This window comes from Xenopus laevis, chromosome 7S (assembly GCF_017654675.1).
Source record: "Xenopus laevis strain J_2021 chromosome 7S, Xenopus_laevis_v10.1, whole genome shotgun sequence".
NCBI classification, from domain to species: domain Eukaryota; kingdom Metazoa; phylum Chordata; class Amphibia; order Anura; family Pipidae; genus Xenopus; species Xenopus laevis.
In genome coordinates, this window is record NC_054384.1 from 66,323,582 (window position 1) to 66,379,203 (window position 55,622).

Here is a 55,622-nt window from a genome sequence, read left to right on the forward strand (position 1 = left end):
ATTGCTGTTCTAACTGCCGGAGTTGCTGTTCTAAGTGGAGTTGTTGGGATGTTCCCTGGAGTTTACAGGCTTTAGCTAAAGAGATTAGTTCACCCCGAATGACCGCTTTATGAGACAGCCATAAATTTTGGGGATCCATATCAGGAAGTGCATTTTCTTGGAAGTATTGTTTTATTTTACCTTCTATCTTTAGTCTAGAGTCTGGGTTGTTCAGTAATGATTCATTAAGTCTCCAGGAACTAATGCATTGTTTACGACTGGATGGCCAGAGTTCTACATATACAGGGGCATGGTCAGACCAGGTTCTGAGGCCTATCCACGATTTGGAAATTTGTGCTGTGGTCTGGGGATCTGCCAGTATAAGGTCTATACGTGTATGTGTAGTGTGCCTAGGGGAAAAGTAAGTAAATTCCCTGACTCCCGGGTTCTTAGCTCTCCAAACATCTATGAGGGCATGATGGTGTAAGGTTTCACGAAACCTCCTCGCCTGGGCATCATAAGGCAGGGGAGACGAGAGCGTGGTGGGTCTAAGGACATCAATAGAAGGGTCAGGAGATATATTGAAATCCCCAGCTATGATACACCTGCCCTGCTTGTGGTGAGCTAATTTCGTTAAAGTGGCGGATAAAAATTGGTTTTGGTGGTCATTCGGGGCATTAATGTTAATCAAGGTGAAATCAGTGTTACCCAGTGTACATTGTAATAGCAGGTAGCGTCCCGAGGGGTCGGCGACCACCTTAGACACCCGAGATGGCACTTTAGCGCTGATAAGGATAGAAACTCCCTTGGTTTTGTTGGGCGAAAAGGCATGAAAGTTATGGGGAAATTTCTTATTAATAAAAAAAAGAGGGTGGTTTGAGTTTACAGAAATGGGTTTCTTGGTGAAACAACACATCAGCCTTTTCGCGGAAAGCAGAGTACAATGCCTGATTACGTTTATGAGGGGAGTTCAATCCTCTAGCATTTAAAGAGTAAAAGCGCACCATTGTGGGTGTCGAGGTAGTCGCCTATAACCCGAGGAGCATGTACAAGTAACAAACACATTGTGAAAAAACATGAGAGATAGCTGAAAAAAAAAACAAGTCAAACTAGAGTGAAACTTCAAATAACCATGACAATGGAAAAGACCTTTGTCGAACTGTTGTTGGTTGTAGGTGGTATCCATAGGAGGGACCACAAAAGTTGACTCCTCGATCTTCATCATGGGAGTCATGGGGGCGGCTAACGTATAATGAAGCAGAGGGTATCATAACCAAGAGTTCTCCAATGAGGACCCCTGAACAGGGTCGTGATACCAGAAACAGTGACAACTTGACAGGCCTTCAATTCAAATCTGTATCAGCCATTAGGAACAGTGTTCCACATTTTAGAGACTTTGCTGGGTGTGGGGTGAGGCGAGTCTCTTCGGGTGCGACGTTGCTCCGCAGGTGGAAGGGAAATGTTCCATCTTGCCAGCACCTTCTTCGCTTCATCTAAAGATGAAAGCGTCGTCGGTGTGCCATTGCGGAGAACGATAAGTTTCACCGGGTAGCCCCAACGGTATGGAATATTATGTTGGCGAAGTAACATTGTAATCTCCTGGAACGCTTTGCGTTTCAAAAGCGTGGCTTTGGAAAGATCAGAATATATCTCGATCTGCTGATAAGTTGGCGGCCAGTTCTCCTTTGTCTGGCAGAGGCCAGAAGTTTGTCCCTGGTTTGGAAGAATAAAAGCCTCACAATCACATCCCTGGGAGCTTTCTCTGGCGCTGCTCTGGGTTTGGGGAGTCAATGAATACGGTCTATAGAAAGTTCCAAGGCGTGCGCATCAGGTAATTTCGCCTTAAGGAGGTCGGAAAGGTAAGTCTCTAGGTCCGGGGCCTGGATTGCTTCCGGCACCCCTCTCAGACGCAGGTTATTCCTGCGTGATCTGTCTTCGAGGTCATTTACCTTATCCCGAAGTGCGTCTGCCTCAGTTTGGACCTTCGTGCAGGATTCCACGAGGTCGTTGTGGGCCTCAGCAAACTCCCCCAGCTTGTCCTCAATGTGGGCCGTGCGTTCGCCAATATCCTGGATTTCCCGCCTCAGATCAGTCGCCAGTTGCTTTAAGTCGCCTTGGAGAGTCGTTCTCAGCTCCGTCAGCATTTCTTTGATTTGTTGTGCTGATGCGGGTGCAGCATCAGTCCCCGAGGACGACATGGCTGACCGTGTGGGCGAAGGCTCTTGCGACTGCTGTTCCAAAATGGTGGGGGGTGAGTCCCGGAGAGGAGAGCGTGATCGCTGTGCAAAGTAAGCGGTAACCTTTTTGGTCTCCTTTTTCGGGTTCTTTTTCTGTCCCATGCCTCAGCGTCACCTCCACTTGGGTTTTGCTCACCTCCGTGCTAATTTGCCTGTCGTAGCTAGCTGGAGATGGTCTCGGTTAGTCGGAGCGCGGTTACTTTGCGTCCATCTTGTGAGCTGTCAAGCTCCGCCCTCGACGCTTCGGTATCCTTGATCCCCGTGTATTACCTCGGTCCGGCGCCGACCCGGCTTCAGTTTCCCTTCCAACCCGTGACCCGCTAGCTCAGCCCCGCTAAGTGACTCTGCGCTGTGGCGCGTACACCCGCTCACTGCTCTCAGCTTCGGCACCACACAGGTGCTGTTGTAATCTCGGACTTTCGTTCGGGTGCGCAAGCTCACCGTCAAAAGGTTCCCCGTTGGAAACCCTAACAGGAGGACAGTTTTGGGAGACAATGAAATCTGTGACTGTAAAATGGTCTTTAGATGATGTTCAATATCTTTCCAGAACTTTTTAATTAATGCACATTCCCAAAGTAGATGAAATGGATTTGGGGCAGGAGCTTCACATTTAGGGCAAGAGTTTCCTTTGAATGAATTCCTTTGAATGAATATTAAATCTTTTGTATGCTAAATGGACTAGTCTAAAATTCTGTTCCCTCCATATTTTAGATGGAATTATTAATTTGTCTAAATTAGTTATAGGGTTGAACAAAGTCTCAGTGGTAACTTTGTTTTGAATATATTTAGACCATTTTTTTGCTGTTGATTCCATTCGGTGAGGTGCAGAATCCATATTGTTCCATAGGTTTGATTGAATGAGTATGATGTTAACCTCTAGATTGGAATCAATAAATTTATTAAAAAAAGAGGAGATATTGGAATTACAAGAGTTTTAAGGAATCCTTTGAGTCAAGTCTGTTGAACCAGTGTGAAAGTTGAAGACAAAATAATTTCTCTTTGTCTGGTATATGAAATTTTAATTTGAATTCGTCAAAGTAATGTTGACTTTCCAACCCCATTTCAGAATCAGTGTTATTTTGATGATGGTATGTATGTGATGTGATACTGTACGTTCAAAGCTTTTTGTTATACAGGTATGGGACCGGTTATCCAGAATGCTAGGGACCTGGGGTTTTCCGTATAACGGATCTTTCCGTAATTTGGGTCTTCATGCCTTAAGTCTACTAGAGATTCATTTAAACATTAAATAAACTCAATAGGCTGGTTTTGCTTCCAATAAGCATTAATGATATCTTAGTTTGGATCAAGTACAAGATACTGTTTTATTATTACGGAAAAAAAGGAAATCATTTTTAAAAATCTGGATTATTTGGATAAAAAGGAGTCTATGGGAGGCAGCCATTCTGTAATTCGGAGCTTTCTGGATATCGGGTTTCTGGATAAGGGATCCTATACCTGTTCTAATGATTCCAGTAATGGCACTGCAGAAAGGATGCAGTTTCCTTCCCCCTTTTATTGTCCTGCGTATAACAGATCATTGTTCTGTCAGTTTTGGTAGGTGCAGAATTAATAGTATATGTGGCTTTTACAGACACACATCTGTCTCCACAGCTCATAAGCTGATTTAGTAAAAAAAGGAAATAGATTTGATGTTTTGTGTAGCCCTAAATGAACTTGCCATTGCACAGTATTATTGTATAATTGTATATCATGTAATAAAATAGGATATGGAATACTATAATTCTAAATCTGCCTAGATTTAACAAAAGATTAGATGTGTTAATGGAAAAATCCCATTCATTAAACCCTGAAGCTACTGTCACCTCATAACGTAGTAGTAGCAGCTCCAGGGTTGCTTCAACTGGCACAGCACACTTGCATCCAAAGAATCATGCACAGGTGTTTTGACAGCAAGTGGTGGAAGAGACACTATATGGACTTGGAAGATTTTTAGTGCAATTGCATCCAAATTGTGTTTTTAGTGTGATCTAATTTTATCAGTTTCCATGCCAGAGCTGCTATAAAATACAACTATAATCTATTACTAGAGTATTTGTTGTTGCTTAAGATGCCAGCAGGCTCTCAGATTACCATGCAGAATTGTATTTACTAGGTAAAAGTGAAGGTACAGAGGCAATTTAAGATTTAAGAAAGGTATGTTAAATTAATCTGACATTGTATGGTATCCATTTAAGGGGGGAGAATAATGATATTATAGCAGTGGAGCAATCATATTGGCGACACAATGAACCTATTACTTTAATAAGGGACTGTTTCAATCATGACATTTTATTTTGTGGTTACAGCATCACAAATTACAAGAGTACCTTACAGCAGATTAAACAGATCACATTGTAGGATTCAATTCTAAAACAATTGCATTACTTGTCATCTTAGGGTGTACAAAACCTGTGCAGTAATTGTAATAATAATAGATTGCTGATAATGCCCATATGTTCTGTTCTCACAACAGCCTTAAAGGTGATCTAGGCTAAAAAATGACATTGCAAAATCAAACATTCTGTAAAAAAGGAAGCATATAAAAAAATAAAGAGTACCATTGTACAGGGTAAAGTACTGTATGTCTGTGTTAAGCTCATACCTCCCAACTCTCCCGTTTTCTGCTGGACAGCCCTGAATTTGACAGCTGAGCCCACAGTCCCGGCTTTTTTTTATTAAAAAGTGCCCAGTTTCTCTTTGATCCCCTGCACTGATGCCAGAAAAAGATACCAAGTTTCTGAAATTTAATTAAATGAGTTTTTGGCAGAGAGCCCAGAAAACTCAGACCCTACACTTAGATACATTGGTAACAATTTAAGATAAGTAAAGACACAATTGCAACTATTTAAGATAAGCAAGTATCTTTGGAGAACTGTGACTCACATCTTAAAGGGCAATTTCACCTTTATTTGTAAAACTGTTAAAACACATAAAATATGACCCTATAGCTCCCAGAAATGTGTTCAAACTTCATAACCTGCCAAACTTTGTAAAATAGACATGGTAATTAGAGGATGTGGCCATAAAATGTGTGTTGTCAAAATTTATTTCGACAAGCGGCAGATCTTTTTGTCCCTCTTTCCATTTTACAAATGTTGGGAGGTAAGTAATCTCAGTTATCAATAGACAGTATATATAGTATATGTTACACAATTCAGATGTGTAATAATTTACGCATTACCTTCCAAAAATAATGGACATCTTTCTGCAAAATATAATCAAGATCATGGTCCCACTAGAAAATAAATGAACTGAAACACCTCATTGAGTTGCCTCATCAGTTTACTTTAATCTCACAGACCATGAGAAATTAACAGCCTTCAGCCTAAGCAGAAAGTAAGGTCACATTTTCTTTTGAAAAGAAACAATTGGTTTTGGTCCTTTATTGGTCTGGTGAAATATTTACCTGCAATTACTGATATCCTACCATATCTAGTTAGAAATGAATACCAATGAAATCTAATTTGACTCATGCAATAACGTATGAACAGAAATATTAACCCAGAAGGACCATTATAGATTTTTGGCAATGCCTTTCTACAACCAGTTAACACCCTGTTATGCCCCTGGCTACACCCCAGTCATGCTATTACCCCTACCCAATTCTGTCTGCTTCTAAGGCAATATTGGGATTGCTTTAGATCTTTTTAACTGGGAGGGTTTAAATGAATATGGATGCAATTTTGGGGAGAGGGAGACTGGGCTGTTACTGTGACTGATCAGGTAAAGGGGCACCAGAGTTGACAAGTCTGTATGAAATATGTCTAATGTCCTTTATATGTTATCTGGTTTATTTAATCTGGTTTATAATTATCCCAATCATGAGTTCACTTCACATAAGACAGAGTAACCCCAAAACTACAGTCAGAGATCCTCTTGTTTGATTTTACATGACCCAGGATAATAAATAACCAAACGCTCAACCACTGTGCTATAGTGGTAGGTGCGTAAGTCAATGAACCCCTACAAAGTCCCAGAGCAGACTGAAGATGATTGATAATGTATGACACATATTTTCTTACTGAGTTAGTTCATATGTCGGAACATCTTATTTTAAACACAGACATACAGTAGGTAGAGAACTGATAGAATCTGCTGCAATAAAGGGCCACATTATCCTAAAATACATCTGATGAATTAAGCTTTTTTAATAAGAAATATTCATATGTTTTTGATATACAAGCTTTAAACTTAAGGGCTGTATTTGCTAATGTTATTCCTATATTGAACTGCTCTTGATCTCATCAACATTAGAGTATTCCGACTTGGTTAAATTACTGTATGTTGTGGTTTCTTGTAAAGACAGGTATAAAGCAATAGCAGGACTGTGGCAAGTAATACATAGGCCTGTCAACCTGAAACAATAAGCCCAGCCTGCCCAATGACTATGCAGTGAATCTTGTATTAACAGTGGGCTTTTGTTACCCCTAACTACTATTGTACTTGATTCTAATGTTTATAACAGGGAAGGAAGCTGCAATTATTTTTCTAGAAATGTTTTCAACCCTACTTGGAAACAGCAGTTTATTGTTACTCTTTGCTGCACAGAATGGGTCTGATTCATGTGACAGTATTGGATATTGCATTTAAAGGTTGTGAGACACACTGATATCATTAGAATGCATGAGATAGATGTCAGACTATTATTTCTCTAACACATGGGCACAATCAATAGAGAATTATAATACACTGGATGGCATGGTTTGAATATGTGGCATAAAATGGTAAGGAAGCACTGGGTAAAATGGTTATCATGCCTGTGATAGATTAAATTTATTTTATTTTGAATTTTTATTTTTATTGTGACCATCAGGCAGAATACAATTATTATCAAACGTGAGATAGCTGAAATTATGAAATAACATAAGTGTTTGGATGTCCATTTTACAATATTCATGAGAATAACCAGCTCTTGTGAGAAGACAGATACTGTGTAACCTGTGGTTATCTGCCCAACTATAGATAACGATAGGGGTATTGATATTTAATTCTCTCCATGTGGCAGATTTACTAAAGGGTGAATTGTCGCACCTGCTTTTGCAGGCAATTAGGCTGAAAAAAGGAAAAGATGCCAGCGTTTTTGCACTTTGATGCATTTTCAGCTCACAGAATATAATGTAAGTGACAGAAGATTGAGGAAGATCTAGCTACTTTAATGCACTTTGCCTGGTCTGAGGAAGTCGCCTGGCTATAGAGTGCGAATAGAGTGTGAATGACTGCTAGTGCCAGTCTCTTTCGCTAGCGAATTGGCGCCTGCGTCAGTTAGTAAATTGGCAATGTCCCTACTGGTGGTAACGCTCTGGTGTTTGATTCTAGCAGCTCAGTAAATCAGGGGCAGACTCAGAACTGTTACAATTTTGCAACATTAAGTTGATACATTTCTCAGCAGCATCTCTGGAGTATTAGCAACTATTGTATCAATTCTAACATCTGCCTGTAATGAAACCAAGAGATTCTGCTCAGCAGGGACAAAGAAAAGAAATGTATCAACTAAATGTATCCATTTATAACAGTTTACAGGGTCGGCGACCCCCCCTCCCAGGGCTGCTTCAGAAGGTGAAAAATGATACTTTACACTTCAATAATAGAAAAACTGTGACACATAGAAAATATAAAGTCATTGGAAAAAGTCATTCGTTCTGGTGATCTATCTGAAAACAACTAGTTGTTTAAAGGTGAACCACCCCTTTAATTAGAAGGTGGATGCCTTCCTCAGCACCTGCTACAGTATTGTACATACAAAATATCTGCGGTTTCCAGAAACTGCTTCTGATTTAGGAGCCGTGTTATCTCTTGGAGAGGATAGGGGCGTACTTATATTAAGGCACCCAAGGGCCTGTGCCTAAAACGGCAGGTTTTGGGGGGCGGCCCTTGAGTGCCTATAAATTTATTTAAAAAAAAAAGATTCCCCAGCCTCTGCCACCGATTTACATTGGAAATCCGGTGACGGAGCTGTGTGTGTGTGTGTGGGGGGGGTGAGGGGTTTGTTGGGTGCAGCTCTAGTCTCAGTCTCTATAGGTAAAGTGACAATAGGCTGTGGCAATAGGCTGCAAGCTTCAAGGGATACTATGCTTTTTTATGTCTATTTAAGCCTCTGCTTGGTTGCTAGGGAGGTAGAACATTTGAAACAAGAAAACTATTCCAATTCATACATAAAGAGCTGCAAAAGAGTAACGTGAAAAAACATATTACCAACAGAATAATACTGTCTGCCTCAGTGATCCCATAACTGTATCTCACTAGCCACTGCTAAACTACAATTCCCAGCATTCAAAGCCAGAACCAAACTACAATTCCCAGCATTCAAAGCCAGAACCAGTAGCAGAGTTGTAGCTGATGGGCTAAGAGAGGAGATCTGAGCAGGACTTTCCTTCATTGGGCATGGGAGAGTCCTGTCAGGGACCAGTGAGTTCTGATGGTGGCCCTGGTTCTATGACTGCTTATGTTTCATGTCTATTTGTTGTATTTTCATAAATGCACATGTGTGTGACTGATGTGATTGGCTGCCAATTACTGGTATATCATGTCTTACTTGAGGATGACATCACTCCCAGCTCAGCACTGATTGGCTGAAAGCTGCCAGGGAAGGTGACTTAACAGCTCAGGCACAAGTGACCAGTATTTCATTTCTGGATTCAGAGGTAAGTGGAATAGACTTTATGGGGGGGAGCTAAAGTCAATGATACAATGGGATAGTTTGGGCAGTGTGGCTTCCATGATGTATAGCAGTTTGGGGACTAGAGCCAGGCCCGGACTGGCAATCTGTGGGATCTGGCAAATGCCAAAGGGGCTGCTGTAAGATGCTATAGACAGTCACTATTTATTGGGCTGCTGGGGGGGCTGTGAGGGCCTCTGTGTGTCTCAAATGCCAGGGCCATTTTTAAATCCCAGTCCAGACTTTAGTCTAGAGCCAAAGCTACCAAAATTGCCCCACTATTGCCTGCTATTGTAATTGTCTGGGAAGGTGCTTGTCATGAAATTGTCCATTGGAGATGTCAGTTTGTCTTCCCAGTTCCATCTTTTTCAATTGCATTGGAAGGGGGGGGGCATTTTTGGTTATAAGCCACCAGGGGGTACAAAGGGGTACAACTACAAGGAAGGGGACAATCAATGATGGTGCCTTGAAAATGGTTTCTGGTGGCAGCCCTGCCCAAACTACTAAAACTTGTGGGTGCTAAAGTACCCAAAATCTGCCTGTGTGCCATTGCTAAGGGGAGTGAGACAACATGAGAACTTGCTGTCCCACTGTCTCTAATCCTGTGCTTATCTAGCTGTGCCTTAACTACAATTCCCAGCACCCCCTGTGGCTGACTTGCAGTTATAGAATATAGTATGTTTGGTATTTCTTGTCTACTTGTTTCTGCTTTTGAAGTGTTAGACCATTTACTCTGCTACTCTTTAGCTGTAACTGTCAACTGCCATTTTTCCAACTGCCATTGGCCAACTGTCCCATTCATCACTCATCCTAGTGGCCTCAGCATTAGAGTAGGAGATGGGTAAGGGAGGACCTGAGAAGAAAGACAAGTAGCATTAGCCTAGAATTAGGGTGCCTTGTGTTATGGGTGCAGGGGCAATGATCAGAGCTTGACTGGTTATGAAAAGCCCCAGTGGGCCCATTACTCACCTGGGTCTCTAATGGGAACCAGTGTCTTCTGCATCTATTACACCCTGCCAGTAACATACAGCTTTACAGTAATGGCACAGAGGGAGATTTGGGATGTTTTGTCCCCATGTGATTTACAGTTCAGTGTATGGCCAACCAAATGCTCACTCCCAAATGATCACTCCTGTTCATTTCTAAATTCAATTTAATTGAGCCCTGGTGAAAGCAATTGGCAAAGAAATGAATGAGGATGATTCCAAGTGTTCATTTAACTATTAGTTTGTGCATTGTGTCACCAGGACCCAACCTTGATTAGCAGGGGTGTCTAGGGCCCTTGATTGCACCAATCACCAGTCTCTCCCAATCAGCTCCTTCATTCTATTAAAGTTGCTGCTGATTGGTGTTACTGGTTATTTATAAGGCACAACCATATTCAGTAGCACAGTATTGAGCTATTAAGGGAAATCCAGTATATACAGATATATATGGCAGAGAGGGTTCAGTTCACAATATCTTCTCTCTCTTTCTCTCCCCATAAAGTGAAATACGAGCGATTCCTAGTGATTTCCAGTGATTCCTAGTGATTCCCAGCGATTCTCAGCGATACTCAGTGATTCTCAACGATTCCCAGGAGCAGAAGAAGATAAAGAAGAAACACAAAAGTCTTTTTAAAGACTATCAACGTTCATCAGGAGCAGAAGAACAACTTGCCCAACCCATTGTGGGTTATTTGGAGGAAGGTAAGGATCCTGCATTTTCCTATCCAGGGCCACCATCAGGGGGGGACAGGGGGGACAAGTGTCCCGGCGGGCTTAGCAGTGCTGCACTTTTGAAAGAGACCCGGCCCCCCTTTGAGAGCGCCCGAGCTGTGCGGTCATTTTTCAAGTCCCGAAAAACAGAAGTGCCGAAAAGGAACCGAAGTCACGAAAACAGTCGAAGCCGAACTACTGAAGCGGTGAAAAAACCCGAAGCTACGATTTTTTAATTGTAAAAGGGGCCCTGGCACCAATGGTGTTTTAAAAAAACTTTTATGGGGGGCACTGGCGCCAGTTTTTTCAAAGTCACAAAAGAAGTCCTGAAGCCATGAGTTTAATTCTACTGAACACCAATTTGTGTGTGTTTTTTTTTAAATCCCCTGACCACCAATGTATTATTTTAATATTCTATAGGGCCCCTGCCACCAATGTTTTTTTTAAAAATATATTTTTTAACTTGTAAGGGGGGCCATGGAGCCAATGTTTTTTTTAAAAAAAATATTCTTTGGGGCCCAAATTTTTTTGAACTTATAAATGGGCCTTGAACATCAATAGCTTTTTATAACTTGCGTGTGTGTGGGGGGGTTACTTTTTGAGCGATGATGTCTGTGTGGTCTTTTAACTGTGATGTGAAGTGGGCGGGATCTGGGGTGGGGATCGGGTGCCAGTGTGGGGGGGCCCCAAAATGTTGTTGTACGGGGCCCCGTGATTTCTAATGGCGGCACTGTTCCCATCTGTAATATGTATTACACAGTAGATGAGGCTGAAAAAAGACACACGTCCATCAAGGTCTACTTTTTTGTTTAACTGCTGATCCAGAGGAAAGTAGGGCCCTGACAGAAATAATGGGCTGATTTGTGGACCAAATAAAATGGGATGGTATTGTCTTAAAATAGGGACATGGGGAGCTGGTGGGGAGGGGCATTCTATATACATAAGTAAGCATTAGTTTCTACTTGGAACCATATTAAAACCATAGTTTCTGAATGAAAAGGGTTCTCATTAAATAAGGTGTAAATATGCTGCTGTTTTGACGTGTTTATTGTGTTTATTTGGGGGTCTTACATCTTTACGTTAACTCTAACCTTCCCAAATCTCTATTTTATATTACAGGAACATCAAAGATGGGCATGAGTGCAAGTAGCCGGCAATACTACCAGTGGCGCTTTGAAAAGGTAAAGGTGCTCACAGCTAATTTCCTCATTTTATTTTCTGACTGCTGAGAAAGGTATCCAAGGGGTTAAAGGAGGGGCTAACCCAATGCTAAACATGTCATATCTTCTGTGTAAATACAACGAAACAGAAATTTGACAGGGTTTAGCATAGTGTGTGCCCTGACCTCAATGTTTTCTTGCTTCTTACATTTTTCTAGCCCGCACCGTGGATCTCGCCTGATCTGGACATCTTTGAGATCAGGGATTTTGAGGATCCACTCGCGGGCCCTTATCTCGAGTGCATCAGGGACAAGATCACCTTTGACATCAGGTTTGCACTCTACGATCTGTGGATGGCCAAGGACTGCGTGAAGATCACAAAATGGTGGAAATTACACCTTAAGAACGAGTTCTGGCAGGACTACAGATACATCAAGGCCCACCTGAAACACCTCTACAAAGAGCTAGAGAAGATCAACAAGGCCATACTGATTAAGAACAATGAGAGATATTCAGGTGCAGTATATAATCCATCCTTTTCTTTCCCACACTTGGCTTAATCACCTGATTTGTGCTTAATGTGCTCCTAAATATTACAGGTGTGGGATCCGTTATCCGGAAACCCATTATCCAAAAAGCTCCGAATTACGGAAAGTCCATCTCCCATATACTTCAGCTAATCCAATTTTTTTAAAAATGATTTCCCTTTTCTCTGTAATAATAAAACAGTTTCATGTACTTGATTCAAACTAAGATAAAGTTATTAGAAGCAAATTCACCCTATTGGGTTTATTTAATGTTTACATGGTTTTCTAGTAGACTTGAGGTATGAAGATCCAAATTACAGAAAGATCCATTATCCAGAAAACCCCAGGTCCCAAGCATTCTGGATAACAGGTCCCATACCCATATAAGGATTTTACAAGTATATCACTTGCTAACGTAAAAAAAAATACATAGTCTGAGTTATTTTGTTTGGTTTTACAGGTGGTCCTCGGAACAACTCGGCAAATGATACCAGCACCACCAGCAGTTTCCTCGGTACCAAATACCGATGTACCTCAGTCTAGGCACCACATCCTCAGGAAACAGCAGTAACTATGGGACATCTCAATTCCACCAGTGATGCCCCCCTTTCATCCACTGCACTTTCACCAGCGGTGCTTTCAGCCACTATAGTTCCACCAGTGGTTCCTCCCCTTTATCCAAAATATGGTGTTATACACAGGGACTTCTTTAAGCCACTTGGTAGACCCTGCATTCCTTTTCATTCCATCCCTCAGACTGCAAATGCGGGGGTCTGCAGGCTGCCAATGGAATGGAAAGGAATGCAGCATTCATCATGCAGCTTAAATGTGTCCATGGTTATGCTGCCATATTCCCTTCTCTTTCTCATCCTTTCACCGCAGTCCCTTACCTTACCATATTCCCCCCCCCCCGCTTCCCTTGATTCTATTTGGCGCATTGATCGTGGGAGAAAATCCGATTGCCTTTAAGGGGTCAGGAAGGAATTTTTCCCTCTAGTGAAGGAAATTCGCTTCTCAGAGGTTTTTTGCCTTCCTTGCGATCAAAAAGCGCAGTTTATCTAATTATTAATAAAGCTGTGAATTACACAGATTAACCACAAAGTCATTGTGTGTATCTTTATTGTGGGTATTGGGCTAGGGATTTGGCAGGGATAATATATAGAGGGGGAGGGAGAGACATTAGAATAAGGCTCTTAGAGTTCAGAAAATGGTCACATTGGTTATGTTTCTCCTTGGTTCCGGACAATGAAAGTGAAACAACATATAACTGCTGTGTCAGTCCTACTATCCTCCATAGGACTTTTAAACCTAAGTAATACTGAAAGCCAATAAATATCCTTCCTAAATCTCACCCTAACTGGCCTTCGGACAACTCCTCCCTTTGGGCCTTTGGAAAAGCGCCGACACCATAGTTTAGAAGGGCCCTGATGGCCTGTGTTGGTTTACGGAAGCCATGGAAATTGAATATTTAGAGAGAAAATCAGTTACATGCAGATCTGCAACCAAATTCTGTTTTAGAATCATCATCTCATGCTCTTTTACCTTAGTTGTCTAAAATTCCCAGGAAATTATGGAGGAATCTACTAATTTAGCCTCTTCAGTAGATGATAACAAAGACAAATTATACTGGGTTGCAGCTGGATTAGGTGGGATTTTTATATAGACTTGACACTGCCCAGCCTTTATCACACCCATTTATTAGTGTAAGAAGGTATAATCTATAGAGGTTTTATAAAACAGATGTTGAGAATCAGACTCCTGGAATGAACACAGGGTTGAACATAGCTAGCTGTACTGTATGGAGGAAGGTTATACAAGCTAAAATTGCATTACACAATTCCCTCTGTAAAAAGCTGATAACGCAACAGGGTAATACTGAGGCTGTGGGTGGTTAAATAACAGCAAGACCAGTAGTTTAGACATACAGTATGAATGAGGGTATTATAGATAAAGGGATCATTCAGGCAATTGGTTGGTGGAAGTGATGTCATGCGCACAGTGTAGGGGGCGTGTTTAGGTCAGGTGCCTAGGGGGGCATCGGATTTATATACAGCCCTAGGAGAGAAACAAATTATCTGAAATTAAATGTTATACCTTAAAATATTCAATATCATGAAATCTTTACGAGGGAACCAACAGCACTGCTTGTGGTATTTATTTCAGAACATGGAATAGTACATTAGCTCTGATCTCTGTTTGCAAGTGATATCTATTGTTAATGTGGCTACACTTTCAAACAAGTTAAGCCTATTGTGTGAATGTCAGAGCACGGGAATGAGATACCTGTACTTGGATTCTTTCTGGCACATCTAGATAAGTACACCAAAAGGGATTCTATACACTTACATATTACAGCAGAGTTCTGGTAAGCCCAGAGGAATGCCCAAGATGACATATTTATGGTATTTCTCTTCACCAAAATGCACCATTTCAGAGGCCCCTAACTACTCAAAAGTGCTGCACATTATACTTCATGTTTGTAACTCAAAACAATAACTTTTAAAAAAAAGAAATATACTAAATTTTGAGATACTATCTAGGCAGTTTTTATTGTGCAGCATAGTGGGATGTCTAAGCAGTTACTGAATGAAGCAAATTTGCTGTGCTTGGGACAAACTGTATAATTTACGTTATATAAATACTTAAAGTCATATGGTGTCTGAGCAGCACATAACATTTTCACAGACAACACAAAGACAAAGGAGGTATGATAATAAAAATGTTTTCACCAGGTGTAATTACCTAGAGTCAGTGTCGACTGGCCCACAGGGATACCAGGAGAACTCCCGGTGGGCCCAGGTATCAGTGGGCCCTCATGCTGCTAAACATTTAGCATAGTTCATGGTCATTCTTTATTTCTATGAGAACAAAAAGACTAAATAGATGGAATAATAGATGATAGTATTATATTGTAAAGAAAAGAGACGAGGAGAATAGCTGTTGAGTGAGGAGAGGAAGAATAATAATACTGAGAGTGGGCCCCTGGTCTAAGGTTTTTGGGAGGGCCCGTTATCCCAGTCTGACACTGATAATCGTGTGGTGGGGTAAGTGCCTTCTCCCTCAGGGTCCCGGGCTGTGCCATTACAGATGCACATGGGCAAGATAGGCATGAAGTACAAGTCCAGGGGGGCAGTGCCCCCCCTTGCCTCTATATGTGGACGCCCATGGCTGCAGGTGAAGTGATCCACGGAAGACAGTGCCATGGATGAAGAAGTACAAGAGCCCTGGTACAACACAGTGGAAACATCCAGTTTCTGGCTTGTAATGCCCCTGTTCATTTATTAAAACTTTTCCAAAGGGAACAGGTTGCCCAGGTATGGGTGATGTGCGAGACTCTGATAGCTTGGCACTAAATGCAGAGCAGGAGGACACAGCACATTTTCCCTGCACCCCTTTCTCATCCTGTAAACCAGAAGGACTGGCCATACCGGGGAAAGCACCTGAAATTCCTGTGGGATAATAAGCGTTTATAAAGATTGGAAGGATCTTTAAAAACCTACTATGGGCCTGCACCCATACACCCTGCACATTTTATAAATGTTCAAGATTACTGAGGATTGATTTACTTCCTGAGGTGACTGCAACCTTGTGTGACTTTTATGAAGAAACTGGCATCTGGACTCAGTGACTTTGAATGACTATTTAATTTTCATTAATTGTTTTGTCATTGGGAACTTACTCTTTATAAAAAGTAAGAAATTAGACGGTGCCCCCTCACTTCCGGGGGTCCTTTTATAGACCCGCGCCGCCGCCGACGTCACAATGATGTCACAAAAAGGTGCGGGGCGAGCAGACGGGAGAGTATAAAACTGGAACCCGGAAGTCGGATGCCGGCATTTGAAGGTGGCACCCGCGGGGAACACTGTGAGGTCGACCAGAACCCGTGGGTCTCGCGGGTCCCGCGGGTATCGGGTCGGCCCGCACATCACTACTGTATACTGTATATTGTATATTCGTCTGCAATCAGTCATATTGCTTTTTGGGTGGTAGCATTTAGTAAATCTGCTATGGGTTATTGTGATTATCATAGTCAAACTGTGGGGCTGATTCACTAAGCGACGAAATTGCACTAGCAACACTTCGCAACACTTCGACAGGTGTAGATTCGGCAGGACAACGCTAATTCACTAAAATCCGAAGTTGCGTCCAGGGCGCTGAACGCTGGCAAAGTTGCGCTAGCGTTACTGCGGCAAGCGAAGCGAAGTTGCGCTACCGTTGGCTAATTTGCATATGGCGGGAAGTTAAAGTTGAATAGACATATATGTTGCAGCCAATAAATTATAGTACACAAGCCTGGGAAACCTTAATAAAATAAAATAGAATTGTTATATTGCCCTACACATGATCCCAGTGTATAGGTTATGTGCCAAATGTTAGAAAATGTACAATCTTTTGCAGCCTATCACTCTGAAAATTAAAAGTTGTCAGCGTTTTTTGGGACTTAGAAAAATGTTCAACTATATTTTGAGGAAGTCCTATCTGGCGCAAGAGGTAACGTTCAGTAAAATCCACATCTTAGTGAATTCGCATAGTTACTTCCCTTCCCAGAGCGCATTTTCGGGAGCAAATTACCGCTATAGTCTATCTCCTTCGCTAGCGAAGTTACACTTGCGCCCGTTAGTAAATTGGCGAATTAGCGAAATGACATCACGCTGGCAGATTTTCGCTAACGTTAGTCACTTCGCCCTTCAGTAAATCTGCCCCTATTTCTCTGACTTCTGATTCTCACATGAATATTATTAAGACAAAAGAAGAAAGAAGTTCAAACTTATGTTCTCAAACCTTAAGTGTGTTTAATTGATGAATCTAAACATTACTATGGGCCTGTGCCCCTCTATTTTTATATATGATCCCACTCAACTCTCTGAAAGTATTATACAGGTATTTTATGATCAATGTAAATTATAAATTAAGTAGTAGTGCCTTTAGGGACCCCCAAGAATGATTAGGTCTCAACCTAGTGTGATAGTATCCTGATAACAGTACCGTAATAGTTTTCTGGTCAACTGAAGAACAGAAACTATAAGATTTACAAAATAGTGTCCAGGCTTATCAGGCATTGGACATATTTTTGGAGCATACATTTATTCCACACTAACAACTATGGCAATGTTTTTTGTTCTGGTCATAGTCAAGAATTGGCATCCTCTTCTGAAGGTTCTAACATGAGAGCCACAATCTGAGAGTCTTTTTGAGCTGCAAGGAAATATAGCTCCTCTGGACCTATGTCCCAAAACCAAGGATCTCTGATGTCAAATGAAGATGTTAGTATGGATGGATTAAATGTGTCATGAGGTCATTTCATGAAAGAAACTTCATGCACCCTGTACTGATGATAAATTGAGCTGCTTAAGTTCACTGCAACATGAAAGCGACTGTTGATGACAGATACAGTGATAAGCATCTTGCATGTGGAGATGGGGCTGTTAATGGACAGTATGGACAGCACACAAGTGCTCTGTTCTAATTAGGGCTTTTTCAGCAGGATTCAGAAGTAAAGTTTTCCCCTTCCCATCCCTAATTTGCATATGCAAATTAGGATTTGGATTCGGTTCGGTAATCTCCAAAATCTTTGGTGAAGGACTCGGCCGAATCCAAAATTGTGGTTTCGGTGCATCCCTAGTGCTAATGTGTTGATGAATTGGAAGCTTTTAACAGATTAAAGGTAACCTCATAAACTCTGTCAAGACAACAATGAGAGCCACTCCCATAGGGAAAGCAAGTGACAAATATGACATATCCAAGTCTGAGCCTAAGACATAACACTTAGATGCAAGTATATGTGTTTGCAGGTAGTTGAAGGGTTGACCTTCAAGATATGTTTCATGCATGCAGGCCCGGATTTGTGGAAAGGCCACCAATGCCCGGGCCTAGGGCAGCAGGATTCTAGGGGCAGCATGAAGCCAACCACACCCACATTGATCTGGAAGCTCTGGGGCTGATCATGAAATACAATCGTTTTTAAAATTTCCTATGTGCCGATCCGCCAGTGCTCCCGGCCTGTGCATGTGCACAAAAGAAGGGAGGGGACAGGTGTGACGAATGGCAGCAGGCCTAGGGGTGTCCGCTATGTAAATCCGGCCCTGCATGCATGGTGGGGAGTATAAAAGCCCTTGAACAACTAACCAAGTTTATGTGTTTCCTCTATGTACTTGAAATGGCAGGGACTTTTTTGACTCCCTGTCCAAACATGGCTTAGATGATGCATGTATAGACAGTTTGGGTTACATCTAAGGCAAGTAACAAGCATGTCCCTCTCATGCACACATATCTCCCCCCCCCCACGCATGATGAACACATAACTTTGTTAGAACAAAAGTATCTAACTACCAATGTCAAACTATTTTGGATAAGATCATCCTGGACAGTAGCAAACCAGTATGTGCATTGCTCAATTGTAATTTCAATAAGTATAGCAGGCCATCTAGTGGCAGAATTCATGCAATGAGTCTTTTGGGCAAGAATCTGATGGGATTTCAACTTGGACACTTTGAAAGTGATTGGCACTTGAATACATTTACCATCACAAATCAGTCTAAAGACCTTATTTTATGTTGAGAATAGCAAAGTGCTTGGGCAGTGTGTTGCAGAGGACCTCTTGTCCTTTTCAACAAACATTTCCAGGAAGAATACAAAAAAATGTAACATCTCTGCATCATGGATATAATAGTCAATGTAACGTTGATATCATATATATAACATCACTGACTGCCTCTTAAATGGGAAAGGTTTACAAGCTCCATTCTGTATACATTCAAAGTTGAAGTTTTATATGTTTTTGAAATGATTAGCCTTCCTATTCAGCCTGTTTCCATCCTGCAATAGAAAACTTCTGGTATTTGGGACACTGACCCACAAAGAAATGCAGGTACTGTGAGAGCACAAGTTTGTTGCTGTTTTTTACCGGTTATCTTTCTTTTCAAATCCTGTCCTATTTGCCTTCCATTTGGGTTTTGAGGTTGCTAAAATTATACAAAAAATAATGAATGAAAATCAAATTGCAAGTTTCTTAGAATATTACTGCCTACATCATATTAAAACGTCATTTTAATGTGAACTACACTTATAAGCTGTGCCGGGAATGGCTTTGTTTTGGTGTCAAAACACCACTCCCTTGAGCACAAATATGTGCCAATATCTAATCAAATAGTTAAAGGGATACTGTCATGGGAAAAAAATTTTTTTTCAAAATGAATCAGTTAATAGTGCTGCTCCAGCAGAATTCTGCACTGAAATCCATTTCTCAAAAGAGCAAACAGATTTTTTATATTCAATTTTGAAATCTGTCATGGGGCTAGAACATTTTGTCAATTTCCCAGCTGCCCCATGTCATGTGACTTGTGCTCTGATAAACTTCAATCACTCTTTACTGCTGTACTGCAAGTTGGAGTGATATCACTCCCTCCCTTTCCCCCCCAGCAGCCAAACAAAAGAACAATGGGAAGGTAACCAGATAACAGCTCCCTAACACAGATAACAGGCTGCCTGGTAGATCTAAGAACAACACTCAATAGTAAAAACCCATGTCCCACTGAGACTCCTTCAGTTACATTGAGAAAGGAGAAACAGCAGCCTGCCAAAAGGCATTACTCTCCTGAAGTGCAGGCACAAGTCACATGACATGGGGCAGCTGGGAAATTGACAAAATGTCTAGCCCCGTGTCAGATTTCAAAATTGAATATAAAAAAATCTGTTTGCTCTTTTGAGAAATGGATTTCAGTGCAGAATTCTGCTGGAGCAGCACTATTAACTGATTCATTTTGAAAAAAAATTTTTTTCCCATGACAGTATCCCTTTAATATTACCTAGTTCTCCAGGATCACCTTTAGATTAACTTGTGCCAGGGGACACAGCTTTTTCATCTCTTCCATCCCTACCAGGTAATCCAGCATTACCATGTGTCCCAGGTATACCTGGAATCCCTGGTGTTCCACAGCAAGAAGAATCTTGTTATCCTCTATTGAACTGGAGCATGGTATTAGGGTGATCAGAGATACAGTATAAGATGGAGCAATGGTATCATCCTATGGGGAAAAAACAGTAGGAATGAATGGTAAAAGCAGGAGAGGAATAAGACTATGCTTAGTGGAAGCAGAAAGGGAAATGTACTGAGATCAATATATAATAAGGATGAAACAATAAAATATTTTTTTTGCTAAACAAGATTCGGATACTTTCTGAAAATAGGTGGAATAATGAAATGTAAACAAAAAAATAACAATATTCTTGATTCCTCCTCAGGTACAAGAATGTAGAATGTTTTGCCCAAACAAGGATTATTGAGAGATACAGATTGAGACTAACTTGTTTAGTAATACTTCTCATATCCTTAGTGCTACCTAAAGAACACTACCAGATTATAATCACTATTGGCAGATCACTGCCAACAGACTTACCTGCAGTAGATGGAAGACTTTATTGCTCTAGTGAGGGGAAATACATTGCAGCAGACCCTGTGGTCCTGTACCCCCTGTTTCCCCAGGCTCCTTTGTGGGGGGACAGCTACTGTTTCAGGGGTTTGTACTAGAGGTGCAGAAAATGTTCACAGAGATATATACTCTAGTGTCTAGTAGTAATTTAAGTTATATAAAGCTTGCAATTTTTTTTCCAATTAATACATATGATATGAGATAGGAGCTTAGAACAGCCTACAGTCCCAGATTTTTAATAAAATGTCTGAAGTTTCTCTTTGACCTTCTGCACTGATGCCAGAAAATGAAACAAAGTTTCTGAAACTTAATTTAAAAAAGATGCTTTTTGGCAGAGGGCCCAGAAAACTCAGCAGCTGCACTTAGATACATTTGTAACTATTTCAGATAAGCAAAGATACAATAGTAACGATTTAAGATAAGCAGATCAAATCAAATCAATAAGGTGCCACACTTACACTAGATCGCCTTTTGCAGCGTCGGGTGCACAGCTATGTTCCTCTCTGCCCAAGGAAAAACTCCACTGTAAAGCAATCATTCCAGCAGCACGCCGATATGTGAATCAATGATTATTTATTCATGCCATTAGCAGAGCGACATTTCGGGCTATTCCAGCCCTTTATCAAGCTCATATATTTAAGATAAGCAGGTCTCCCGGGAGACATGAGACTCACATCTTAAAGGGCAATTTCACCTTCATTAGCCAAACTGTAATAACATAAAACATGACCCTAAAACCCCCAGAAATGTCTTTGTCAGAAATGACTTCCCAAACCTGCTAATTTTTGTAATTGACATGGTATTTAGGAGGTGTGGCCACAAAATGAGTGTGCTCAAAAATAACTTTGTCCCTCTTCCTGATTTTCAAATGTTGGAAGGCATGGTTTAGAATCAAATTTTCTATCACTTTACAAAAATCAGCTTCTGGATACAGTTCCCCTGAATGTGTTACCTTCATACTTGCTTCCATTGGCATATATATCCATGATGGCTTTAGGCTGATGGCAGACAGGGACATTAGTTATCTGTGATAAATCTGCTCTATTGTGGGAGAACAAAACAACACATTTTGCTACCCACAATTTATAATATTGTTGGAGGGAAAGTATTTTTAGGAGATTTAATCAAATCTTCAGTTTGCCATGGCCCTTAGTTTTGCCTAAACTGCTGTTGTCTCACGCTAGCTGGTTACAATCCTTTCCAGTTTGCAATAGATGTTGCTCATGTGTTCAGTCAAGAAGGCAACCGGGACATGGCCTTATAAGTTAGGGGATGTGGCGTGAGATCACTGGATATCATGGTTACCAACAGAGCTGTAAATTGAATTTGGCACAGCAGGGACAACTCTTTTTTTCTATATTTGCTATACAAAGGGATACAATAAAACAATTCTAGGTTGTGTTTTCTCCTGTGCTAAGCACAATTCAAAACTAAACTCTACGAATTGATTTGGCTAGAAATGTCATATTTTTTTTTGATCAATAATTTTTATTTCTTTTCAAAAAACAAAATAAAAAAAAGGACAAGATCGTACATTGCATGCATTCCATACATTACAATCTGTAAACAATTACATAGTTTAAACTAGGTATCCATTTCGTATACACAATTATATATCTTCACTTATACAGTATAGCAAGGAATACAATGCAACACTGGTATTGATATCATATTATGTACCACTGGAAAGTAAACATAATTAAACAAAAAGAAAAGGAAATAAAACAAAACAAACAACTTCTGTAAATGTCTCCTGTCATGTCTCATTGCAACCCGCGTTCTATTATCGTTATACCAAGAAATAAATGTATACATATAAAGAACACCATCATTTTACAAGGATACAAGATGTTGTGGGAAGCCCCCCTGATATCGATACTCCAACCAAGGCTGCCATTCCTTTAAAAAGTTGAGGTGTTGATCGTTGAGTACACTCGTCAATTTTTCATTACAAAATATCCAATCTAGCTTAACCTTTACCAAATTATAATTAATATATGGGGACTTCCAGGATTTTGCTATAACCTGACGAGCAGCTGAAAAAATATGATTTATCAGTTTCTTCTGGGTCTTAGAAACCGAATCAGGAACAGCGCCCAATAGGGCCACAAATGGATCCCTCCTTAAATTAATACGTAAAATTGAAAAAATTAAATGAAAGATACGAATCCAGAAACGTACTACTTTGGGACAGGACCACCAAACATGAACCATCAACCCCTTAGCTGAACAACCCCTAAAGCAATTATCCTTCGCCCCTGGATAAATTTTGGCTAACCTGGCTGGAGTGAGGTACCACCGAAACAACACCTTGTATCCTGATTCTAAAACCACCGTGTTTATTGAGCAACTCTTCAAATTTTGCCAAATGCTTAACCAGTCGTTTTCAGATAGGTTTTTTCCCAAATCTGTTTCCCACGTTTTTATATAAGATAGATCAATCAAATGATCAGGCGTGTTAAGTAGTCTATACAGAATTGAAATTGCGCCCCTAGGGGAAGCCCCATTTCTACACCACCTTTCAAAAAAGGAGGGTATCTTCTCTTGCGAAGTCGTGGAGGTCCAACACTTTGAAACAAAATGTGTGAGTTGGAGAGCTCGATAATATTCAGTTTGAGGTAAAGAAAAGTTTTCGATCAAAGCGTCTAACGAGTACGCTCCTCTAGGGGTCAACAAAGAGGAAACCGAAGTAAACCCCCTATTGGCCCACCATTTAAACTGTAAGTGAGAAATCCCTGGGGGGAATAAGGGGTTACCCAAAATTGGAGCAGCAGGAGTGTAATCCGAACGCTGATGATATATGGACGCTATCCCATCCCATACTGTAAGAGAAGTACCAAAACATTCACTACATCGTTTGGATCTCATCCCCCTAGGGATCCAAAGACAGGAAGATGTTACATATGGAAACGTGTAAAAATATTCTAAGTCAACCCACATCGGGGGCAATTCCGTATTATGCATTACTGGTATTTGTGACAATTGTGCGGCCTTATAATAATACCAACAATTAGGAAAACCTAAACCTCCTTGCAGTGTAGAACGGTACAGCACATTCTTATTAACCCTTGGGATACCCTTATTCCAGACAAACTGGAACATTTTAGTTTCCAGTTTCATTAGATCTTGGCGCAGAATTGGAATAGGCAATACTCTAAAATAATATAAAAGCTTCGGGAGAATATTCATTTTTATGGCCCAGATACGGCCTATCCACGAAATATGATATTTTCCCCAATCTTCCAACAGTTTGCTCAGTTTACGGTACAGCGGAGGGTAATTGACCTGATATAGAGAGTCATAATTTTTCGTTAAATTGATTCCCAATATTGGAAGAGAATTTTCCTTCCATTGAAACTGAAAGTTTAAAGCCAACAATTTAACAGTATCTGGATATAGGCCTAAATTAAATGCCGCTGTTTTAGCGGGGTTAATAGATAGTCCCGAGATGTGAGAAAATTGCAGTAACGTATATATAAATTTGGCAAAGTAGTCACAGGTCTTGTTATAAATAGGGTTACATCATCGGCAAACATACAAAGTTTATGTTCACTATTATGAACTTTTAAATCACGAGTGGCTCAAGCGCCAAGTCAAACAATAGGGGCGACATAGGACACCCTTGGCATGTGCCCCCTCGCGATTGGAAAGGGGTCTGAGGAACAAGAACCCACGTTAACTCTAGCTATAGGATTAGTATACAACGCCGAAATCCATGTGATAAAATTAGTTCCAAAGCCCCATTTCCCTAGAATATTATATATATTTAGGCAGAATGTGAAAAGCTCACACAGCTAGGTGGCAGTGGTTTGAAGAACAGATGCAGATGAGAGATCAGCAGCAGGACAGACAGCTGCCCACAGCAGCTACATACAGAGCACTGCAGTAGAAGCTAGATTACTAGCCAGCAAAGCTACCTAACCTAAAATGTCCCTCAAATCCCTGCAGAGTTCTTTTTTTTTTTTTTTTTTTTGTAATCAAGTTTTGTTTATTAAACAAAAGTGCAATACAATACGTAGCAATTGTACAGTGAAATAACATCAAGAATTACAGAAGATAAGCAGAGAAATAACAGGTTCAAATGTACCATAATTGCAGCCAACCTCCCATTCTATCATCATTACGCATCATATATTTAACGTAGTTGTAAAACAAACATAAATTTGTCACCGCTTCAAGTGTCCAACAACAGATCTATATATATAGAGAAATTTTCCTTATTATCTGAATTGCCATTTGCAGGAGCGAATTGCCGACACATATACACAGGCAAGTCAATAAAGCAAAAAGTCTAAAAACAAGACATTGCAGAAAAGCAAGTATGAGTATAAACGTCTGATGCATATATAATACCAATTAATCGAGCTTCGCAATATAATCCCGCCAAGGTGACCAGATAGCCATATAAGTACCATATTTATTATTCAGAAGGCTGTCAGGTCTTCCATGAGGCAAATATCATTAACTGCGCGGAACCAAGCGTCACGACTTGGGATATCCCTCAGCCTCCATAACTTGGGGATTTGGGCTTTAGCTGCCATAAGTAATTGCCTCAATAAGTCAGACTTTGAAAAATCTTTAGGTTCAAATTTGTGGAATAAGAGGATAGCAGGGGCATTCCATCGAACTCGCTCTCCAATAACTTCAGAACAAACCTCCATTACCTCTATCCAATAGGGTTTTATTAGAGAGCATGTGAACCACAGATGTTCCAATGTGCCAACTTCACTATTACACCTCCAACATAATGAATTGTCTATAAGGCCATGTTTTTAAGAACAACAGGCGTCCTATACCACCTAGATAGTAATTTGTAAGATGATTCCTGCATCCTGTTACTAATGGAACATTTAGATACAGTCCGAATGATTTTACCCCACTCCTCATCAGTCAGTGATATGCCAAAATCTGATTCCCATTTCTTAGTATATGCAGGGAAGGCAGGATATTTTTTATTGATAATTGTTTTATATAGAAGCGATAAAACATGTTTTAATGGGGCCGTTACAGAGCAGATTTTTTCGAAATCAGTTAAAGGTCTGGTGAGAGAACCTTTAGATTGGAGTGATTGTAAGAAATGGTTCACTTGAAAGTATCTCCATGTATCTTTGCTGTCCCAAACCTCTCTTATCTCCTCTCCTTGAGCCCCGTAATCGTAGGAAACAGTTAATTGAGGGATTAGCCACCCTAAAGGCTGAGTCGTAACCTTTGTCTATGCGACTAGGTGGGAATTCTACATTATCATATAGGGGCATCAATGGTGAGGGGTAGGGCGCCAGCAAGTATTTACTATTGAGTTTATGCCATACAGTCAAGCTATTATCAATGAAAACATGTGCCTTTGCCAGTGGAGTGATGTTGTCTTTATGTATCCATGGCAAGCAGGCTAAGGTATAGTCCGTCCATACGTTCGCCATGGCACGCCATTGAATCGGCGAAGAGGGGGTAGTATATTCTAGTATCAGAGAAAGGATTGCTGCGTGATAATAGGATTCGAAATCTGGCATGGCGAGGCACCCAATGAGACAGGTTTGAATAAAGTGTCTCTACGTAACCTCCCTTTCTTTGATTGCCAAATAAAGGAAAATAAGCCCCATTTAAGTCGGAAAAAACATTTTTGGGATTGCTATTGGAAGCGTAGAGAAAGGTAGATAAATTTAGGCAGAACATTCATTTTAATACTATTAATCCTTCCCTTCCATGTCAGAGTTTTCTTACTCCATCTCAAAAGGGACTGTTTAGTCTCATTAAGAAGTGGCACATAGTTCAATTCCAAAAGGAGTTTGGGATCTGCTGAAATATGAATACCCAGATATTTCAAGCTAGATTTTTGCCATTTAAACGGGAAGGAACTTTGGAGCTGTTGCTGGAGGGTCGAGGTAAGATTAATGGATAAAGCTTCCGATTTCCCCATATTGATCTTATAATTAGATAATTTCCCATACGAATGAAGCTCTAACAAATGATTAGGGAGGGAAATAATCGGATTGGATACTATAAGAAGAAGGTCATCTGCAAAGACCGCCGTTTTATGTTCTTGAAGGGGGGAATGTAATCCTGATATGTCCACATTTTTCCGAATTGCTACTAATAGGTATTCCATGCATATCACATAAAGCAAAGGGGAAGAGGGGGCAGCCTTGGCGTGTACCGTTGCGGATATCAAAGGGTGTGGATAGGATGCCTTTAACTCTAATCTGCGCCGATGGTATAGTGTAAAGGGCCATGATCTTGTCAGTAAACAATTTAGGCAAACCCATAGCTTCCAGCGCCAGTTCTAAAAAGGTCCAATTCACTCGATCAAATGCTTTCTCTGCATCTGTAGATAGCAACAAAGAAGGCGATTTCCTATTGCCATTCCACAGGACACCGTTAGCACTCTAATTGTATTCTCTTTAGCTTCTCGCCCCTGAACAAATCCAACTTGATCTCTGTGAATACTATGTGGGAGAATAGGTTTTAGACGTTGTGCCAAAATTTTTTGTATAAATCTTTAGATCTAAGTTCAGCAGTGAGATCGGTCTATAATTTCCACATATTGTGTGGTCTTTATCTGGCTTTGGAATAAGGGAAATATGGGCAAGTAAAAAGGACGGGTCTAGGGGATTGTCCTTAGATATAGCATTAAAGAAGGGAAGTAAAACTGGTAGGGATAGTGGGTTCACAAAGCTTGTAAAATTTAGCAGTATAACCATCGGGGCCAGGAGCTTTGTTTAATTTCAGGTGTTTAATGGCTTCGTGTAACTCAGGACCGGTTATGGGGTCTACAAGGGGTTTGCCTAAACCGTTCCGGCACCTTAGGGAGGGCATTGGCCTTTAAGTAAGCTTTGATTTTCTCCTGTAAATCAGTTGGCTCTGTCCCAGATAGGGTATTAGGTTATATAATTGTTTATAATAGTCTCTAAAAGTTCCGCTATCTTAGATGGAGTCATATGAAGATGGCCGGCGGAGTCCCTAATTTGTTCTAATATTGGCACGTATTTGCTTACTTTTCAGCGCTCTCGCTAGTAGCCTCCCCGTTTTGTTTGCCATGTTCATAATATGTTCGCCGAACTTTAGAGAGAACGTGCTTACTTGGTTATTAAGAAGTTGGTGTAGTTCTAATCTAGCTGAGGTCAATTGAGCTAATAAGCAGGAGAGAGAGATTTTATGTTCCTCTTCCAAATATAGAATCTGATCCACAGTTGACGAGTACGATCCTGTCTTGCCCTTTTTAAGCCTAGAACCATGTTTGATCAAAATTCCCCTCGCTAAACATTTCATTGCTTGCCATTTGGAGTCAAGTGAAGCTGTGTCAGTGTGTAGGGCCTCCGTATATACTGCCAAAGTTTCCCGGAGTTCCCCAATACAATCTGAGTCATCTAAAGAGTGATTCATTTAACTTCCACCTCCAAGGGATGTTAGGATTGTGGGGTAATTTCAGTGTTAGTTGAACAGCTGCATGATCAGACCACAGTATACTATGTATCTTAGAGAAGGACACCCAATCTAAGTGCTGTTGCGACATTAGTATATAGTCTATCCTAGAATAGGATTGTTGGGCATTAGAAAAAAATGTATAATCTCTTTCATTCTCATGAAACATCTCCAAGTGTCTACCAATCTAGTACGATTCAAAGCCCTTTTAATTCTATTAATAATATTGTGGGGGAGCGGAGAAGAACCTCTCGAAGTGTCAAGCAAGGGGTTGAGCACCATATTGACGTCCCCACCAATCATTATGAGGCCCTCCGCAAATGATTCTAAAACCTGCAGCAGTTTGAGCAAATAAGGAGCCTGGTGTCGATTAGGAAGGTATACACTTCCCAACGTGCATTTAGTATTTATACAATAGGCCTTTAACAAAAACATAGCGGACCTTCCTCATCCTTTTATAGTATCAGTACAGTGGGAAAGTAGTATTTTTATGCACACCTATTGCCACCCCTTTGGTTTTAGTAGCAGGATTATGCTAAAGAAACCATTGAGAATAGTTTCCAAACTTCGCCAGCACAGTATCAGATCCCTTAAGATGAGTTTCCTGCAACATTAAAATGTGAGCTTTCTGGCTTATACATTTCCCGAATTATTTTACTTCTCTTTTCCGGAATGTTTAAACCCAATTGGTATTCAAAGATATGATATTAATATCAGACATTGTGAATCGGGAGGTGTGTAAGGCAATATGAATGGACCGTCTCCCTTGTCTGTCAAAAAAACAAGGTCTGAAGATAGGACAAATTAAGACATATTGTTGCAGCGCAATGACAAAAAAAAAATAATAACAAAACCAAAAATCATAAAATCGTGAACTTGTTGTAATCTAAACAGAATACGTCGATATTGGGGTAGTGTTAGCCTACTCCATGAGTGGGCTTAAAATCGACAGACACTGTCTGTCGGAGACCCTGGGGGGGTGATAAACACATAACACTGGCAGGGGAAACTTGCAGTCACCATTCCCGGGTGTACATAAAATAATCCTAAAAGGTGCGTCCAAACGTGGAGCAATATGATAAGGCTAAAGCGGAGATATAAGTGTAACATCACAAATATTATAGTAAAGCAACTGTTAATGTCAGAAAAAACATACTCACAAAGCGTACCACGGATGTGAATAACCTAAAAACACATTAGGATATTGAAAACCATAGTCCCAAGTGGGACAAGTAAAAGCAGAAATAGTCAAGTGTCATCTTCAACCTTCAGGTTTTTGGCTCTTCTCCGGTGTCATCTTGGTGCTTCTTCTTCTTACTCTTAGGTGTAGACACCTCTGTCCAGTTGTCTCTGTCTGGTAGGCTCTGGAATCGCTGGAGCCAAGGTAAGTTTGTCCCAGTCTGATAAATCTGGTTCCTCAATTCCACAAATTCTGCAAAAATTGGGAGATGTCATCAGGGCTTGTGAGCGATGTTGTTCTGCCATCTCTGGTGACTTGGATGCCAAAAGGATATGGTCCAACGATATAAAAGGCCCTTGTCTTTCAGTCGCAGAAGAAGTGGTTGTATGGCTCTGCGCTGTTTGCAACGATGTACCAAGAGAGGTCTTGTAGTATGATAACCTTCCGCGTTCATAAACGGAATGGATCTCAATTTCCTGGCTTTAGCCAGTATATCTTCTTTCAGACCGAATCTGGTAAGACAGCAAATGACATCTCTCGGTTTATCCTTTAGGGAACCTCTGGGTTTAAGTGCTCTGTGTGCCCTTTCCATATCAATATCGAATGTAGCAGGTTTTATCTAGAACTTGCCTGAAAGATGCGTCACAATGTCCATGAGGTTTTCCCCATCCGGCTGCTCTGGAATGCCCCTGAGACGAAGGTTGTTGCGTCTCCCTCTATTATCGAGGTCATCTGAATCTCCTCTGCATGGTGGAGATAGTCTCCACATAATGGGCATTGGCAGTGAGTTAGTGCCTCCACAGTATTTTCCACATGCTCATTCCTCGTTTCGATTCAAGTACACGTGTGTAACGAGGTTATCTCGTTTTTTATGCCAGTAATCTCCTCCTTCAGTGTGCTCTTAAAATTGAGCTATTCATGTCGGTTAAGTCCGTTTTAGTCGGAAGGGATTTAAAATGCCCATAGTAATTTGTTCGGAACCTTACAGAATCAGAAATCCGATTCATCTGCGGGGCTTCTGGCACGCTGGCGGGCGCCATCTTGGATCCCTGTTGGCAGTGTTCAGGCTCCGTTGCATTAAAAACTGCTTCAAAAGACGTTGGCGAGTCTTTAGTTTCTTGAGGGTTACGGGCATTCCTCACCACCATATGTCCTTAGCGTTTACCGTGTTTACCATAATTTCCGTCCGCTTTTAGCTTCACACGGGAAAGGCTGCAGAGCTCTGGTATTATGCGACTGCCATGTTCGGCGGTAAACACGCCCCCCCCCCTGCAGAGTTCTGTCCCTACAATACAGAGCAGTATCAAGTAGAATTACTAGCCAGCAAAGTTACTATCAACTGGTCCCTCAAATCACTAACAGCTCTCTCCCTACACTAGCTCTTCCAAGCACACACAGGCAGAATGAAAAAAAAACGTGCAGGCTTCAGTTTATATATGAAGGAGTGGTCCAGGGGGTGTGGGGTGTGGTCCAGGAGGAGAAGCTTCCTGATTGGCTGCCATGTATCTGCTGGTCTGGGGGAGAAATGGCAAAAAAAAAGCGCCAGCTAAGGCGAACCCAAATTGGCGAACGTTGCGTTTACGTTCGCGAACATTCGGCGGACGCGAACGGTCGATGTTCGCGCAAACAAGTTCGCCGGCGACAGTCCGCGACATCCCTACTTGACGACTGCCTACCATTGATGAACCCTACCTGATCCCTATGGATCATAGATGGTAACAGAACAGCCAGCCTACTAGCTAGGATTTTAGCCAATATTTTGACATCTAAATTTAGAACTGAGATAGGTCTAAAGTGTTTGCACTCTGAATTGTCTACATCCGGTTAGGGATTGGAGAAATGTTAGCAGCCAGCGATTCTTTAGTAAATTTGATCCCCCTTCAATAAGTTATTAAACATATCTACCAGATGAGGGATCAATACTATAGAAAAATCTTTATAATTACAGGGCAGATAATCCATCCGGGCCTGGGCTTTAGACATTTTCAAAGTCTTAACTGCTATTTTAACCTCATCAGGTATTATATCAGCCTCTAACCGTTGCTTTTGTTCTTCAGTAAGGCCCGGAAGGTTTAAATTTAGTAAAAAATTATTTATCAAGGACTCTGAAGGGTGAAAGGGCTCCGCATATAAATTCTTATAATAGGAAGCAAATTCTCTAACTATAGTATCTAAAAACACCTGATATTTGTCCCGAAGGTAATTTTATCGAGGTTATAGGGGTAAAACCTAACTTATTTCTAAGACGGGTGGCTAATAGTTTAGTAGGCTTATTCGCTTGAGTATAATAGCGTTGTTTGTGTCCACTTAAGGGATTTCTCAGCTTGTAGGGTCAAAAGTGAATCTAGCTCCAACCTAGTAGTCTGAATACGTGCTCTGAAATCTAATTGTGGGTTGGCTGCCTGATCCAATGTGAGTAGCTGGAGGGACTGAGTCAACGATGTACCTCTGCTTCTCTAATCTTTTTCCTGGCTGCACCTATTTTAATTAAAGTACCCTAATAAACTGACTTATGTGCTTCCCAAACCAATGATTTTGATGGAACCGAACCCAAATTATAAGCAAAAATATTTTTTATGTTAGATTCTACCTCCTCTACCACGTCTGGAACAGTGAGCAATGACTCGTTTAAACGCCATCTAAATTTAGATTTCGTCCCAGACCATTTAAGAAGATTAACTCTACTGGGTCATGATCAGACCACGGGGATACCTGAATTTTAGTACGACGAGCAGATATCCAAATATGATCTATCCTCGTGTATACCTGATGTGGGTGAGAATAATGGGTAAAACCTCTAATTCCTAAATGGTCCTCTCTCCATGGTATCTATCAGACCAGCCTTGGACATACACAATTTAACCTTATTAGCTATTTTTTTACTAAGTAAGGGTGTGTTAGTAAGATGGGTTGGGGAAAGTTTGCTTATCCCAATAGCTATCTATGGGCTACATTAGAATCACCGCATATCACAAATTTGCCGTGCCCTTTATCTAATAGCATCTCTACTAATTGTTCAAAGAATAGATGCTGGTTTGTGTTCGGTGCCATAATAAGAAAGTAACGTTAATTTGGACCCCTCAACCAAAACATTCATTAATAGGTACCGACCCTCAGTATCAGAGTAGGTGTCGAGTACTTGTATCGGCAAGCCTGCTCTAAAACAAATCGCCACCCCTTTGGTTTTATTATCTGCCGAAGATAAACATACCGTTGGATACTTCTTATGAATAAATTTCGGGAAAGAAGTCTTAGAAAAATGAGTTTCCTGTAAACAGAGGATATCAACTTTACGGGAATTGTAATATGTAAATGCCTTTTTCCTCTTAAGTGGGGAATTAAGCCCTTGAACATTGTGGGAAAGGACAATCAGCTCCATTGTACTTTAAGTCTAAGTCCTAGCCAACATACTCGTGATACATTTAAAATCCCTTTTAACCTGCTTAATAGTATCAGTAGAACACGGAAATACCATCTGGTCATGAAAAAATATAGAAAAAGGAGACATTCAGCAATATGAAACATAAACCAAACCATCAACAACAACAATATTAAGAAGCCCAGTTTGAGGCCAAGAGGCCTGCGATTGGCCTCAGTAGACTTCTTCATGGGAGGTCACGTTAACTCCACAGGTCTTACCCTTGTACCATAATATGAACTAACCCAAAATGCAGGATTACAAAAAAAAAAAAATGTAAAAAATTAAAATAAAAAAACAGCATTATATGCATAAGTACTCAGATGTTTCTGTAACTGAATTATACATCTTCAACACTCAAACGAGCTGTAGCATATAGAGAGAAAAGAAGAAAAAGAAAAAAAAAGGGGGGGGAAGGGGGAACCTGCAATCCACATATAGGCCCATAAGGTAGTCCAGGGAAAAACCTTTTTTTAAATGACAAGGACTTCCTTCATCACAATTAAGTCGGCGAAGAATGTCTAGGGCTATCAGCCAAAGCCTTCTTGTTACATTCTCTGACTATCTGCCATATTGGCGAAATCGGAAGTTGCGGGGGTCGTTGACTGGATTCCGGACCTGATTGTGAATTCCTAATCAGGGGTTCCATTAAACCAAGCCGAAAAAGTTCCTTAATGCCTTGATCCAGATCAGAGAAAGTATAACCTTTATTGTTATACAGGAAAAACAAGCGAAATGGAAAAAGCCATCTGTAGCGTATTTTATTGTGTTGCAGCGCCGTAACAATAGGAGAAAACGACTTACGTTTTTGCAAAGTAGTCGGAGATATATCCGCAAATATCTGGAAAGAATGCCCCTCATATTGTAACTGTTGCACTGTTCTGGCAGCTTGTAATATTTTCACCTGAGTCTGGTGATAGTGCAAGCGGAGAATAATATCTCTAGCTGGACCCTCCTTAGCCTTTGGCCGAAGAGCCCGATGAATCCTATCACATTCCAATCGCTCAGTAGACAGATCTGGTAGTAAAGTTGTAATTATTACATGAACAACTTGTTGTATATCCACCACCGATTCCGGTATTCCCCGGATACGTATATTATTTCTCCGAGATCTGTTATCCACATCTTCAATTTTATCCATGGCCTCTTTCAGTTGGGACTGTAGAAGAACAATATCCTGTTCATGAGCGTCCAGAACCGTTACAACATCATCTATTTTATGTTCCAAAATATCAGTCCATTGGCCGAGATCCTGAATTTGAGAAGATATCTTTTCAGTTATGTTATCTGCAGTTTTAGATAATTCCTGTTGCAAAAGTACCTTAAATTTGTCAAAGATTTCCGTTTCTTCCGACGACGTCAACTGTCGTTGAGATGGAGCTATCTGGGATTCAGGGCCTGACCAGGAATCGTCCTCTGACAGCCTCGGAGCACGCCTCGTAGTTTGTGGTGTAGTTAAATAAGCCTCAACCGTACGCGCTGGTTTCTGTACCTTAGGCGGTGCCCCTTTGTGATCCCTCGGTTGCCTTTTGCTGGCCATTAATCAAATGTGCTGGGCTCCAACTACCGTTGAGCTAAAAATCTCAGGTTAGTCTTGTCCAAAATGTGAGTAAAATTGGGATCCGGAACCTGTGGATGAGGAGCGATCTCAATGCGCAGCCATCTTCGATCGCGCCCCACGTGACCTAGAGGTTAACATCATACTCATTCAATCAAACCTATGGAACAATATGGATTCTGCAACTCACCGAATGGAATCAACAGCAAAAAAATGGTCTAAATATATTCAAAACAAAGTTACCACTGAGACTTTGTTCAACCCTATAAATAATTTAGACAAATTAATAATTCCATCTAAAATATGGAGGGAACAGAATTCTAGACTAGTCCATTTAGCATACAAAAGATTTAATATTCATTCAAAGGAATTCATTCAAAGGAAACTCTTGCCCTAAATGCGAAGCTCCTGCCCCAAATCCATTTCATCTACTTTGGGAATGTGCATTAATTAAAAAGTTCTGGAAAGATATTGAAAATCATCTAAAGACCATTTTACAGTCACAGATTTCATTGTCTCCCAAAACTGTCCTCCTAGGGATGACCAACACTTTAAAATTAACATCAATAGCATGGAGAATCAAAGACAATAATGCAACACACATTTCAAAATATATAAAACTAATACTAGCGTCATCACGAATAAAATGGTTCGAAAAATCTATACCAACCATGAGCAAGGTGATACTTGAATTATAAACCCTTCACCAGCGAAACTATAGGTTAAAGATTCATACCACGTGTTACGTGCTGTCTATATGCCACTAAGGGGCCGATTCACTAACTTCGAGTGAAGGATTCGAAGTGTTCGAAGTGTTTTTTGAGCCACTTCGACCATTGAATGGGCTACTTCGACCTTCGACTATGACTACGACTTCGAATCGAAGGATTCAAACTAAAAATCGTTTGACTATTCGACCATTCGATAGTTGAAGTACTGTCTCTTTAAGAAAAAACTTCGACCCCTAGTTCGCCATCTAAAAGCTACCGAACTCAATGTTAGCCTATGGGGAAGGTCCCCATAGGCTTTCCTAAATTTTTTTGGTCGAAGGATAATCCTTCGATCGTTGGATTAAAATCCTTCAAATCGATCGCACTATTTGCGCTAAAATCCTTCGACTTCGATATTCTAAGTCGAAGGATTTTAATTCCCAGTCGAATATCGAGGGTTAATTAACCCTCGATATTCGACCCTTGGTGAATCGGTACCGGTAATTGGTAAATTATTGCATGGTGATACAAATGACAGAAAACCCCAGGTTCCGAGCATTCTGGGACACCATGTCTTCAGGGGTGCTTCGGCAATGAGGCAAGTTGAGGCTGTCGCCTCAGGCAGCAGCGCCCCACTAGGTACCAGGGGCAGCAAAAATGCTGCTCCTGGTACTTTAAGAGCGAATTTCCAGGGGAGGGGGGGCAGCAGCAACTGCTGCTGCCTCAGGCAGTGGAGGGGCCAGGATCACCCCTGCATGTCTTATACCATGGTGTGCTACACTTTACTACGGTGTGCATTGGGCTATTCTAGAAGCTAAAAAACAAATTGAGATGTTAAAGAGGGATACAGAGAGGGGGAGATGATTAGACACGGCCTACGGGGGCCCCGTTTGTAAATCCGAGCCTGCCCACTGGGCTTACGCAAAGAAATCAGCATTGCTTATCAGATAAGAATTTTAGAAATCCCAAATTTTCTTTTCAAAAGTGCTGCCATGCCAAATTACATTCTGCGGCCTTACCTTAATATTGATGTTAGTTCCCATGGATGTTGCTTGTTAAAAGATCCATGCTATAAACTCTCTAGCAGCCATAGATTTTTTATTTAAATTTTACTATTTTATTTATATTTTACATGAAAAACAACGTGTTCATTAAGAAGCAATGTTAACAATCACAATAAATAACAAACATTACAGTAAATACTATAAAAATTAATAGTTCAATATTTTTCAAATAACGGTGAATTGTAGGATTATATAGAATACATTTTTGTATAACTCTGATTTTGTAGGCACTATGTGTTCATGGAACAACTGAGGATATTTTAGATTGTTTCTCTTTCTATAGAGTCTAGACTCTAGGTTTTCCATTTGGAATTGAAGTTTAGGCAACTGTAAGTATTATCAAATCTTTAACCAATAGCTTCGTTGGTGTGAAGGGTTTATAATTCAAGTATCACCTTGCTCATGGTTGGTATAGATTTTTCGAACCATTTTCTGAAGATATTTATTCGTGATGACGCTAGTATTAGTTTTATATATTTTGAAATGTGTGTTGCATTATTGTCTTTGATTCTCCATGCTATTGATGTTAATTTTAAAGTGTTGGTCATCCCTAGGAGGACAGTTTTGGGAGACAATGAAATCTGTGAATGTAAAATGGTCTTTAGATGATTTTCAATATCTTTCCAGAACTTTTTAATTAATGCACATTCCCAAAGTAGATGAAATGGATTTGGGGCAGGAGCTTCGCATTTAGGGCAAGAGTTTCCTTTGAATGAATTCATTTGAATGAATATTAAATCTTTTGTATGCTAAATGGACTAGTCTAAAATTCTGTTCCCTCCATATTTTAGATGGAATTATTAATTTGTCTAAATTAGTTATAGGGTTGAACAAAGTCTCAGTGGTAACTTCGTTTTGAATATATTTAGACCATTTTTTTGCTGTTGATTCCATTCGGTGAGGTGCAGAATCCATATTGTTCCATAGGTTTGATTGAATGAGTATGATGTTAACCTCTAGATTGGAATCAATACATTTATTTAAAAAAAAAGGAGATATTGGAATTACAAGCGTTTTAAGGAATCCTTTGAGTCAAGTCTGTTGAACCAGTGTGAAAGCTGAAGACAAAATAATTTCTCTTTGTCTGGTATATGAAATTTTAATTTGAATTCGTCAAAGTAATATTGACTTTCCAACCCCATTTCAGAATCAGTGTTATTTTGATGAAGGTATGTATGTGATGTGATACTGAACGTTCAAAGCTTTTTGTTATACAGGTATGGGACCGGTTATCCAGAATGCTAGGGACCTGGGGTTTTCCGGATAACGGATTTTTTCGTAATTTGGGTCTTCATGCCTTAAGTCTACTAGAGATTCATTTAAACATTAAATAAACTCAATAGACTGGTTTTGCTTCCAATAAGCATTAATGATATCTTAGTTTGGATCAAGTACAAGATACTGTTTTATTATTACGGAGAAAAAGGTAAATCATTTTTAAAAATCTGGATTATTTGGATAAAAAGGAGTCTATGGGAGGCAGCCATTCTGTAATTCGGGGCTTTCTGGATATCGGGTTTCCAGATAAGGGATCCTATACCTGTACCAATGATTCCAGTAATGGCACTGCAGAAAGGATGCAGTTTCCTTTCCCCTTTTATTGTCCTGCGTATAACAGATCATTGTTCTGTCAGTTTTGGTATGTGCAGAATTAATAGTATATGTGGCTTTTACAGACACACATCTGTCTCCACAGCTCATAAGCTGATTTAGTAAAAAAAGGAAATAGATTTGATGTTTTGTATAGCCCTAAATGAACTTGCCATTGCACAGTATTATTGTATAATTGTATCTCATGTAATAAAATAGGATATGGAATACTATCATTCTAAATATGCCTAGATTTAACAAAAGGTTGCTTCAACTGGCACAGCACACTTGCATCCAAAGAATCATGCACAGGTGTTTTGACAGCAAGTGGTGGAAGAGACACTATATGGACTTGGAAGATTTTTAGTGCAATTGCATCCAAATTGTGTTTTTAGTGTGATCTAATTTTATCAGTTTCCATGCCAGAGCTGCTATAAAATACAACTATAATCTATTACTAGAGTATTTGTTGTTGCTTAAGATGCCAGCAGGCTCTCAGATTACCATGCAGAATTGTATTTACTAGGTAAAAGTGAAGGTACAGAGGCAATTTAAGATTTAAGAAAGGTATGTTAAATTAATCTGACATCGTATGGTATCCATTTAAGGGGGGAGAATAATGATATTATAGCAGTGGAGCAATCATATTGGCGACACAATGAACCTATTACTTTAATAAGGGACTGTTTCAATCATGACATTTTATTTTGTGGTTACAGCATCACAAATTACAAGAGTACCTTACAGCAGATTAAACAGATCACATTGTAGGATTCAATTCTAAAACAATTGCATTACTTGTCATCTTAGGGTGTACAAAACCTGTGCAGTAATTGTAATAATAATAGATTGCTGATAATGCCCATATGTTCTGTTCTCACCACAGCCTTAAAGGTGATCAAGGCTAAAAAATGACATTGCAAAATCAAACATTCTGTAAACATTCTGATTTTGACAGCTGAGCCCACAGTCCCGGCTTTTTTTTATTAAAAAGTGCCCAGTTTCTCTTTGATCCCCTACACTGATGCCAGAAAAAGATACCAAGTTTCTCTGGCAGAGAGCCCAGAAAACTCAGACCCTACACTTAGATACATTGGTAACAATTTAAGATAAGTAAAGACACAATTGTAACTATTTAAGATAAGCAAGTATCTTTGGAGAACTGTGACTCACATCTTAAAGGGCAATTTCACCTTTATTTGTAAAACTGTTAAAACACATAAAATATGACCCTATAGCTCCCAGAAATGTGTTCAAACTTCATAACCTGCCAAACTTTGTAAAATAGACCTGGTAATTAGAGGGTGTGGCCATAAAATGTGTGTTGTCAAAATTTATTTTGACAAGCGGCAGATCTTTTTGTCCCTCTTTCCATTTTACAAATGTTGGGAGGTAGGTAAAGCTCAGTTATCAATAGACAGTATAGATAGTATATGTTACACAATTCAGATGTGTAATAACTTTACACATTACCTTCCAAAAATAATGGACATCTTTCTGCAAAATATAATCAAGATCATGGTCCCACTAGAAAATAAATGAACTGAAACACCTCATTGAGTTGCCTCATCAGTTTACTTTAATCTCACAGACCATGAGAAATTAACAGCCTTCAGCCTAAGCAGAAAGTAAGGTCACATTTTCTTTTGAAAAGAAACAATTGGTTTTGGTCCTTTATTGGTCTGGTGAAATATTTACCTGCAATTACTGATATCCTACCATATCTAGTTAGAAATGAATACTAATGAAATCTAATTTGACTCATGCAATAACGTATGAACAGAAATATTAACCCAGAAGGACCATTATAGATTTTTGGCAATGCCTTTCTACAACCAGTTAACACCCTGTTATGCCCCTGGCTACACCCCAGTCATGCTATTACCCCTACCCAATTCTGTCTGCTTCTAAGGCAATATTGGGATTGCTTTAGATCTTTTTAACTGGGAGGGTTTAAATGAATATGGATGCAATTTTGGGGAGAGGGAGACTGGGCTGTTACTGTGACTGATCAGGTGAAGGGGCACCAGAGTTGACAAGTCTGTATGAAATATGTCTAATGTCCTTTATATGTTATCTGGTTTATTTAATCTGGTTTATAAATTATCCCAATCATGAGTTCACTTCACATAAAACAGAGTAACCCCAAAACTACAGTCAGAGATCCTCTTGTTTGATTTGACATGACATCCAGGATAATAAAAGACCAAACGCTCAACCACTGTGCTATAGTGGTAGGTGCGTAAGACAATGAACCCCTACAAAGTCCCAGAGCAGACTGAAGATGATTGATAATGTATGACACATATTTTCTTACTGAGTTAGTTCATATGTCGGAACATCTTATTTTAAACACAGACATACAGTAGGTAGAGAACTGATAGAATCTGCTGCAATAAAGGGCCACATTATCCTAAAATACATCTGATGAATTAAGCTTTTTTAATAAGAAATATTCATATGTTTTTGATATACAAGCTTTAAACTTAAGGGCTGTATTTGCTAATGTTATTCCTATATTGAACTGCTCTTGATCTCATCAACATTAGAGTATAGTATGAATCTTGTATTAACAGTGGGCTTTTGTTACACCTAACTACTATTATACTTGATTCTAATGTTTATAACAGGGAAGGAAGCTACAATTATTTTTCCAGAAATATTTTCAACCCTACTTGGAAACAGCAGTTTATTGTTACTCTTTGCTGCACAGAATGGGTCTGATTCATGTGACAGTATTGGATATTGCATTTAAAGGTTGTGAGACACACTGATATCATTAGAATGCATGAGATAGATGTCAGACTATTATTTCTCTAACACATGGGCACAATCAATAGAGAATTATAATACCCTGGATGGCATGGTTTGAATATGTGGCATAAAATGGTAAGGAAGCACTGGGTAAAATGGTTATCATGCCTGTGATAGACTAAATTTATTTTATTTTGAATTTTTATTTTTATTGTGACCATCAGGCAGAATACAATTATTATCAAATGTGAGATAGCTGAAATTATGAAATAACATAAGTGTTTGGATGTCCATTTTACAATATTCATGAGAATAACCAGCTTCTTGTGAGAAGACAGATACTGTGTAACCTGTGGTTATCTGCCCAACTATAGATAACGATAGGGGTATTGATATTTAATTCTCTCCATGTGGCAGATTTACTAAAGGGTGAATTGTCGCAGCGAACGATTCGCGACCGATTGGCACCCATCCAAATGTGCCCACTGTAAAATTAATGTTCCGTATGTTTGCAAATGTATTGGGAAAACCGGTTACCCAAAAAAAGTTCAAGTAAGGTGTTTTGCAGGCAATTAGGCTGAAAAAAGGAAAAGATGCCAGCGTTTTTGCACTTTGATGCATTTTCAGCTCACAGAATATAATGTAAGTGACAGAAGATTGAGGAAGATCTAGCTACTTTAATGCACTTTGCCTGGTCTGAGGAAGTCGCCTGGCTATAGAGTGCGAATAGAGTGTGAATGACTGCTAGTGCCAGTCTCTTTCGCTAGCGAATTGGCGCCTGCGTCAGTTAGTAAATTGGCAATGTCCCTACTGGCGGTAACGCTCTGGTGTTTAATTCTAGCAGCTCAGTAAATCAGGGGCAGACTCGGAACTGTTACAATTTTGCAACATTAAGTTGATACATTTCTCAGCAGCATCTCTGGAGTATTAGCAACTATTGTATCAATTCTAACATCTGCCTGTAATGAAACCAAGAGATTCTGCTCAGCAGGGACAAAGAAAAGAAATGTATCAACTAAATGTATCCATTTATAACAGTTTACAGGGTCGGCGACCCCCCCTCCCAGGGCTGCTTCAGAAGGTGAAAAATGATACTTTACACTTCAATAATAGAAAAACTGTGACACATAGAAAATATAAAGTCATTGGAAAAAGTCATTCTTTCTGGTGATCTATCTGAAAACAACTAGTTGTTTAAAGGTGAACCACCCCTTTAATTAGAAGGTGGATGCCTTCCTCAGCACCTGCTACAGTATTGTACATACAAAATATCTGCGGTTTCCAGAAACTGCTTCTGATTTAGGAGCCGTGTTATCTCTTGGAGAGGATAGGGGCGTACTTATATTAAGGCACCCAAGGGCCTGTGCCTAAAACGGCAGGTTTTGGGGGGCGGCCCTTGAGTGCCTATAAATTTATTTAAAAAAAAAAAAAAAAAAGATTCCCCAGCCTCTGCCACCGATTTACATTGGAAATCCGGTGACGGAGCTATGTGTGTGTGTGTGTGTGTGGGGGGGGGGGGGGTTGTTGGGTGCAGCTCTAGTCTCAGTCTCTATAGGTAAAGTGACAATAGGCTGTGGCAATAGGCTGCAAGCTTCAAGGGATACTATGCTTTTTTATGTCTATTTAAGCCTCTGCTTGGTTGCTAGGGAGGTAGAACATTTGAAACAAGAAAACTATTCCAATTCATACATAAAGAGCTGCAAAAGAGTAACGTGAAAAAACATATTCCCAACAGAATAATACTGTCTGCCTCAGTGATCCCATAACTGTATCTCACTAGCCACTGCTAAACTACAATTCCCAGCATTCAAAGCCAGAACCAAACTACAATTCCCAGCATTCAAAGCCAGAACCAGTAGCAGAGTTGTAGCTGATGGGCTAAGAGAGGAGATCTGAGCAGGACCTTCCTTCATTGGGCATGGGAGAGTCCTGTCAGGGACCAGTGAGTTCTGATGGTGGCCCTGGTTCTATGACTGCTTATGTTTCATGTCTATTTTTTGTATTTTCATAAATGCACATGTGTGTGACTGATGTGATTGGCTGCCAATTACTGGTATATCATGTCTTACTTGAGGATGACATCACTCCCAGCTCAGCACTGATTGGCTGAAAGCTGCCAGGGAAGGTGACTTAACAGCTCAGGCACAAGTGACCAGTATTTCATTTCTGGATTCAGAGGTAAGTGGAACATACTTTATGGGGGGGGGGCATAAAGTCAATGATACAAGGGGATAGTTTGGGCAGTGTGGCTTCCATGATTTATAGCAGTTTGGGGACTAGAGCCAGGCCCGGACTGGTAATCTGTGGGATCTGGCAAATGCCAAAGGGGCTGCTGTAAGATGCTATAGACAGTCACTATTTATTGGGCTGCTGGGGGGGGGGCTGTGAGGGCCTCTGTGTGTCTCAAATGCCAGGGCCGTTTTTAAATCCCAGTCCAGACTTTAGTCTAGAGCCAAAGCTACCAAAATTGCCCCACTATTGCCTGCTATTGTAATTGTCTGGGAAGGTGCTTGTCATGAAATTGTCCATTGGAGATGTCAGTTTGTCTTCCCAGTTCCATCTTTTTCAATTGCATTGGAAGGGGGGGCATTTTTGGTTATAAGCCACCAGGAGGTACAAAGGGGTACAACTACAAGGAAGGGGACAATCAATGATGGTGCCTTGAAAATGGTTTCTGGTGGCAGCCCTGCCCAAACTACTAAAACTTGTGGGTGCCAAAGTACCCAAAATCTGCCTGTGTGCCATTGCTAAGGGGAGTGAGACAACATGAGAACTTGCTGTCCCACTGTCTCTAAACCTGTGCTTATCTAGCTGTGCCTTAACTACAATTCCCAGCACCCCCTGTGGCTGACTTGCAGTTATTAGAATATAGTATGTTTGGTATTTCTTGTTTACTTGTTTCAGCTTTTGAAGTGTTAGACCATTTACTCTGCTACTCTTTAGCTGTAACTGTCAACTGCCATTTTTCCAACTGCCATTGGCCAACTGTCCCACTCATCACTCATCCTAGTGGCCTCAACATTAGAGTAGATGATGGGTAAGGGAGGACCTGAGAAGAAAGACAAGTAGCACTAGCCTAGAATTAGGGTGCCTTGTGTTATGGGTGCAGGGGCAATGATCAGAGCTTGACTGGTTTTGAAAAGCCCCAGTGGGCCCATTACTCACCTGGGTCTCTAATGGGAACCAGTGTCTTCTGCACCTATTACACCCTGCCAGTAACATTTACAGTAATGGCACAGAGGGAGATTTGGGATGTTTTTTCCCCATGTGATTTACAGTTCAGTGTATGGCCAACCAAATGCTCACTCCCAAATGATCACTCCCGTTCATTTCTAAATTCAATTTAATTGAGCCCTGGTGAAAGCAATTGGCAAAGAAATGAATGAGGGTGATTCCAAGTGTTCATTTAACTATTAGTTTGTGCATTGTGTCACCAGGACCCAACCTAGATTAGCAGGGGTGTCTAGAGCCCTTGATTGCACCAATCACCAGTCTCTCCCAATCAGCTCCTTCATTCTATTAAAGTTGCTGCTGATTGGTGTTACTGGTTATTTATAAGGCACAACTATATTCAGTAGCACAGTATTGAGCTATTAAGGGAAATCCAGTATATACAGATATATATGGCAGAGAGGGTTCAGTTCACAATATCTTCTCTCTCTTTCTCTCCCCATAAAGTGAAATACGAGCGATTCCTAGTGATTTCCAGTGATTCCTAGTGATTCCCAGCGATTCTCAGCGATTCTCAACGATTCCCAGGAGCAGAAGAGATAAAGAAGAAACACAAAAGTCTTTTTAAAGACTATCAACGTTCATCAGGAGCAGAAGAACAACTTGCCCAACCCATTGCGGGTTATTTGGAGGAAGGTAAGGATCCAGCATTTTCCTATCCAGGGCCACCATCGGGGGGGACAGGGGGGACAAGTGTCCCGGGCATGAAGGGGGGCCCAGCAGTGCTGCACTTTTGAAAGAGACCCGGCCCCCCTTTGAGAGCGCCCGAGCTGTGCGGCCATTTTTCAAGTCCCGAACAGCCGAAAAACAGAAGTGCCGAAAAGGAACCGAAGTCACGAAAACAGTCGAAGCCGAACTACTGAAGCGGTGAAAAAACCCGAAGCTACGATTTTTTAATTGTAAAAGGGGGCCTGGCACCAATGGTGTTTTAAAAAAACTTTTATGGGGGGCACTGGCGCCGTTTTTCAAAGTCACGAAAGAAGTCCTGAAGCCATGAGTTTAATTCTACTGAACACCAATTTGTGTGTGTTTTTTTTTTTTTAAATCCCTGACCACCAATGTATTATTTAATATCTATAGGGCCCCTGCCACCAATGTTTTTTTTAAAAATATATTTTTTAACTTGTAAGGGGGCCCTGGAGCCAATGTTTTTTTTAAAAAAATATTCTTTGGGGCCCAATTTTTTTTAACTTATAAATGGGCCTTGAACATCAATAGCTTTTATAACTTGTGTGTGTGGGGGGGGGTTACTTTTTGAGCGCTGATGTCTGTGTGGTCTTTTAACTGTGATGTGAAGTGGGCGGGATCTGGGGTGGGGATCGAGTGCCAGTGTGGGGGGGCCCCGAAAATTTTGTTGTTCGGGGCCCCCTGATTTCTAATGGCGGCACTGTTCCCATCTGTAATATGTATTACACAGTAGATGAGGCTGAAAAAAGACACACGTCCATCAAGGTCTACCTTTTTGTTTAACTGCTGATCCAGAGGAAAGTAGGGCCCTGACAGAAATAATGGGCTGATTTGTGGACCAAATAAAATGGGATGGTATTGTCTTAAAATAGGGACATGGGGAGCTGGTGGGGAGGGGCATTCTATATACATAAGTAAGTAATTTGTTTGTAATTGGAACCATATTAAAACCATAGTTTCTGAATGAAAAGGGTTCTCATTAAATAAGGTGTAAATATGCTGCTGTTTTGACCTCTTTATTGTGTTTATTTGGGGGTCTTACATCTTTACGTTAACTCTAACCTTCCCAAATCTCTATTTTATATTACAGGAACATCAAAGATGGGCATGAGTGCAAGTAGCCGGCAATACTACCAGTGGCGCTTTGAAAAGGTAAAGGTGCTCACAGCTAATTTCCTCATTTTATTTTCTGACTGCTGAGAAAGGTATCCAAGGGGTTAAAGGAGGGGCTAACCCAATGCTAAACATGTCATATCTTCTGTGTAAATACAACGAAACAGAAATTTGACAGGGTTTAGCATAGTGTGTGCCCTGACCTCAATGTTTTCTTGCTTCTTACATTTTTCTAGCCCGCACCGTGGATCTCGCCTGATCTGGCATCTTTGAGATCAGGGATTTTGAGGATCCACGCCGCGGGCCCTTATCTCGAGTGCATCAGGGACAAGATCACCTTTGACATCAGGTTTGCACTCTACGATCTGTGGATGGCCAAGGACTGCGTGAAGATCACAAAATGGTGGAAATTACACCTTAAGAACGAGTTCTGGCAGGACTACAGATACATCAAGGCCCACCTGAAACACCTCTACAAAGAGCTAGAGAAGATCAACAAGGCCATACTGATTAAGAACAATGAGAGATATTCAGGTGCAGTATATAATCCATCCTTTTCTTTCCCACACTTGGCTTAATCACCTGATTTGTGCTTAATGTGCTCCTAAATATTACAGGTGTGGGATCGTTATCCGGAAACCCATTATCCAAAAAGCTCCGAATTACGGAAAGTCCATCTCCCATATACTTCAGCTAATCCAATTTTTTTAAAAATGATTTCCCTTTTCTCTGTAATAATAAAACAGTTTCATGTACTTGATTCAAACTAAGATAAAGCAAATTCACCCTATTGGGTTTATTTAATGTTTACATGGTTTTCTAGTAGACTTGAGGTATGAAGATCCAAATTACAGAAAGATCCATTATCCAGAAAACCCCAGGTCCCAAGCATTCTGGATAACAGGTCCCATACCCATATAAGGATTTTACAAGTTATATCACTTCGCTAACGTAAAAAAAATACATAGTCTGAGTTATTTTGTTTGGTTTTTACAGGTGCGTCCTCGGAACAACTCGGCCAATGATACCAGCAACCACCAGCAGTTTCCTCGGTGCAAATACCGATGTACCTCAGTCTAGGCACCACATCCTCAGGAAACAGCAGTAACTATGGGACATCTCAATTCCACCAGTGATGCCCCCCTTTCATCCACTGCACTTTCACCAGCGGTGCTTTCAGCCACTATAGTTCCACCAGTGGTTCCTCCCCTTTATCCAAAATATGGTGTTATACACAGGACTCCTTTAAGCCACTTGGTAGACCCTGCATTCCTTTTCATTCCATCCCTCAGACTGCAAATGCGGGGTCTGCAGGCTGCCAATGGAATGGAAAGGAATGCAGCATTCATCATGCAGCTTAAATGTGTCCATGGTTATGCTGCCATATTCCCTTCTCTTTCTCATCCTTTCACCGCAGTCCCTTACCTTACCATATTCCCCCCCCCGCTTCCCTTGATTCCATTTGGCGCATTGATCGTGGGAGCAAATCCGATCGCCTTTAAGGGGTCAGGAAGGAATTTTTCCCTCTAGTGAAGGAAATTCACTTCTCAGAGGTTTTTTGCCTTCCTTGCGATCAAAAAGCGCAGTTTATCTAATTATTAATAAAGCTGTGAATTACACAGTCATTGTGTGTATCTTTATTGTGGGTATTGGGCTAGGGATTTGGCAGGGATAATATATAGAGGGGGAGGGAGAGACATTAGAATAAGGCTCTTATAGAGCAGGAAATGATCACATTGGTTATGTTTCTCCTTGGTTCCGGACAATGAAAGTGAAACAACATATAACTGCTGTGTCAGTCCTACTATCCTCCATAGGACTTTTAAACCTAAGTAATACTGAGAGCCAATAAACATCCTTCCTAAATCTCACCCTAACTGGCCTTCGGACAACTCCTCCCTTTGGGCCTTTGGAAAAGGGCCGACCCTGTAGTTTAGAAGGGCCCTGATGGCCTGTGTTGGTTTACGGAAGCCATGGAAATTGAATATTTAGAGAGAAAATCAGTTACATGCAGATCTGCAACCAAATTCTGTTTTAGAATCATCATCTCATGCTCTTTTACCTTAGTTGTCTAAAATTCCCTCGAATTAGGGAGGAATTTAATCTCTTCAGTAGATGATAACAAAGACAAATTATACTGGGTTGCAGCTGGATTAGGTGGGATTTTTATATAGACTTGTCACTGCCCAGCCTTTATCACACCCATTTATTAGTGTAAGAAGGTACTGTATAATCTATAGAGGTTTTATAAAACAAATGTTGAGAATCAGACTCCTGGAATGAACACAGGGTTGAACATAGCTAGCTGTACTGTATGGAGGAAGGTTATACAAGCTAAAATTGCATACTTGAAGTCATATGGTGTATGAGCAGCACATAACATTTTCACAGGCAACACAAAGACAAAGGAGGTATGATAATGAAAATGTTTTCACCAGGTGTAATTACCTAGAGTCAGTGTCGACTGGCCAAAGGGATACCAGGAGAACTCCCGGTGGGCCCAGGTATCAGTGGGTCCTCATGCTGCTAAACATTTAGCATAGTTCATGGTCATTCTTTATTTCTATGAGAACAAAAAGACTAAATAGATGGAATAATAGATGATAGTATTATATTATGTAAAGAAAAGAGACGAGGAGAATAGCGGTTGAGTGAGGAGAGGAAGAATAATAGTACTGATAGTGGGCCCCTGGTGTCCCAGTCTGACACTGATGATCGTGTGGTGGGGTAAGTGCCTTCTCCCTCAGGGTCCCAGGCTTTGCCATTACAGATGCACATGGGCAAGATAGGCATGAAGTACAAGTCCAGGGGGGCAGTGCCCTCCCCCCCCCACTTGCCTCTATATGTGGACGCCCATGGCTGCAGGTGAAGTGATCCACGGAAGACAGTGCCATGGATGAAGAAGTACAAGAGCCCTGGTACAACACAGTGGAAACATCCAGTTTTCTGGCTTGTAATGCCCCTGTTCATTTATTAATACTTTTTCAAAGGGAACAGGTTGCCCAGGTATGGGTGATGTGCGAGACTCTGATAGCTTGGCACTAAATGCAGAGCAGGAGGACACAGCACATTTTCCCTGCACCCCTTTCTCATCTTGTAAACCAGAAGGACTGGCCATACCGGGGAAACCTCGAGCACCTGGAATTCCTGTGGATAGTAAGCGTTTATAAAGATTGGAAGGATCTTTAAAAACCTACTATGGGCCTGCACCCATACACCCTGCACATTTTATAAATGTTCAAGATTACTGAGGATTGATTTACTTCCTGAGGTGACTGCAACCTTGTGTGACTTTTATGAAGAAACTGGCATCTGACTCAGTGACTTTGAATGGACTATTTAATTTTCATCAATTGTTTTGTCATTGGGAACTTACTCTTTATAAAAAGTAAGAAATTAGACTATCTGTGCCCCCTCGCTTCCGGGGGTCCTTTTATAGACGTCACAATGATGTCACAAAAAGGTGTGGGGGCGAGCAGATCGGAGAGTATAACCTGGAACCCGGAAGTCGGATGCCGGCATTTGAAGGTGGCCCGCGGGGTATCGGGTCGGCCCGCCACATCACTACTGTATACTGTATATTGTATATTCGTCTGCAATGAGTCACTTCACAGGTGTAGATTTGGCAGGACAACGCTAATTCACTAAAATCCGAAGTTGCGTCCAGGGCGCCGAACGCTGGCAAAGTTGCGCTAGTGTTACTGCGGCAAGCGAATCGAAGTTGCGCTACCGTTGTCTAATTTGCATATGGCGGAAGTTAAAGTTGAATAGACATATATGTTGCAGCAAATAAATTATACTACACAAGCCTGGGAGACCTTAATTAAATAAAATAGAATTGTTATTTTGCCCTACACATGATCCCAGTGTATAGGTTATGTGCCAAATGTTATAAAATGTACAATCTTTTGCAGCCTATCACTCTGAAAATTAAAAGTTGCCAGCGTTTTTTGGGACTTAGAAAAATGTTCAACTATTTACTTTGCACTTTGCCTGGTCTGAGGTGGCTAAGGCAAGTCTGGTGCAAGAGGTAACGTTCAGTAAAATCCACATCTTAGTGAATTCGACTAGTTACTTCCCTTCCCAGAGCGCAACTTCAGGAGCAAATTACTGCTATAGTCTATCTCCTTCACTAGCAAAGTTACACCTGTGCCCGTAAATTGGCGAATTAGCGAAATGACGTCACACTGGCAGATTTTCGCTAACGTTAGTCACTTCGCCCTTTAGTAAATCTTCCCCTAACTCTGAATTCTGATTCCCACATGAATATTATTAAGACAAAAGAAGAAAGAAGTTCAAACTTATGTTCTCAAAACTTGAGTGTGTTTAATTGATGAATCTAAACATTACTATGGGCCTGTGCCCCTCTATTTTTATATATGATCCCACTCAACTCTCTGAAAGTATTATACCGGTATTTTATGATCAATGTAAATTATAATGAAGTAGTAGTGCCTTTAGGGTCCCCCAAGAATGATTAGGTCTCAACCTAGTGTTGATAGTATCCTGAATAACAGTAATAGTTTTCTGGTCAACTGAAGAACAGAAACTATAAGCAAGATTTACGAAATAGTGTCCAGGCTTATCAGGCATTGGACATATTTTTTGGAGCATACATTTATTCCACACTAACAACTATGGCAATGTTTTTGTTCTGGTCATAGTAAAGAATTGGCATCCTCTTCTGAAGGTTCTAACATGAGAGCCACAATCTGAGAGTCTTTTTGAGCTGCAAGGAAATATAGCTCCTCTGGACCTATGTCCCAAAACCAAGGATCTCTGATGTCAAATGAAGATGTTAGTATGGATGGATTAAATGTGTCATGAGGTCATTTCATGAAAGAAACTTCATGCACCCTGTACTGATGATAAATTGAGCTGCTTAAGTTCACTGCAACATGAAGCGACTGTTGATGACAGATACAGTGATAAGCATCTTGCATGTGGAGATGGGGCTGTTAATGGACAGTATGGACAGCACACAAGTGCTCTGTTCTAATTAGGGCTTTTTCAGCAGGATTCAGAAGTAAAGTTTTCCCCTTCCCATCCCTAATTTGCATATGCAAATTAGGATTTGGATTCGGTTCGGTAATCGGCCAAATCTTTGGTGAAGGATTCGGTCGAATCCAAAATTGTGGTTTCGGTGCATCCCTAGTGCTAATGTGTTGATGAATTGGAAGCTTTTAACAGATTAAAGGTAACCTCATAAACTCTGTCAAGACAACAATGTGGGAGAGAGAGAGCCACTCCCAAAGGACGAGGGAAAGCAAGTGACAAATATGACATATCCAAGTCTGAGCCTAAGACATACCACTTAGATGCAAGTATATGTGTTTGCAGGTAGTTGAAGGGTTGACCTTCAAGATATGTTTCATGCATGCCGGCCAGGATTTGTGGAAAGGCCACCAAGGCCTGGGACTAGGGCAGCAGGATTCTAGGGGGCAGCATGAAGCCAACCACACCCACATTTGTCTGGAAGCTCTGGGGCTGATCATGAAATACAATCTTTTTTAAAATTTCCCATGTGCCAATCCCCAGTGCTCCCGGACTGTGCATGTGCACAAAAGAAGGGGAGGGGACAGGGGTGATGAATGGCAGCAGGCCTAAGGGTGTCCGCTATGTAAATCCGGCCCTGCATGCATGGTGGGGAGTATAAAAAGCCCTTGAACAACTATCCCAGTTTATGTGTTTCCTCTATGTACTTGAAATGGCAGGGCCTTTTTTGACTCCCAGTCCAAACCTGGCTTAGATGATGGATGGATGTATAGACAGTTGGGTTAAGGCAAGTAACAAGCATGTCCCTCTCATGCACACATATCTCCCCCCCCCCCACGCATGATGAACACATAACTTTGTTAGAACAAATGTATCTAACTACCAATGTCAAACTATTTTGGATAAGATCATCCTGGACAGTAGCAAACCAGTATGTGCATAGCTCAATTGTAATTTCAATAAGTATAGCAGGCCATCTAGTGGCAGAATTCATGCAATGAGTCTTTTGGGAGAGAATCTGATGGATTTCAACTTGGACACTTTTGAAGTGATTGGCACTTGAATACATTTACCATCACAAATCAGTCTAAATACCTTATTTTATGTTGAGAATAGCAAAGTGCTTGGGCAGTGTGTTGCAGAGGACCTCTTGTCCTTTTCAACAAACATTTCCAGGAAGAATACAAAAAAATGTAACATCTCTGCCTCATGGATATAATAGTCAATGTAACGTTGATATCATATATATAACATCACTGACTGCCTCTTAAATGGGAAAGGTTTACAAGCTCCATTCTGTATACATTCAAAGTTGAAGTTTTATATGTTTTTGAAATGATTAGCCTTCCTATTCAGCCTGTTTCCATCCTGCAATAGAAAACTCTGTCTGGTATTTGGGACACTGACCCACAAAGAAATGCAGGTACTGTGAGAGCACAAGTTTGTTGCTGTTTTTTTACCGGTTATCTTTCTTTTCAAATCCTGTCCTATTTGCCTTCCATTTGGGCTTTGAGGTTGCTAAAATTATACAAAAAATAATGAATGAAAATCAAATTGCAAGTTTCTTAGAATATTACTGCCTACATCATATTAAAACGTCATTTTAATGTGAACTACACTTATAAGCTGTGCCGGGAATGGCTTTGTTTTGGTGTCAAAACACCACTCCCTTGAGCACACATATGTGCCAATATCTAATCAAATAGTTAATATTACCTAGTTCTCCAGGATCACCTTTAGATTCACTTGTGCCAGGGGACACAGCTTTTTCATCTCTTCCATCCCTACCAGGTAATTCAGCATTACCATGTGTCCCAGGTATACCTGGAATCCCTGGTGTTCCACAGCAAGAAGAATCTTGTTATCCTCTATTGAACTGGAGCATGGTATTAGGGTGATCAGAGATATAAGATGGAGCAATGGTATCATCCTATGGGGAAAAACAGTAGGAATGAATGGTAAAAGCAGGAGAGAAATAAGACTATGCTCAGTGGAAGCAGAAAGGGAAATGTACTGAGATCAATATATAATAATGATGAAAAAATAAAATTATTTTTATTCGGATACTTTCTGAAAATAGGTGGAATAGTGAAATATAAACAAAAAAAATCACAATATTCTTGATTCCTTCTCAAGTACAAGAATGTAGACTGTTTTGCCCAAACAAGGATTAATGAGAGATACAGATTGAGACTAACTTGTTTAGTAATACTTCTCATATCCTTAGTGCTACCTAAAGAACACTACCAGATTATAATCACTATTGGCAGATCACTGCCAACAGACTTACCTGCAGTAGATGGAAGACTTTATTGCTCTAGTGAGGGGAAATACATTGCAGCAGACCCTGTGGTCCTGTACCCCCTGTTTCCCCAGGCTCCTTTGTGGGGGGACAGCTACTGTTTCAGGGGTTTGTACTAGAGGTGTAGAAAATGTTCACAGAGATATATACTCTAGTGTCTAGTAGTAATTTAAGTTATATAAAGCTTGCAATTTTTTTTCCAATTAATACTTATGATATGAGATAGGAGCTTAGAACAGCCACAGTCCCAGATTTTTAATAAAATGTCTGAAGTTTCTCTTTGACCTTATGCACTGATGCCAGAAAATGAAAAAAAAGTTTCTGAAACTTAATTTAAAAAAGATGCTTTTTTGGCAGAGGGCCCAGAAACTCAGCAGCTGCACTTAGATACATTTGTAACTATTTCAGATAAGCAAAGATACAATAGTAACGATTTAAGATAAGCAGATCAAATCAAATCAATAAGGTGCCACACTTACACTAGATCGCCTTTTGCAGCGTCGGGTGCACAGCTATGTTCCTCTGTGCCCAAGGAAAAACTCCACTGTAAAGCAATCATTCCAGCAGCACTCCGATATGTGAATCAATGATTATTTATTCATACCATTAGCAGAGCGACGTTTCGGGCTATTCCAGCCCTTTATCAAGCTCATATATTTAAGATAAGCAGGTCTCCCGGGAGACATGAGACTCACATCTTAAAGGGCAATTTCACCTTCATTAGCCAAACTGTAATTACATAAAACATGACCCTAAAACCCCCAGAAATGTCTTTGTCAGAAATGACTTCCCAAACCTGCTAATTTTTGTAATTGACATGGTATTTAGGAGGTGTGGCCACAAAATGAGTGTGCTCAAAAAATAACTGTTTGTCCCTCTTCCTGATTTTCAAATGTTGGAAGGCATGGTTTAGAATCAAATTTTCTATCACTTTACAAAAATCAGCTTCTGGATACAGTTCCCCTTTAAGGTCCGAATGTGTTACCTTCATACTTGCTTCCATTGGCATATATATCCATGATGCATTTAGGCTGATGGCAGACAGGGACATTAGTTATCTGTGATAAATCTGCTCTTTTGTGGGAGAATTTGGAAAAAACCAAAACAACACATATTGCTACTCACAATTTATACTATTGTTGGAAGGAAAGTATTTTCAGGAGATTTAATGCCTGCGGTAGTGCAGGTGACAAATCTTCAGTTTGCCATGGCCCTTAGTTTTGCCTAAACTGCTGTTGCCTCACGCTAGCTGGTTACAATCCTTTCCAGTTTGCAATAGATGTTGCTCATGTGTTCAGTCAAGAAGGCAACCAGGTATATGGCCTTATAAGTTAGGGGATGTGGCCTGAGATCACTGGATATCATGGTTACCAACAGAGCTGTAAATTTGGCACCGCAGGGACAACTCTTTTTTTCTATATTTGCTATACAAAGCGATACAATAAAACAATTCTAGGTTGGGTTTTCTCCTGTGCTAAGCACAATTCAAAACTAAACCCTAAGAATTAATTTGGCTAGAAATGTCATATTTTTTATACTGAACTTATTGTACCAGCCTAAAGGTTCAGAATCTCTGTAATAGTAATGATCCAGGCCTTCAAAGTTGTCACAGCAGTTTCCCATCTTGGCTTTTGTTAGGAGTGTCTGTGATATGTACATCCTCAGTGTACTTTGAATAGCTGTTGAAAAGCTAAACTTCATCTCAAATCATTAGGCAGAAAATTAGGTTTCCCTGACATTTAAGCTGATACTATATATATATATTATATTGTGAGTGGGCCATGGTTGAGCTCAGGTATTGAAAGCAGCACAGAGCATGTGCAGTGAATCAGCATAAAAAATGGGGAGCTACTGGAGCATCTTTGGAAGCACAGATCTTCCCTGCTAAAGGAGTTGGTCTTCTTGGGATGGTACAGAATCCCAAAACATAATATGCACCATTTCTAGCCTACTTCTTAATGTCTTAGTTCTCCTTTAAGGTAAAGTGGTCATTAAAACCCTTTCAGTTAGTGGATCATTGTTGGAACAAATATTAGGGCAGCTTTGCACCAGACTGCAACAATTGTGAATTTCCATTCATTGCTCATCTGAGCCATTTCCAACCCCAGAAAATCAGACTGTTGTTAGCGACAGCTTTATTCCCTTGCCTCCAGCTATCTAATTGTGACATTTCAATGTTTAGTACATTTTAACAAGTGTCGACTTCATATAGTATCAGTGAGGAACAATGCTGGAAAGTTCACAATCTGAAGCATCAGTTTAATTAGTAATTCCCTTATATAGCTAGAATAAGGAGACAAGCCATCTCTAGTGTTCTAGAGGGTAACATAGAAGGATATTAAAGAGAAGTAACAATTCAATGATGAAAAAACCATTCCCCGCTCCCTCAGAAATCACACACACAGGCTTCACGTGTTACGTGCTGTCTATATGCCACTAAGGGGCCGATTCACTTACTTCGAGTAAAGGATTCAAAGTAAAAAACTTTGAATTTCGAAGTGTTTTTTGGGCTACTTAGACCATCTAATGGGCTACTTCAACCTTCGACTACGACTTCGAATCGAAGGATTCGAACTAAAAGTCGTTCGACTATTCGACCATTCGATAGTCGAAGTACTGTCTCTTTAAGAAAAAACTTCGACCCCCTAGTTCGCCATCTAAAAGCTACCAAACTCAATGTTAGCCTATGGGGAAGGTCCCCATAGGCTTTCCTAAGTTTTTTGGTCGAAGGATAATCCTTCGATCGTTCGATCGCACTATTTGGAATTGAAGTTTAGGCAACTGTGAGTATTATCGAATCTTTAACCAATAGCTTTGTTGGTGTGAAGGGTTTATAATTCAAGTATCACCTTGCTCATGGTTGGTATAGATTTTTCGAACCATTTTTTGAAGATATTTATTCATGATGACGCTAGTA

At 40.5% G+C, this 55,622-nt stretch overlaps 2 pseudogenes; both read right to left on the reverse strand.

Moving 5' to 3' along the window:
- Positions 1 to 2,438: 2,438 nt before the first annotated feature.
- LOC121396030 lies at positions 2,439 to 20,281 on the reverse strand (annotated as a pseudogene).
- Positions 20,282 to 34,264: 13,983 nt separating this feature from the next.
- LOC121396031 lies at positions 34,265 to 52,332 on the reverse strand (annotated as a pseudogene).
- Between the last annotated feature and the right edge of the window lie 3,290 nt (positions 52,333 to 55,622).